This window comes from Salvelinus alpinus, chromosome 4 (assembly GCF_045679555.1).
Source record: "Salvelinus alpinus chromosome 4, SLU_Salpinus.1, whole genome shotgun sequence".
NCBI classification, from domain to species: Eukaryota; Metazoa; Chordata; class Actinopteri; order Salmoniformes; family Salmonidae; genus Salvelinus; species Salvelinus alpinus.
In genome coordinates this window covers 73,619,255-73,691,343 of record NC_092089.1, presented here as the reverse complement: position 1 = coordinate 73,691,343, position 72,089 = coordinate 73,619,255, and positions in this window count along the sequence as shown.

Genomic DNA, 72,089 nt, shown 5'->3' with positions numbered 1-72,089 from the left:
CTTTATTTTGTTTAGTCATTTTTCTTTAATAGTGATTTCTGAGCATAAACTGATAGCTCTAGTTAGCAAACAATGTCTTAGCATCCACTAGCCATCCACTAGCCATCCACTAGCCATCACCTAGCCATCACCTAGCCATCCACTAGCCATCCACTAGCCATCCACTAGCCATCCCCGAGCCATCACCTAGCCATCCCCGAGCCATCCCCTAGCCATCCCCTAGCCATCTCCGAGCCATCACCTAGCCATCCACTAGCCATCCACTAGCCATCCACTAGCCATGTAGCTTTGCATGTTAACTTTTACCTCTGCCGTTTTGTTTCCTTGGTAGATCCAGAATTAATTGTATTATCACTGGTCAGGCACTGAGGGTTATTGCCTTGCTATCCAACAGGTGTGAATGCAGTCAAAAGACAGAACCTGTTTAACTAAATTATAGTCCCACTAAGGGCAAAACTGATGGGATGGCGTATCGCTGCAGAATGCTGTGGTAGCCATGCTGGTTAAGTGTGCCTTGAATTCTAAATAAATCACAGACAGTGTCACCAGCAAAGCACCATCACACCATCACACCTCACCACACATGCAAAGATCATCCGTTCACCTACTCTGCGTCTCATAAAGACACGGATTCGTTCCTACTCTGCGTCTCATAAAGACACGGTGGTTGGAACCAAAAATCTCAAATTTGACAGATTTCCACCGGTCTAATGTCTATTGCTTGTGTTTCTTGACCCAAGCAAGTCTCTTCTTCTTATTGGTGTCCTTTAGTAGTGGTTTCTTTGGAAGCAATTCGACCATGAAGGCCTGATTCACACAGTCTCCTCTGAACAGTTGATGTTGAGATGTATCTGTTACTTGAACTCTGTGAAGCATTTATTTGGGCTGCAATTTCTGAGGCTGGTAACTCTAATGAACTTATCCTCTGAAGCAGAGGTAACTCTGGGTCTTCCTTTCCTGTGGCGGTCCTCATGAGAACCAGTTTCATCATAGCGCTTGATGTTTTTTGCGACTGCACTTGAAGAAACTTTCAAAGTTCTTGAAATTTTCCGAATTGACTGAGCTTTATTTTTTAAAGTAATGATGGACTGTTGTTTCTCTTTGCTTATTTGAGCTGTTCTAACCATAATATGGACTTGGTCTTTTACCAAATAGGGCTATCCTCTATATACCACCGCTACCCTCTCACAACACAACTGATTGACTTAAAAGGAATGAAAAATGAAAGAAATTCAACAAATTAACTTTTAACAAGGCACATCTGTTAATTGAAATATGTTCCAGGTGACTACCTCATGAAGCTGGTTGAGAGAATGCCAAGAGTGTGCAAAGCTGTCATCAAGGCAAAGGGTGACTACTTAGAAGAATCTCAAATCTAAAATATATTTTGATTTGTTTAAAACTTTTTTGGTTACTACATGATTCCATATGTGTTATTTTATAGTTTTGTAGTACAATGTACAATGCAGAAAATAGTAAAAAGAAAAAAACACTCTTGACTGAGTAGGTGTGTCCTAACGTTTGACTTGAACTGTATAGATTGTATCATATTAGGGATGGTTAAACGTTTTCAGTGTAAACTTCAACTATTAAAACCCAGATATAAAGTATTTAGCAAAAATAATAGAGCCATACATTTTTAAATAAGATCATCTTTGAGAACTAACAATCACACAAATAAAAGCTACAATTACAAAAATGTCATGGCATGTGTCCCCCATTGATTTTGTTATAATGTTTGAGTCACACAGATAGCATAATAACATGGCATAAGCCATGTCAAATTGTCTAGAAATGCAGGGAATTAACTTTAAAATTGAAAAAAAAATCTCAGCCGGCACCATGAGTGTTTGTCTTTTCCCAGGTTACAGGTAGACACAGTGACATGACTATAATACGAACGGTGACAGTGTTTCCCCTAGAGGGCCCTCCTCTTGGCCAAAGAGTCTAAATGTTGCTGTTTTAAAGCTAATTTCCTGCAATTGTACATTTTGCTATGAGGCGGAGAGAAAATGTTACAGTTTTACAACTAGTTTCCTGCAATTCTACACATTTTGTCTCAGTCTTAATTTCCGTTATTTTCATATTTTCAGTAAGCCACACACATTAGTGATAAACAATGATGAGTTAGTTGGTAGTGTAGGCCTAGTTGTCAAAACACAGTTTATTTGTTGAGGAGACTACCAAACTGTTTTAAAGTTTGAAACATTGGCATTGATTTTTTGATTTCTTTAGCATCACAGGAACTCAAAGATATTTAGTCAGATGACTGGCCTCAGTTTGCTCTTGATAAAGTCATCAGCGGTTGATGGGAACCACATGCCTGCACTCTGTTTCAATGAACTGCAAAGTTTAATGGAAGACATGGAGAATGACATGGGCCCTATCAAGGTGAACGTTATTGTGCTGTATGCTGAGGAGCTGAGAATGCACCTCCCTCTCTAAGTATTCTGTCTTTTCTAGGCTATTAAAACATTTGGCTCACGCTAGCTGTTGAAAGAGGCCTGAAATTGATAAGTTTAAGAACGGCAGGATTTTCCTGGAGAATGTTTGAAGTATACAAGTATCACTCAGCAACATTAAGCAGTTGTTAGTGAGGTATTTGTCTCAGTAGTTCTTCTCATGCTTGAACTTGGTGGTCAAGAAAAATATTGAATATGCATGCAAGAGCTTGCGTTGTGTATTTTACAATAAGAATAATTATTGAAGTCTCTCGAATACCACTCCTATTTACATGTCACAAAGGGTTTTATGCAAACATTTGATTAATTTGTTGCGATGGGAACGTTGTCACTGAGCCTTCACATTGATGTGGTTGTTCAAAATGTTTGACTGAACAAACTTAGCAAGCGCATGACCTCTCTCTGTGCCATGTCCCCTGTCCCATCATGGAATCCTCCCTTATAAAACAAAGTGATGAATACTAAAACATGGAATCCTAAAGCCATTACCAGGCTCATTTTTATAAGATCCAGAGAAGGAAGAAAAACAAAATGATTGAGCAGGGAACATCCCTTGCTCCCGAGTCATTTCGCATTTGATTGATCTACAGCCAAACGTGAAGTCTTTGATTGTGAAACAACTGGCATTCATTAATGTGTTTTGCGGCAACTCAGACTAGGACCTGGCAGTTATTGTGAAAGTGAATGAATCAAGGGAATGGTTAGTTGGAGACCCTTGAGTCTGGAGCGTGAGATCTCTCTTTCACCACCTGCTCTGGTTCCTTGTCAGGACACCTTGTTGGGAGTGCTGTCCATTGGATATGGACTGCTCTGGTGGGGGTTCACAAAACGCAGAGCATTAGATTCAAGAGCCAGAGGACTTCTTTGAACTTCTTCCGGTCAGTCTCTTGTCGATTTAGGCTCTAGGTGAGGTTGAAGCAAAGACAAATTGGCAGGCAACAAGTGCTTGACTTGAGACCGAAAGAAGTTTGCTGTACACAATGACCAAGTGCTTTGCTAATCTATTATTTAATATTTAAATTATTATTATTTCATTATTATTAATCAGTTCTAGATTGTATTATGACAATATATTTTTCACTTGTGTCAACGCTCTGAAAATATGTAAGAGAACTGGAATTTAAAGCCAGACACGTGTCAGTCCGCTGTTTTGTGATTTGTTGTGTGCCTGGCAGTTTTTAGGATATGGAATAATCTTGCATTAATATATTCCTATTGCGTGCATGACCCCTGATGTCTTAAAGATTTTCTTTAATCTTTCAAAATGATTCTATTTCTTTTGATGCAAGCTTGATGCAAAGTTACCTCTGATGAGAGACTAGTAATCAGACACAAGGCAATTTCTGTCTACTCCCCCATAAAAGGACATGTAAATTAATCCACACTTAAAACTCCTTCAATTTTGTACGTCAAACCTGTCAGAACCTCAGTGCCGTACCACATCAATGTGATTGCTTCTCAAATCTTTTGACCCAATGAGGTGGTTGCCAGGATACAGCCCAGCCTTGCCAGAATCCCAGTAAATATTGGACTTAAGTGTTCTGCAAATCCCCTATCAACATCTCAGCGTCTGCTGACAGCTGAGTGAAATGCACATTTCCTGGCAGAAAAAAATTAAGAATAAATTACAAATAGCTGTGGTTGTGTGCCTTCTTACCAGAGCATCTGTTTGGGATCTGTTTTTATTTTTCCTTCATTAGATTTGCTTTCCCCTCTGAGATATGGCTCATTTCTGTGAACTCCACAGGATATGCTAATTTTCATTCCGCATGCCAAAGCTGATTATCACCTTTATCAAGCTTTCATCAATTATTTAGGCCTTTCTCATGCGTGCTAGATCAAACATTGCCGTGGGTTTGCAGTAATTTGTTGAGACGTGAGTTTGCAATTATTTCAGTCGGTATAGCTTTTAAAGGTAATACAAGAATGAAAGAAGTATTTAGGACAACAGCGAAGTAACTGTGATTTGGGATATTACATAACAGCAAATATTGAAGTAATAGAAAACTTTCAAAGAGAAAGAGTGGAAAGTCATAAATTACAATCATATGTGACGGGTCTTCCTCCCCCAATGTTATGAAGAGGACATTAAAAAGAGCACCACAAAAAAATTATCAGAGTATCTTGATGTCGCAGTTAAAATTCTCTGTAAGTCTTACGCTTCTTAATACATCTGTCATAGCTTGTCAAGCCTTGTATGACGAGTCGGATCTTTCAGGCAGTAACGTGTAATAATGTCCTGTAATTTCTCCTATCCGCCTGTAATCTTGGCTAATGAAATTGTCATCCGACACCAAGTTTGAGGAACCCTTGGGGGAGAGACAGTCTATAATTGCCTGGATAGAGCTATTGTCCCAAAAGGCCTATCCATCAGTTAATCTTGTTATTGCTCAGAGGATGAGAATTGCATTTAGCTGGATTGTCATTTTCTTCCGATAAAATATTTTTGTAAGCAAGTATCACACAAGGTACAGTACTTGTGGTACATCATTCTGTTCATACAGTATTGTTTAGATGCTAAATTAATGTAGAATCCTTAAATGGTCCTCCTGAATAAATCTGTCATAAATCAACTCTGTAACAGGAATACGGTGTAGTCACAAGTGTTATTACCAAGAGTACCCTGGCCAGGTGCTGTGGGATTAACCTGTGCTCTATGATGGACTGGATTGTCTTAATCCTCTTTCAAAATCATGTTAAAGTTGACTATTGGAAAATATGAAATGGGCATTGTCATATAGAACCATACAACGTCACAGAAAATGCGTGATTGTCTTTGTGATTGTGCTATGTAGTAAACATTGTTGGATCAATTCCAAAGCTAAACAGAGAGTGCAGAATCACAGATACTGTAGGTTGCTCATATATATTTCCGATTTAGAGGTCAAAAAGGTACGTTAGTCTGCTACTCTAACGATAAAAAAGGAGAAAAGTGCTCTTAATAATCGCGTATGGTCCCAATCTAGCCATGTCCTTCTCTGGATCCCCAGAATGTATGTTCCACGGGAGAACGCTGCTCAACAGACGCTTCTCATATGTCTTTACCCCCCTTTCTTGTAGCTGCTGAGGAATTCTGAACTGATTTGGGGGATATCGTAAAGCAAATGATAAATTTGTACCCCTGTCAAGTGAGGTTGTGAGTTGAAGGTATCCTCCTGGAATCATGCAAGAATGCCATATATTCCAATTGATTTAAACTGCCTCAACTGGAGGCAGAATACATTACATCATTAAGGTGGAACAGAAAATAACTTAGCCTTTGTTTCAGCTATGGTTCTGACATCTAACAGCCCGTTTGAAGTATACGCAGACAGACATTGACCGTGTGTCTCGCATATGCAGCCTACAGTAGGACTTTAGTTCCTCTCAAAACAAGTTTATGTTCATTCCTTCCTTTGCTATATCTTCCATGAGCATCTCTCTAATGATCTTTTGTTTCTTTAGATCGTGTACTGTAACTGCCACTACACATCTGTCAAAGACTGCATGAACTATGAGAATGTTTTCTCTTAAAATATATGATATTTTCTGGACCTTGGTATCTTTCCACTGTGCATGTACAGTAGACAGAAACATTATTCTACACTGTTGAAGAAATATTTCATAATCATATACTCTTTTCATGAATTCTCCCACTGACAATGACAGTCCTGAGTGACATCCATTACAAATGGGACAAACGGGAGTTCATTTGTGATCTCCGGCATATGCGCTCGCTGTGTGAATAGATCAATTAACGATTTGCATTCCTTTCAAAGTGTAAGTGGTATACCACCCTGGATCCTATTGTACTCTGAGAGACTAGCAGAGTTTTAGCTGTGCCTGTGGATTATACGGTGTGAAAAAGGTTCAAGGGGCCTGGGGAACTGCCGCCGCTGCATCTCTGCCATGGCGGTGGCTGGTAATCCCCAGGCCAGAGGCCATAAAACTCTGGTTTCTACTGTACTTGCCAGCTGACCGTCTTACTATATTTGAAACATAAATAGCATGAAATTCCCAGGGCCATACCAAAGCCCCAGTCCCTTCATTATGACATCAGAGCCCTCTGAAGTCAACAGGCATGAAGGCCCACTGGTTCTCTGCATGGGTTCACAGCCTTGAAGGGGATCGCTTATAATTAGGGGAGTGGAGATGTGGGAGAAGGGGGGAGAGAGAAAGGATTATATCTATCGCCACACAGACAGACTCCCCTCTAGAAGTCTGCCCACCATTTCCCTGGCAACTTCTCCAACTGTTATGACACTCGACAATAAAGACGGTGGCGTGGTCGTAAATGAAGCATGAAAGCGGGTACCAAATGTTTATGGCCAATGAGGAAAACAAATAAACACATGAAATGAATGCATTTATGAGGATGCTGATGGAGATGCAAACAATTTCATCTTTAATGTATTGTAGATGGAGTTCTCATATTGCCCACTGCTGGGTGTCTTCCTGGGTGTCGCAATGCAAAAAATTGCCCTGAAACCTGGCACCGTGTTGTACCTGGGGATTCACCAGGTGAAGGGGTTGCCATTAGCCTGTTGTGGACTAGACTGTGTGTGAAGTTTAGTCTGAGTACCTTTTTGATGCCAGTATGGATACCAATGGGCTCTTTCCCACGTAGACATTCTGGTCCCTATTTCCAAACCAAACCCATCCTGGTAGGTACAGTACATAGACAGAGGCTTGCTTGAATCCCAGTCTCCAGATATATCAAACCCACTCCACAGTATTTTGGGATGTGTTGACAGAAGCCGGCTCTTCCAGCAAGGCACTCATTTGAGTCAAAACCAATGAGATGGCTCATTTGAAATGCACAAACCCACTATTCTGAGCAATTGGCTGCAGACATATTAATCATTTTGCCCAATTACTAACTCTATGGACCGCACACATTTTTTTCTTCAAGGAAACAATTTCAATCATTTAGGTTACACACACAAAACATTTTTTCTATATAGTGCCAAATAAGGGGTCTTTGGCTTGTAACCATAGCGGATCCCTTTTTGTTGAGGTTCTTTAAATAATTATGCTCATAAGGTTCTAAATGGAACCTGTATAAACTATAAAGTTCTATAAAGAACCATTAATACAAGGTTCTATATAGCACCAAAAAAGGGTTCGTCTATGGTTACAATCCTTTTTGCAGTGGTGGGCCGTCAGGGCCTGCAAGGCCTTCTCTGCTGGCCTAAACATCATCAGAATATATATATTTTTTAAATATATTTTCCCACAAATATGTATTAAATTATTCCCCAGAGTAAGAGTTATACTCTTCATTTCATAGATTTCCTCTTGGTTGCACTGCTTCTAGCCCCAGGTTGAGATTTGGAGGGCTGGTCTTTATGTTAGATCTTTTATCCAATCATATTCAGCCATCATGTGTTGCCAGGGGTCTAAAATCTGCCCTCAGGCCTTCAGAATCAACAGTGCGGGCGCTTGTAGCTTAAAGTGAATGGAAATTAAAATTGTGTCAACCAATCAGCTTTAGAGTTGGCTATTATACGCCTGCTGGCTGGCTCCAGTGTTACACAGGAGCCAGCTAGCAGGCGTAGTGCGTCCACGTCTTTTGATTGGATTACCAATATTGAGAGGCAGGTCCTATGGGCAGGTCTATGCAGATCTAGGAAACTGAATTTGATAAACGAATTAATTCGCGTTCTACTAAGCTGTTTTTTCAACCCACAATGGCGGAAGGAGGAGAAGATATCGATTTGGTCGAGGATATAATTATAACGCCATTCTCAAGACGAACTTTTCAAGAAAAGTTAGACATTGTAAGGAGAGGTCGCCCGACGCCACAAAGCCTGTCACAGGCGGGAAAGGGGTTCGTTCGCTCGCCACTTTCAAAGTTTCAACTACGAGCGCTGTCAATTGCTCACAGGCTCCGAGAAGCACTGCAAACTGTACTGCTGGGAATGCCTATTATTTGCAAGTGATCGATTTGGTGTTTGGAGCCACACTGGCTTTGCAAACTTGAGTTGTCTGTTAAACACTGTTTACCCAAAAATGTCAATTTGTCAATTTCAAGGTGACGCAACGCCTGGTTATACTGCGGTTATACTGCGTTTCTGTCTAAATGTATAGTGTCTAGAGCCATGGCATAATGATGGTAATAAGAGGTGGATTAATTCGGGTGGGACTGTGTAGTACCTCACTGAAGGCCTAGGCCCCAGGCCCACGGCACGCCACTGCCTTTTTGGGACTTATAGAACCTTTTTTCAAGGTTCTTTATAGAACCTTTTTGAAGAGTGGTTCCTCAACAGAACGAAGAACCTTCATCAACCTCAGGTCTTTGTAGATCCTTTAGAAGAACCATAAAGTTTTTTAAATTCTGGTTAGTCATAATATATTGTTAAAATTCCTTAAATTCCATTGTTGTGTTAATTGACAAGTTGAATCAGGTGTGCTAGCTCTGGAATTGCTGGGGGTCCCTGAGAAGAGATTTGAGAACCACTGATTTAGGCAACAGTTGTCAAGGCCATATGTGAGTCTTTCACATGTCACCATTGCTGGCCATAGTCATTTTTAACATATAATAGCATAACACAACATATTAGATCAACTGGAATGACACACTCACTCACAGTTACACAAAAAGAGCTGTGAGCAAACCACGCCCCAAAAAGATTCTAATGAGCCATTTTCCCTTTTCTGAACTGCAAAGAACCATTAAAGGGCTTAAAGTATTCTTTGAGTCTTTATGGTTCCACATAGAACCATCACCCTTACCAAAGAAGCCTTGAAGAACCCTCATTTCTAAGTGTGTGGAAAACTCAACAGCTATCTTTAATTAAGCTTCAAACAGATTACCTGTTGATTAAAATAATATGTGTTATAATGTTTTCATGACTGACTGGCATGGCTTCACCATTGTTTTATTTTGAAGTACTAAGTAGTGCTGTTCTGAGCATTTTTTATTGTCTTTTATTCATACGATAGGGTGGCTAGTGAGTAGTGAGGCTAACATTAGAAATTATGAATTGTAATTATATTGTAGTGAAATAAATGCCAACAGGTGTGCTTAGTAGAAACTGGTTTCGGTAACACTTCCTATGAGAGTGATACAATGTCATAGCATCCATTATAATGCTTTATGATACACATTGTATATTAACACATAACAAGGGCTGTTTACATTTGAATTGAAACTACTGCAGTTCTGAACATATTTCCATGAACATGTACTGTCGTTAAGTATTTCATTAAAATAAATATGTGCAAAATAAAATAACCTAGATTGAAAAGGATGCCAGAGCATATACCAGAGCAATTGACACAAAACACTAATTTTCATTGGAAGTTGTGTCTTGTTAAATACACTCATTTATTATATCGTCGGACGGGGCCACAGTGTCTCCCGACTCCTCCTGTCTCAGCCTCCGGTATTTATGCTGCAATAATTTGTGTCGGGGGCTAGGGTCAGTCTGTTATATCTGGAGTATTTCTCCTGTCTTATCCCGTGTTCTGTGTGAATTTAAGTATGCTCTCTCTAATTCTCTCTCTCTTTTTCTCTCTCTTTCTCCTTCGGAGGACCTGAGCCCTAGGACCATGCCTCAGGACTACCTGGCCTGATGACTCCTTGCTGTCCCCAGTCCACCTGATTGTGCTGCTGCTCCAGTTTCAACTGTTCTGCTTGTGGCTATCGAACCCTGACCTGTTCACCGGACGTGCTACCTTGTCCCAGACCTGCTGTTTTCAACTCTCAAGAGACAGCAGGTGCGGTAGAGATACTCTGAATGATCGGCTATGAAAAGCCAACTGACATTTACTCCTGAGGTGCTGACTTGTTGCACCCTCCGACAACCACTGTGATTATTATTATCTGACCCTGCTGGTCATCTATGAACATTTCAACATCTTGGCTATATTCTGTTATAATCTCCACCCGGCACAGCAAGAAGAGGACTTGCCACCCCTCATAGCCTGGTTCCTCTCTAGGTTTCTTACTAGGTCCTGGCCTTTTTAGGGAGTTTTTCCTAGCCACCGTGCTTCTACACCTGCATTGCTTGCTGTTTAGGGTTTTAGGCTGGGTTTCTGTACAGCACTTTGTGACATCAGCTGATGTAAGAAGGGCTTTATAAATACATTTGATTGATTGACTAGTGCACGGTATCAAATAACTGTGTTTCTTCAGTTGGCCAGATTAAGTGGATACACATGTTAATACTCTGTTGTTTCCTTGATTGTTTAAAAGGAAATACTGATACATTTAAAACCCAGGATCGAGTCTACAGTGGAATGTGCTTAAAGGGCTGTCCTTGACAGCAGAAACATATGTGTGTATTTGATCTTACCCAATGTTGACACCACTGGGTGTACCTCCCCCCTCCCTCTTATACATTCTTATATAATCAGGCTGCCAAACTTAAGAAAGACAACAATTGTTGATGATAACAATGGCCGAGCACGCTTTCCCAACAGCGGAATAGAGCCAGATTCTGACGGTTTCTGCAGCCTCCTTGCAACACACATCCCACATCAAGAAGCAATATGAAATTCATAATGATGGATGACTAGGGCCTTTGAAGCTGCCGGATGGGAATAGTCATCCAACGCAGGGATACGATCCCAAATCTCTGTGTAATGCCTCCAGCTGCCTTGTCAGTCACTTGAACAGTCTGCTTTTTAATCACACAAACAATAATGAATCAGTTCATCCCCAACGGACAAATTGATTTGGATTCTCATCTGACGAGCCACTCTCCTGACAGTCTCTGGCTGATTATACTGGGCAAAATAGCCTTAAGCAGAAACATTTGATACAATAACCAAAGAAGAATTAGTTCCAAATAAAAAAAAACGTCAGTTTATACAACTCGTGCAAACTTAACTTATAGTTCATCTAAATTGCAAAATTGGCTTGCTTAGATCAGCGTCGTTTGCTTTGGGTTTGTTTGCTTAGCTACATGATTAGAGTTTGGAGAGATGCCCGCCTTTCTTTTCAACCGGTAGCTCCATCCTCTAGCACGAGCAGCATAACTACACTGGAGCAGCATGTCTACATTGGAGCAGCATATCAACACTGGAGCAGCATATAAACACTGGAGCAGTATATCAACACTGGAGCAGTATATCTACACTGGAGCAGCATATCAACACTGGAGCAGCATATCAACACTGGAGCAGTATATCAACACTGGAGCAGTATATCAACGCTGGAGCAGTATATCTACACTGGAGCAGCATATCAACACTGGAGCAGCATATCAACACTGGAGCAGTATATCAACACTGGAGCAGTATATCAACACTGGAGCAGTATATCTACACTGGAGCCGTATATCTACACTGGAGCAGTATATCTACACTGGAGCAGTATATCTACTCTGGAGCAGCATATCAACACTGGAGCAGCATATCAACACTGGAGCAGTATATCAACACTGGAGCAGTATAACTACACTGGAGCAGTATAACTACACTGGAGCAGTATATCTACACTGGAGCAGTATATCTACACTGGAGCAGCGTATCTACACTGGAGGAGCATATCAACACTGGAGCAGTCTATCAAAAGTGGAGCAGAATATCTACACTGGAGCAGAATATCAACACTGGAGCAGCATATCAACACTGGAGCAGTATAACTACACTGGAGCAGCATATCAACACTGGAGCAGTGTATCTACACTGGAGCAGCATATCAACACTGGAGCAGTCTATCAACAGTGGAGCAGAATATCTACACTGGAGCAGCATATCAACACTGGAGCAGCATATCAAAACTGGAGCAGTATAACTACACTGGAGCAGTATAACTACACTGGAGCAGCATATCAACACTGGAGCAGTATATCTACACTGTAGCAGCATATCAACATTGGAGCACTATATCTACACTGGAGCAGCATATCAACACTGCAGCTGTGCAACAAAAAGTGTAGCAGTATATCTACACTGCAGCAGCATATCAACACTGGAGCAGTATATCTACACTGGAGCAGTATATCTACACTGGAGCAGTATATCTACACTGGAGCAGCATATCAACACTGGAGCAGTATATCAACATGGGAGCAGTATATCTACACTGGAGCAGCATATCAACACTGGAGCAGTCTATCAACAGTGGAGCAGAATATCTACACTGGAGCAGCATATCAACACTGGAGCAGCATATCAACACTGGAGCAGTAGATCAACGCTGGAGCAGCATATCAACACTGGAGCAGAATATCTACACTGGAGCAGCATATCAACACTGGAGCAGCATATCAACACTGGAGCAGCATATCAACACTGGAGCAGTAGTTCAACGCTGGAGCAGTAGATCAACGCTGGAGCAGCATATCAACACTGGAGCAGTATATCTACACTGGAGCAGCATATCAACACTGGAGCAGCATATCAACACTGGAGCAGTATATCTACACTGGAGCAGTATACCTACACTGGAGCCGCATGTCTACACTGGAGCAGCATGTCTACACTGCAACCATTGTGTTTCAGTCAGCTGCAGTTGAAATGCACCTATTGCAATCAATGAGCCATTCTACACTGGCCGCTGTGTACAAGTACAACAATTTAGGCATACCGTATAAGTGGAACTCCATCTATTTGATAGTACACAGCAAATGCAACCTAGCAGTGAAATGTATAGATTTCAAAATAATAAATTATCTTCATAGTTTAATTTCAGGCCACCCAAACATTTCTGTTTACTTAAGATACTTTTCTATTTGGACTTGCTGTTCTCTCTCATACAGTATAATCCAAGGCCAACACTGAGTGAAACAAGAGAATACAGGAAGGAAAATATATCACCTGTCCAAACTGTAATTCAGCCAGTCAGGGGAGCAAGTGAGCACAAAGCTCATTTGGGAGACATTTCCCTGTCACTAAGATATGGACTCTTTATCAAATTGTGACTGACAAACACATCTCACATTCAGGCTTTTGTGCTCTCCAGACTCCCTGGAGGAAACGTCTTGATGTCCTCTCTGCCTGTCTGAATGATGATATCTAAATCTCAGCACAGCTGCCCTGCCAGAGACAATAAGAGAGCCACAGAGAGGATCAAGACTGGTAGAGACAACTTCTGCTACACTTGGGACATTCACATGACTCAATCAGAGACCAGCGTGAGATATGTGCATAGTTCTGAGCCCCCTGAATTTTTTTCGTCAGAGGTTGAGCCCCCCTACTTAAGCTTGGACAGCACAGGATCCACATACCACTGGGTAATGTAGTTTATTGGTTGGAGGGTGGCACCATTCCAAGACTAAATGTTATTTGAGATGAAAAAATACAATACTACTTATGACCTTGGAAATGGGAGAATGTTGTAAACTATACAGAGTAAGATTATTCTTAGTGCCATCAATCCTCCCAACAATAGGTGTGACATTGTAGTGGAGTTGTAAAGATAAAGATTTTTGTTCGGGCACCAGGCAGTTATTTACACTGTCAATATGAAAAGAGTAGGAGAGAGAGTACTGCTACTACACACACACACACACACACACACACACACACACACACACACACACACACACACACACACACACACACACACACACACACACACACACACACACACACACACACACACACACACACACACACACACACACACACACACACACACACACACATCAGCAGAAGAGACTACCTATCTCAGGGGATGACCAATTTTGATAGGGGCGGGGGCCACAAAGAATCTGAACTCATCGTGAGGGGCTGCAGTTGCTCGCGGGTCTGCATACCCACATCTATACACCCGAGCAGTTCTCCACCCCTGGCCTAGAGTGTAGCCTGTTTACCAGATAGCCAGTGAAGACCAGCTAACTGGTAAAGTGGAAACCACTGACACGAGAGAAAAAGAGAAAGAAAGAGAGAGGGGGTGGGGTTGGGGGGGTAACTGTTATAGGCCTACTCCAGGCTCATAGTTGCACTCGTTCATCTGACTACACTTTGTTTTTGTTTTTTTACAAAGCTTCGCAACAATGTTGCTAGTAATCCAGGAGATGAAAGGACAGAACGACCACAACAGGTTCCAAACACGTCAGGAGGAGAGCGATGACACAGGCGAGCTAACTTAGAACTTAGAACTAAGCTAAGCATGCTGAAAATGACCAAGGCTTCTGCAATGAGTTGCACACACATTGAAAACTGCCACACTGACCAAGAGCTTTCACACACACACATACACAAACACACACACACGGTTCAAGATGGCCACCATTCTTCCTGTACCCAAGGAAGCAAAGGTAACTGAACTAAATGACTATCGCCCCGTAGCACTCACTTCTGTCATCATGAAGTGCTTTGAGAGGCTAGTTAAGGATCATATCACCTCTACCTTACCTGACACCCTAGACCCACTTAAATTTGCTAACCGCCCCAATAGATCCACAGACGATGCAATCGCCATCGCACTGCACACTGCCCTATCCCATCTGGACAAGAGGAATAGCTACATCAGAATGCTGTTCATTGGCTATAGCTTAGCCATCAACACCATAGTACCCTCCAAGTTCATCGTTAAGCTCGGGGCCCTGGGTCTAAACCCTGCCCTGTGCAACTGGGTCCTGGACTTCCTGACGGTCCACCCCCGGGTGGTGAAGGTAGGAAACAACATCTCCACGTTGCTGATCCTCAACACAGGGGCCCCACAAGGGTGCATGCTCAGCCCCCCCACCCCCCGTTCCCTGTTCAGCCATGACTGCGTGGCCACGCATGCCTACAACTCAATCATCAGTTTGCAGATGACACAGCAGTAGTAGGCCAGATTACCAACAATGACGAGACCTTGAGTAGTGGTGGCAGGAAAATAACCTCTTCCTCAACGTCAACAAAATTGATCGTGGACTACAGGAAACAGTAGAGGGAGCACAACCCTATCCACATCGATGGGACCGCAGTGGAGAAGGTGGACAACTTCAAGTTCCTCGGCGTACACATCACTGACAATCTGAATTGGTCCACCCACACAGACAGTGTGGTGAAGAAGACACAACAGCGCCTATTCAACCTCAGGAGGCTGAAAAAATTCAGCTTGGCCACTAAGACCCTCAGAAACTTTTAAAGATGCACAATTGAAAGCATCTTGTAGGGCTCTATCACCGCCTGGTACGGCAAAAACACTGTCCCCAACCGCAGGGCTCTCCAGAGGGTGGTACGGCCCAACAAATCACAGGGGGCACACTGCCTGCCCACAAGGACACCTACAGCAGGGCCTCCCGGGTGGTGCAGTGGTCTAAGGCACCGCATCGCAGTGCTAGCTGTGCGTGCTAGCTGTGCCACCAGAGATTCTGGGTTCGAGTCCAGGCTCTGTCGCAGCCGGCCGCGACCGGGAGGACTATGGGGCGGCGCACAATTGGCCCAGCATCGTTTTGGCTGGCAGGGATACCCTTGTCTCATCGCGCACTAGCGACTCCTGTGGCGGGCCGGGCGCAGTACACGCTGACTAGGTCGCCAGGTGTACGCTGTTTCCTCCGACACATTGGTGCGGCTGGCTTCCGGGTTGGATGTGCATTGTGTCAAGAAGCAGTGCAGCTTGGTTGGATTGTGTTTCGGAGGACGCATGGCTCTCGACCTTCGCCTCTCCCGAGTCCATACGGGAGTTGCAGCGATGAGACAAGACAGTAACTACTACCAATTGGATACCACAAAATTGGGGAGAAAAAAGGGGTTTACATTTTTTTTAAAATAATTTTTAAAAAGGACACCTACAGCACCCGATGTCACAGGGAGGCAAAAAAGATCATCAAGGACATCAACCACCCAAGTCACGGCCTGTTCACCCCGCTTTCATCCAGAAGGCGAGGTCAGTACAGGTGCATCAAAGCTGGGGCCGAGAGACTGAAAAACAGCTTCTATCTCAAGGCCAGTTAAATAGACTGTTAAATAGCCATCAATAGCCGGCTACTCAACCCTGCACCTTAGAGGCTGCCGCCCTATATACATAGACATGGAATCACTGGCCACTTTAATAACGGAACACTAGTCACTTTAATACATAATGCTTTACTCATCTCATATGTGTATGCTGTATTCTATTCTACTGTATTCAGTCAATGCCACTCCGACATTGATCGTCCTAATATTTATATACTTCTTAATTCCATTCTTTTACTTTTAGATTTGTGTATTGTTGTGAATTGCTAGATACTACTGCACTGTTGGAGCTAGGAACACAAGCATTTCGCAACACCCGCAATAACATCTGATAAATATGTGTATGTGACTAATACATTTGATTTGATTTGATTTGACATAGCTATTTTGACTTTCTTCTTCCTGACAGCTGGAGCGCTCTTAAAGGGGCAGCGCACGGTGAAGGCTCCGTGCAGGATTTCGCCACACTCCTCCCCCCATGAAAAAACAAAGCCTGTAGAAACAGAGTGATGCCGGCTTTGGCAGGTTAGGTTCATACTACGCAAAACCAGGGTAGTCCTCGTCATCAGTCTTCCAAGAAGAGTTCCTGCAGGCGTTGCTTTTGCCGGCAATCCAGCTCCTTTGCCGTGGGATAGCAGGGCTTTAGATCAATAGCATGCACCGTCCTCCCCAGTGTCCTCCAGAGAGACCAATTAGTTCACTAGGCCGTGGTCAGTTTGGCAACTACACCCCAGTAGGTACAGATCTCTTGGTAAATTCCTGAGATCGGACCTCGGTCAGAGAGACTCAGTTTATGATCCAGAATTCAGAATCCATTGTGTGTAGTAGTCTACTACCACCAATAATACATTCTGGGTCCCCCAGCTTGAGGGCAAATACTCCATGAGGTAAATTCTCAGCATTTCATTGGGATGGTTCACGATGGTCTGCTGCAGTTTTCTGGCAGGTCTGCTAATGTCTGGTTTGTATTTCTGGCCACCACCTCCTTTAATCTTTGGTAGGTTTTGAAGACTCCAAGATGGCCACTCATGGTCACGATAAGCTTGGATCATCTGATCAGTCAATATACTGTAGAAGCGATGTAGACACTGTAATGGGTGCTATGTGTTCCCTCTCCTCTTGGAGTTTTCCGATACACTTTATCCTGAACTACGCTGAACTTCTCACTGAAACAGCTCTTGGAGTCTTCCTCAGGCAGACTCTTGTGGATCTCCATGAAGGTGTCAACACTCTGCTGTGCTCTCCACACACTTTCATCATCCAGAGGGAAAGAGTCATCCTGACCCTTGGCGGTGGTGTAAGTGCTGCACCATGGAGGATAGACAGTTGCGGCCTCTGTAATCCGAGAGAGGGCATCTGGTACAACATTCAGTTTTTCTTTGCGGAACTCAATGATGAAGTCAAACCTCCGGAGTCTGATAAACCAGCGAACGAGACGGCTGTTGGTCTTGCCTGACGCTAAAACCTACTACAGTGTAGCATGGTCTGTGACAATGGTGAAGACTTTCAGCTCCAAGTAATAGCTCCATTTCTCCAGAGCCTAGACCACAGAGCCTAGGCACTCTCATTCAGTCAGAGATTTTAGTATGTCATTGATGTTTGGTAGAGGGAAGGCATCACTTTCTGGAGTCCAAAAATAACTGATATCCACCATCATTCTTTGGAAACAGGGCAATCGGTGAAGCCCACCTGGGAGAAGAAGGTTCCACAAAGCCATTAGCCAACATGCTCGGGAGCTATTCAAAGATATTGTGTTTGAAGACTGTAGTTTGGCTGGGTGTAAGAGTACAGACCTCACCGTTCATCTCCAACAACTTTTCATCTGGCAGACATGCAGGTTCTACTGCTTGTTTGATATAGCAATCACTATAAGGTCTGCTTTTGCTCTAGAAAACGGGCACGGCTGTAATCAGTGAGATAACCAGATTCTCTGTCTTCACTGGTGGAACATGTTTTTGTCTCCATCTTTGTATTACTTGTGTCTTCCTCATTGTCTTGTATTGTCCTTCCCAAGTCTCTGGATAGGGTTGTAGGCTCCAGCCTAAAATCAGTGCATTGTCAGGTTGAAATGGATTAGGATGGATGAGGCAGGGAGGTGTCAGAGCACAGCCAGTAGGATGGTTCGTACATCAAAACAGTCAGTCCACTGAAGAACATGAAGTCCAGGCCAAGGACCACGGCAAACGCAAGGTCTGGAGGTGGAAGAATAGCCAGAGGAAGGGCTTTATCTCCATATCTCCATATCAGTCCAACCCAAGGAATTGCTCGGGTCTCCATTGGCCAAGTGCAATAGTCCTGTCTCCTAGGTCCGACGTTTCTCATGTGGTAAGGCCATCTTTCTCCACAGAGGCTCCTGCATCCGGGTGTAAGTTGCTCCAGTGTCCATTATGGCCTTTCCTTTCCAGTTCTGAACAGTCAGGGGAACCAACAGTTGTTGAGGAATAGGAATAAGACAGCTGGGCGAGGTGGTATTACCTGAAGGTTTCATGGATGGCATTGCATTCAGGCCAACCCAACTGAATGCAAGGCACCACGCTTGTCTTGACTGTCTGTCATCTGCCCTTTATTAACTTTTTCTGCCTCCTCGCACAGGCCATAGAGAGGGCAGGAACCTGGAAGATGCTGGGCCTTACATCTCCAACACATCACCAGGCTTTTGTCTTGGTTCTTGGGTATGAACTGTTGAGACGGTCAGGGCTCCAGAAGAGTTGTTGGGATACCGGGTTGAGGGAACAGGATTTTGAGATTGAGAAGGACTAGAAGACCACCTCCAAATTGTGTCCCGAGTAGCAGCAGCAGATGTGTTCATGGGTGCTTTTCTCCATAGGTCCCTCTGGAACAGCTGTTTGGGCGCCAGTTCTGTAGCGGTGTTGTTAGAGAGGGGTAAAGAAGATTTTTGCTCAGGCGCCAGGCAGGTATTTACACTGTCAATATGAAAAGAGTAGGAGAGACGAGTACTGCTACTAGACACGCACGCGCACACACACACACACACACACACACACACACACACACACACACACACACACACACACACACACACACACACACACACACACACACACACACACACACACACACACACACACCAGCAGAAGAGACTGCCTAGAGTGTAGCCTGTTTACCAGATAGCCAGTGGAGAGAATGGAGAAGACACACCATATAACCACCAGTCACAGCACATGACTAACCCAACCAGTAATACCTCATACAATAATAGTGACAGAGCAACTCAGAAGTGATGTCATAGAGGCACCAGTCAATATAGAACCCAGTTATCAACATAGATGAGTTACAATAATCTGTATTAATTCACAGAGTGAAGAGTGAGTTGGTACATGAATGTATGAATGTGTGTGTGTGTGTGTGAGTGCAAATAATGCAAGTAATCCCACAAAATATTTTTATACATTCAGTTAAAATAATAAAAAATAACAATACTCTCAAACACAAATGTCAATCACAGTGAATTTACAGTTCCCAACCCAGCGCAATGAGAGAAGTTGCTTCAGTGGAAAGCACTGATGAGAGGGTCTTAGCTGATATAGGCTGACTCCCATTTTGGTTTGTTTCACAAAGCTTCACATCAATGTTGCTAGTAATCCATTAGATGAAAGGGTTGAATGGCCACAACTGGTTCTAAACATCCCTGGAGTAGAGCAATAACACAGGCGAGCTAACTTCAAACTTTTGTAAACTAAGCATGCCGAAAACCACCACGGCATCTGCAATGAGTTGCACACACATTGAAAACTGCCACGCCGACCGAGATCTCTCACACACAGGTAAGAGAGCTGTATTTTACTTCCTTCTTCCTGACAGCTGGTGCGCTCTTAAAGTGACAGCACACGGTGTAGGCTCCGTGCAGGATTTTGCCACAACTTTATAGATTATTGCATGAAACGGTGGGAGTCCTCAGCTACTAAAGCGTGCTGTTGCTCCTCTGAGATTTTGTTTCAGACTCTATTTTAGAATAGAAGAGGAGTAGAATTCTTGTTGCCTTCTCAGGAGGGAATTCTGTACAGGCATCTATATGGTACGCACACACAAAAACAGTACAAACATAAATGCACGGTTAGAGCAAGGTTTCCAAAACTCGATCCTGAGGCCCACCCTGGGTCCACGTTTTGGTTTTTTCCCTAGCACTACACAGCTGATTCAAATAACCAACTCATCATCAAGCTTTGATTATTTGAATCAGCTGTGTAGTGCTAGTGCAAAAACCAAAATGTGCACCCCCGGGGGTACCTAGGACCGAGTTTGGGAAACAGTGGCCTAAGGCCTAAATTAATATATAATAACTTCATTGGGGACTCTTGTTACGAACCATTTTTCAGTACAATTATACTTGGAAAACCTAATAAACATTAGACGCAGTTAGGGAAAACCTGGGTTAGATGGATATAGAACATGAAGCCATTTTTCTCTTGTTATTGCACACATTTCCACAGATATTTCTACAACATCCTGTATACATCTGTCCTCTCTTATGCTCTGAACAGATTCATTATTCACACCGCCATCATCATTATCATCTTCCCAAAAACAGGTGGTGAATTCACTATTAAGTTTATGCCTAACCCCCAATGCCTTATCTGTGAGCTTTGAGACTCTTAACACATGGATGGTTCCCAGAATGCAGTGCAAGGTGTTAAAGAGTTCACAAGGTGAAGAGTGCCAAACACCACTGGGAGGCTAATTATTGTGGGTGTGGAGAGGCAGAATGGACTGTTGTTTATACAGGGAGACACTCATTTGGTCAGTCCCACAAGTGGCCTCCTACCTACAGACAGGAAGTGTTTTGTCGTTTTTTCTTTGTACCCTCTGGCCCACTTGCCTGTTTTACGCACACATACAGACATACTTGTGTGTACACACACACAAATTACAAGCAGGCTTCTCTTCCTAGAGACCTGTGGCTCGTTTTCCAGTTGCGATATAACTTAAGTATTATGGTGATCATACCGTAGTGCTTAGGCACGTAGAGAAAACGCTATTGAGGAGGCTTATTATGTTTACGCAAAAATGCACCAAATCCCAGAAGGGCCACGCTGTCATCAAGAAATACAAAAGAATGACAAACAGTAGCCTAGTCGCAAAATAAAACTCAATTGATTGAACATGAAAATTATTTCAACATGATTGAAATAGCCTATATATGCCACAGGTGGCCGGTGGCACCTTCATTGGGGAGAATGGGCTCATAGTAATGGCTGGAACGGAATAAATGGAATGATATAGAACAGATCAAACGCATGGTTATTTTGAGGTTATATCATCCCCTCAGCAACCTCCTGTGATATTGGCCGACATAGCCTATGTATCTTTTAATGCAGTCATCTCGGTTTTCATTTGAAGCATAATTTTATCCTTCACTTGTTTGTAACAATTGCAAATACTTTGGCAACTGTATTTATAGTCAAACTCTGTTCTGAAGTTATCGGCAGCCACAGTCAGACAGATAGAATCAAGATGTTTAGGCTATGGTTAGCGGAGAACTTCTGTAAATAAAGTGATGCGGAAGGGCAAAAAACATCTAACGATGCACTTTGGCTGCTCTACCAGCGATCTGGATCCCTCCTAGATGTGCAAAGGTTTTTAAGAGCCATGTTACTGACGAAGGCTCTGGGAAACAGTTTAGCTACAAAAGATACATCGTAAGATGGTTCTAACGGTGATCTTAACCGCTATGAAGCCTCTGGAAAACGAGGCCCTGATGGTTTTAGTCTAAATCTGTGTCATGCTGGTCACTTCCTATTTTTTCTTGGCATCTTATTAGCACAACTGCTATTCCGAAGGAGCGTTTTTAGTCAGTATACAGTATTGGCCAGAAGCCATGAATTTTGTCAAGTCTATATATAACCTATCAAATTCTGTTTACTGCTTAATAAAGTAAACCTGAGCCCATGCCTTTGCCTCTGCTATGCCAGATGAGCATAGCAAGCAACCTGACTGTTTCCTTTGAAATGTAATGGTAGCTGTGGCTTCTGTAACATTCTGGAGCAGTGTGCTCCCTTTCAGTCGTCATAATGGCATAGTTAGCAGTTTCACCTTGTACTTTATCAGGTCTTACATCGGTGTGTTGCTACAATGACTGCTATTGCTCTGCAATTCAGGGCAGTCATGCATTTTAGCACCTCAACTTATTGTACATTGACACACAGGTGTAGAATAAATCTTCACTTAGAAGGTAGACATTTAATTGACATGCTGTATTCAAAATGTTCCTCTCAGAGACATTTCCCATCACACAACACCCACATACATGAACCTTCTCTGTTCATGTTTTAATAGGACATTTGAGATACTATTTGAGTCCAGAGCTTAGACTGTGTTGAAGCTCCAGGAGTGGGTGGGGAGGGGGGGTCCCAGCCTGCCCTAGTGGGCATTGGCAGCTAGGTGATCGAAACACGTCAGTACCCCTCCTCAGAAAATTATTCCACTCCCCACTTTGAAGAAATGTACACTTTCAACATGGTGGAGCCATCCCAAACATTCCTGAGACCCATGCCAGACAATGCTCAAAGTCTAGCGTTTGCTTTGTTAAAAATCTCAGCTTGTTAATGCCACTGTGGAAACCTGCTACGGCCATTTGCTCTCGCTGTATAAATAGACACAGGCATTACCGGTCCAATGGAAGTAAGGTTACGGCGCGGTGCCAACCTCTGGATAGTGCCAAGTGGCAGAAGATCAAGCCACAACCAACCCACACTGTTGAGCAAAATTATCCCTTACACTTTTACCCTCATGAAATATAAGTAGCTTGAATGTTACCTTTGTCATGGTGTTGTGTCTGTCCTTCAGGGATGTAATGGTAAAACAGGCTGGTAACTGCTGAACGGTGGTGGATATGACGTGACGTGAGTATCGTAAACACTAATGCTCCCAACACTAACACATAATTGGTGCTATTCACAGAGATGGGGGTAGCAGTGTGTAGTTGTGTTTACCCTCCACTACACCTCCGATCTTAAATTGAATGATGCTGGACATGTGATGTGTATCGAATTGTGTCAAATACTGTACATTACAAACATTATTATCTTGCCAGTGTTAGTTTCAGCAATGTGGACATTTGAAAGCATTTAGTTTCAGAATAATGTTAATTCAAATCAGGGGAAAAAAGTACAGATATTGGATCATCATTTGACCAGTTTCTTGCAGGAGGTTTTGATTATTTTCAGAAAAAGTGATAATTTCTGACAAGAAATTAGTTTTGAGTGAGTTTTTGTGAGTACTTGTTTGAATTAGCTCAAAGGGCCATTGTATTTAATAGCTCACACATCGACATGCTTCATGGGAACAAATCATTCTATATATTAAAAAATATATCTAAATTATTTAACCTTTATTTAACTAGGCAAGTCAGTTAAGAACAAATTCTTATTTACAGCGACGGTCTACACCGGCCAAACCCGGACGACGCTGAGCCAACTGTGCGCCGCCCTATGGGACTCCCAATCACGTCCGGTTGTGATACAGCCTGGATAGATTGACTGGCCAAGTCTATTTGTAAAGACAAGTGTGACATACTCAAATTCTTTCAGCTGCACAGGTGCTTTACATAAAGGTTCTGCTTGTGTTGTAACCTATGCTGATAGCATAGAGAAATGTTTATCAAATGTGTATCAGGAGCCTGGAAATCTACATGCACATAAAATGCCTTGACCAAATAATTTCATTTGTTTAACATCTATTTTGCAAGTATACATAATATGCAGCAATCTATTCTACCACTGGACCAGATTGTACCATTCAACAATTTCGCTTCAATTGTTTGCTTGTCATGGCTAGCTTGCAAAAGTTTACAGTGCCTTCGGAAAGTATTCACACCTCTTGACTTTTTCCACATTTTGTTGTGTTACAGCCTGAATTTAACCCCCTAGAGTCGATGTCCCCGCATAATAAAACAATCCCGGTAAAAATCTGTCAGTTTATATTACAGATATCTGTTTTTTGTATTGGAAGCGTCTCAATCCACCACCAATGTCGCACTTCCACATCTGTGGTGAAAAGTGAGAGAGCTAGAGAGGTGTTTGTAAGACCATGAGACATCCCGAAAATTGGTCTTCTCACAAAATCGTCTGTATTGTCCGAACGGTTTGGCCTACAAACTACTATGATGAGACTCTCACGAACACAATGGTGTTCTTCATTTTGCTCTACGAACCCCACATGGATCTTGGGACTCGTCGGAAGTCAGTAGAGCCGATCTGCCAACTTTGTTCTGTAGCGTCTGAACAGTTTTGGCTATGACACCTCAGTGGAAAGGTGAGACTCACACGAACACGTACTTGTCGGTTGTTTTGCTCTAGGACACCCAGAGGCCTCACAAATACTCGTCTGAAGGTCCTCGGTACCAGTTGAAAAAATGAATGGAAGTATATATGGAGACTTTTTAGTGCCAAAAATAAAGGGTTAGATACCTGTAAATAATATATATATAAATGTTCCTGATTTCTCTTATATCTCTCAGATATAGGACAGACACTTCAGAAGAAACTTCCTTTAGATTTTTTTGGGGGGGGACTTTCGGTTGTTCCATGTAATGAATCTGTTATTCAATGTGTTTGTAAGGCCCAAAAAAAAATAATAATAATAATTTGATATATACACTACCATTCAAAAGTTTGGGCTCACTTAGAAATGTCCTTGCTTTTGAAAGAAAATCATATTTTTTGTCCATTAAAATAACATCAAATTGATCAGAAATACAGTCTAGACATTGTTAATGTTGTAAATGACTATTGTAGCTGGAAACATTTTGAGCCAAGGAAATGTCTAAGTGACCCCAAACTTTTGAACGGTAGTATATATATTATATATATCGTTTTTATACTTCAAATCAAATTGCAAATGGATCCTTGGTATGACCTTTTAAAAACATTTCCAGATAATTCCAGCTTCTGGATGGATCCTCTTTCCCAAGACAACTCTGGCACTCACTCTCTCTATGGACTCCATGTACCAGAATTGCTATATGTGTCAGAGGCCTATCAACCTTTCATCCTGTGGCTTTAGAAAGCATGTCTATTATCCTTTACAATATACGTTCCAATATTCACTTGAGCTTACAAGCAGCTCAGTGCTTCTGATCTCCTATAAGGGTAGTGTGGTCTAGACTTACATTCAGAAGTGAGAAATACCCTTAATGCAGTCCTAATGGTGTTGGCTATAGTGTACTTTACACACTCATTAGTGTAAATAATCAACCCTTATATTCTTGGATCTCAGGTTTGTTTGATTGAACTTCAAATTCTGATGTAATTGTGATGAAGGCAATAATAACACTTCATTGGTATGTTCTGTCATAATACCCACAAAAGGTTGTCATAAACATGACTTGAAACATGACATTTAAAGTCAATGCAATTTATCAAAGCATCATGAGTCTGCTCTATAAATCTGTTCGGAAGCATGGTATTTTTGAATGATGACGGAACACTCCCATACAGTGTTACCAAACGGAGTTACAACTTATTTTGAGAGCTATATTCAATGGAATCAGAAACTCCATGTTGTCAGTCAGTCAATAAACCAGGAGCAACAGGTTCTTCATACAATAATAATATCTGTCACCAGGGGTCAGACCTCAGCGTGTTGTCAATCATTGCCAACCCATGGTACTCACTTCAGGATCACTGATGAGAAAAGAGACTGTCCCTACTTGAAGTTACTAGAGCTTGACTAAAGAGGTGTGACTTGACTTGAGTCTTTCCCATAGGGGTAGACCTGCAAGGCTAGTGTAGGGAAGGACACTTCATTTATAACTGCTTGGTGACAGGAACCTAATCAATCAGAGGTGGCAATTTCCACACTCCACTAGCCCAAAGAGTAACACGCCTAATCCAGAAAGCTAACAATTTACAGCCTTGATCTAGGCCCACAACCTAATCAAGGAAGGAAACCAAAAGAGAGGGAATTCCAAACAAATTGACCACTGTCAAAACATGCCATCATGGTTTTACGAGGTGCGAATGGCGATGAGGCAAAATAAGGCCACACTCCTGTGGCTTGCCTCGCTCATTACAGCAGATTCTCCTCTTCTCTTAGGAGGGAAACTTTGCTTTCACTATGAAACCCCCTATATATCACATCTCTGTACATGTACGACATTCCCTGAAAATGCAAATTTCTGTGAATAATGATTGAGGATAACCAGGACTATGAACAACAGATGTTTCAAGATATGAAGTCTATTCTGCAGCATGCTGTATAGGATTTTATGTTTATTAGTTTTCAATTAAAAACATGTTTATTTCTGATCCTAGCAAACGCTAAGTATGGTTTGATTCTGACAGGCTTAATCATATGTGCTTCTGTAACAGATAACATATGGCCCTAGGTGTTTTGCTTTAAGACGCTTGTTATTCTTGTTAATGACCGGACAAAACCAACAAAAACTGTTAACTTAAAACCAAAGTCTGAGAGACCATTTAGACCACAAATTCCTTGTTTGGTTGCCTATAATTACAATAACCTTTTAATTATTTTATCCTTCCAATTTTATCCATTACATGTTGGGTATATTGCTTTACACAAACATGCGATACGATAAATTGAAATACATAAAAAATATGTATTGGACAATATAATAATGGACAATCTAGACAACAGTACTAATTGAATCATCCACAGATAAAATGTTCAAAAACAATGAGCTGATAAGCCAAAAGTTCTGTTTCTGGTAGCTACACATTTGTGTGTCATTTTCCTTTGAGGGTGTCAAACTGTCAGTAAGCAGCCTCACAGGTCCGGGCTTTACTGCATTGGACGCACAACATAAACAAATCTATGTGCCCGTAAAACAAAACGGTTACATATATCAGAAGAACATCGAGGGAGGCTATACATTCTTCTTACCTCAAGGTGTCAACAAATAAACAAATGCAATGTCCCATTCCCACTGAAGCCGTTGCTTACAGCTGTTTCTGCCCACTGTAAGTAAGATACACCCACAAGCCGGCGTGCCGTTGTAAGCCGGTGAAAATGTGCTGCGAGGGATCATTTCTGAGCTGTCAGAGGAGCTGTCAGAGTAAGACAATATCCTAGTCATTACCACCTTTAGATCTGCAAAAGGGATTTTAATTTGACCAGTATTGTTGTAGCAAAATAATCCTGTATGAACATGATTTGAACGTTTAGTCCATAACGCTGCTTGATCGGTGGTTAGACTATTAGCTGGACAAAAGTAGGCTACATGACCCGTGCAATACTGTGCGATATAACCATGTGTTAGTGCGGGTCTTCAGTTAATTTATGTAAATTACAAAGCTCATCTGCATTTCCTGCAGCGCCGGAAAATTCTCAGCACCAAAATTTGGATCAAATTAAGATCCTACGTCTGTAGCGTGCATGCAAACTAGGGTGTTGGATTTTCATTTTAATTGTGATTATTTGTACTGTGCGTATCTGTACTATAGCTATGTTGTAGCATTATTGGTTAAAGCTGTGTTATATTTAGGAGGCCTGGTTTTATTTTCCCTTACAGTGATTGACTATCAGGGAAACCAAAAATATGTAATAAACTGATATGATATAAAATAACATAAATAATCAGTAACAGCTTAGCATGCCATTTGAGATTAACTTGCTTGATACAGTTGTCAGATGTCCTTAATTAAGGGTGTCAAATAGGCACAGGTTACAAGATGGTTCAGAGAAGTAACAGATAGCCACAGCACACCCTCATACAATAAGGCAACAAGCCTGGGTTGGATTTCACATTCATGGCAGAACGTACTCCAAACCTATTTTTACTGTCCTGATCTCAGGCGGTCCTGGACAAGGTCCAGAACGACTACAGTAATATCCTGTGCTAATGCTGCCCATTGCTGTTCCCTCTACTGAAAACAGACTAGAGACTAGGAGCATAGCACCACCGAGAGGGGAGGGACGACACCAATTTAGAATTCCCCAAATGTGTACTTGCGCTATGCACACAGATGCATGAATAAGTCCAACACTGCCCTATATTCTGTCCCTGGTGCTTGTTTGTTTCCAGGTATCCCAGACCCTCCTCGTTCAGCAGGGATCGGCATGCCTACTCCTTCTATAGTCCCACGCTCCCACTCTTCAGTTAAAATGGATCCCAGTTCAACTCTTGACCGAATCGGAAGGGGAAATCGCCAAGAGGGCATTGCGAATGAAAATTATGGAAAGGCGGCATATCAACGTGTCTCTGAAAGTATCTTGTGGATTTATGGCTGGGTCCTGGATCCTGGGTCCTCTATTTTTCTCTTCACCCATGGAGATTAGGGCGTTTTTCAGAATAGCTGTTGCAGGGGGTTGGGGGTAGTTAAAGGACACTCTCAGCTGCTAGATGAACTCATCAACACTGCATTGCCGGATGTCAACAGAAATGTTTCACACACAAGACCGACAAGGAATGAATACCATTTGGAGGTCACAAGTGGCAGCCCCTCAGTCCTTCAGTCTTTTTAAATGTTGGTGTCTTCCTTTCAAGAGCAAGGATGTGACCTCTAAACCTTTGAAAGGAGAAGAGATCCGTGTTGGACTCTAATTACCTCGTGTCTCTGTTTCAACTGCTCATTATGGTGTGGAGTTTTACATTTAATATGATAGATTTAAAACTGTTTAAATAATTGTCCTCCATAAAAGTTCAAATTAAATACTGTATCTATTTGGGATATTATGTATTTTTTATGAGTAAATGTATAAAATGTTAGTAAAAAAAAAATGTGGTTGCAACTTTACAAGCCCCACTTGACAGAATAGTGTCAAAAATTATGCAAACAAGATCAGAGAAAAGCCATACAACTATTTGACATTGGCCTCTAACACAACCAGAGCAGGATATTGGTTTTCCAAATTTTAGCTGTCCCTCTGCCCTTTGGTTTGAGACTGGGCAATCGCCAACTCACTCACCCTCCTCAAGTACCATGGATTGTGAGGCCCTTTCACTTGACTGGGAGTTAAGCTTTGATAGCTGCTAAGCAAAAGTCAATGTTTTCCCTCTTAAGCTCCATTATGAAGGGTGACATGGCTTTCTTGTTGCCCATGTTTGCTTTAGATTGGTGGAAGAGAAAGCATGTGGCTCACTAAGCTTCGACTAAGTGTGTGCGGTCCTCCTAAATACATTAGATAGCCCACACATCTACCAGCGGAGTAGTGCCATTCAAATCGCATTTGATACTCAGATGTCTCCCTTAAGGAGCTATCGTTCTTATCTCACCACAACTACAGAGCAGTGCTGCTACTCAGAGATTATGTCATGATTGCGTAGCGGACACATTGGTTCATCGGAACAACCTTTTTCAACCCACGAGTCAAGCCGATGGAATCAGGGCCCAAACACATGCCTGGGCATTTCTACCATTCCTGTCCACGAACGAGGATTGTGCAAGTGGTCTTAGTGTTAGGTTCCTGCTTTTTGGTGGTGGGGCGTGGGGAGTTAAGGGGCGAATGGTAACGTTGGCCCTGTCAGCCCCCTAGCTCTCCGGGTCCCAGGGGCTGGCGCCAGGCAAGCCCCCAGCAGCCGGGGTAAAAAATAGACTGCTGCAGTTGTTGCACAGGGGAGAGTGACAGGGAGAGCATGTCACACTGGGGGATCGGTTTGCAACGGCTGTCATCAGAGAGCAGTCATTACTTCTGGGCTAATTATCTCGGTCTGCGTGTAAACAAACAACCTGCCAAAGTTAGGACCACATTGTGTTGCCCCCTTCAGATCCGAGCATTAATTCGGAGACCTTAAGAAATTGCAAGGTTTGCAAACTTTGAATTGGGTTTGTCAGCTGCAGAGGGAAGCAGATACTTTAATAGATATGTGATTAGTTCCTAATGTCAGGCTACTGTAAAACATATATTTTTTAAAGTAGATATAAAAACATCCGCAGTGATGTTTTTCAATCAGTTTAGGTATGGGTTAAGACGTACAGTAAATGTAACACAATTCATCAAAACATATACACATTTTCATTCGGAAGAATAATCTCCAGTAGTCATCTAGAGGTGACATTAGATTCATTTAGGTGACATTTAATCCAAGTACATACATACATTAACTACATGACTACATTCTGACTACACGTGTCATCTATATTACATTACATTATATACTTGTACATTACTGCTGATGGAAAATCTGCATATAAGGACATCTTTAATTAATTATGACTTGTGAACAATTTGAGATAAGAGGCAACTGGACAAGAGGCAAACATATAAGACAAATTGCTGTTTATTTTCAGACTTTGTTCCCTGCCATGCATCATGATTTCATTTCAGCAAATGCCGAAGGGGGAGTTCATAAAGAATCTGCCATGCACCGTCTCACTGAAAACTCTATCCCACCCCCCTACCCATCGCTCGCATTCCCTAGCCTTCATGGCACGTTTACTCTTTCGGCTCATCTTTCTATCACGCGCTTACCATACCATACCTGTGTACCATGACCGCAGCCACAAACCACTGAGCGTGACGGTGGTGCAGTTGTCTTCGTCTCCTCAGAGTTGAATTGTGTCCGACTGTAAGAGCTGATTTCCATGTGTTGCTCTGGTGCTGACGTACAGTAGGTTGACATTTTGCCACAGGTCTAAGGTGTTATTGAATAAAGCAAGGCGTAATAGAGATACAGAGCGACAGTAACCCTTGCATGGCTAGTGTCAATTATAACCGTCTGGGGTAGATGGGCTGTCAGCTCTAACTGTACATTATTAATTGCCTTGTTGCTCAGCTCTCTCCATTGTATTTGTTTAGAATGACCAAGTCTTTCTGCTGAAATATTTATGTATGCCTCACAAACAAAATTACCTTATCCCTAAGACGTCGCTAAAGAGCTCATTTGCAGGCCAGGCCTCATCGCAAGGGTATAAATCAACGCCAAACGTATGGTAGTGCACTGTCAAACAGGTGACTGACATTTCTATTGGAATACGAGTGCGCTGCTGAATATAGATTTAGCCGTACCATTAGCCCTGGCATTTTGATGATGGCCAGAAACACGCTAGATCATTTTTGAGAACAAGTATGCTCATCCCCACCAATCCTTGTTTGGGGTTTACACCATCCCCCATTAGCTAATTGAGTTAGCTGTAGTGTTTTGGTTTGGTACTGAGAAGTGTCGGAGATCAGAGTGTGTTTATCTTGTGTTATGTGGGAGTGAGAGGCTTAGTTTATGATATAATTATACCTTGCAGGATAGTGACCCCGGCCCGACCTCGTTTTGTAATACTAAGCCGTCTGGCTGGGGTCTTGCTGCCACCAAACAAACTTTGCCATTCCACCCAGCTTTTTGTGATGCTGTTCCTATCCAGCCTGACCTTAATCTAACACAATTAATTGGACCATAAAATTGTGACCTTGGGACTGTAAGGTTTTATCTGCACAAAGCATAGTTCTGAGATATTGAGCATCAAAGTTTTCTCATCTCAGATCTCAGAACTGTTTTGTAGTGAATTCTTCTTTTGTTACCCATTAAGGTCCTCACCCTAAAGGTATCTAAAGTGTATAAACATTTGTAAATCCATTTTGTAGGGGGGTGCAATCTCAAATAGAACCTTATTGCTCTGAAGGTTCTATCTGACACTTCTGAATTAGACATGTTCAGTTTTGAAGAAGACTGTAGCTATTTGAATATGCAAATTAGAGAATAACACTATTTTACCAAGATAGAATCAGAACACATCATCATATACATGAAGAAATGCATTAGGATCAACATCAGTTACTTTAACAGTGTTGTTTTGTTGCTTGCGTGCCATTATTGCTAGCTAAAATAGCCTAGACCGTACTTAGAGGGAGATGGCAAATCTTTGTTCTGATTGGTCCATCTGTATTTGTTCAGGCTTGTGATTGGATTGCAGATAGAACCTTACAGCGCCAAGTTCAAATGGGTTTATGCTGATATAACTATAATAAAACAAATGTTCACTTAAAATGTAACTTCACAGACATATGAAGAACATTCTAAAGATCTATTATATGTGACAAACTAATTTCTGACAAAAAATGTCTCAAAGAACCTTATTGTCCCAAGGTCTCGAAATCTGGGTGCACCAAGAATAGGGAATGAGTATTTTCATAAGTGCAGCGATGTTAAATTATGTTGGGCTTTTGCCATATGTCACCAGTGATGTAAGGTCATTGAATATTGATGAGTGTCTTGTGGTTGCAATCAAGCACCGAGATAGACTTTCAGCAGTTTGGCCTGGCCCGGTCATAGACAAAGTCAAGGGAGACTGGATTCCTGTATTAGGTTATAGAGACTATTATCAAGAAAATGATTATGTGACAGACAGATGAAATGTTGACTTTGTATCAGGGCTGGGGTCAATTCAAATTGAAGGCAGTCAATTCAGGAAGTGATTTAAATGTAAAAGTTTTTATTTATTTAATTTTGACAAATAACTTCTACTCCTCAGTTTATTGAGAAGTTATTGAAAATAGATTCAATTTAACACCAATCCTGCTTTGTATTATATGAAAGTTTACATACAAGTTTTGTAATTACCATAAACCTACAAGAAAACCATTAGTATTATATCACAAATCATACTTGTACGTTTAATACCTTCAGGCCAAATTAGTTTTTTCCATTACTATCAGGATTTTATACTGTATATGCAGTGCCACAGTTTTTGAAGTCTTCGTTTGTAAAAAAGTATATGTATTTATTTTAGTAATTGAACCTAGAAATAGGACAAACACATGTTTTTTAACTGTACATAAACATACATAGGTATTATATTGTTATAATAGAAGGTATTATGTGACACTTATTGGAAAGTTTGATCAAACATTAATAGTTTTCAAAATACAGTAGTCAACAGTTGCCTGTGCAGTATTAAAAAATATAAAAATGTAACAGACTATGTGAAAAATGTTCTAAAGCATGAACAAATGTCTCGCCAGAAGTTGAACAGTATGTGGAAAGAGCCTGCATTTGTCGTGTGTCTGAACAGTGAGTTGATAGACACTATCCACTCTCACAGAAGAGCCCCTCTGCCCTCTCTGGAGACATTTGCGACTGGTGTCAAAGCCCAATAAATCATATAGTATCAAAGAGGCCATGTAACGGTTTCTACATTTCAACATATGTGGAATCAGAACGTGTCTGTCATCAGTGTGCACCACTCTCATGGATAACATTTTTTACAACTCTTTCCCACTGTAATGTGGAACATATGTGCCATTGATTTGGGGAAGCTTTACCTGATGCCCCGGGATACTCACAAACGAGGTGAGGCAGACGTTGTCATACGCCTTAATAGTGAAGGATTATCCCTGTAAACTAAAGTCAACAATGGGGCTAACTACCACCAGTCAGGGTTCCAGCAAGACTGAAGCGATAAGAGGATTGGGAATTGCAGACATAACAACAAGTAGGATCTATTTAGTGATACAGTCATTACTAATGAATTAACTGTAATTAGGGGTGGTGGTAATAGTCGTTGCTTGTTTATTCAGTCTTTATTAGTTGCCTACCACACCAGTCTCATATTTTGCAACTGAATATTATAAATGAGTGTTTTACTACAATTAATTTAGAGTTTTTTCACAAATCTAATCAATTTAAAAATGTCAACATGTAAACAAAACATAAACATTTAGCAGTTTTAAGTACTATGTAACAATGTGTGGCAAATTGTCATTGCCTGCGAATACTACATTTAACTAGTATATAACAGCATAGGTTATAGGGACACTTACTGTAAAGTGTCACTCTGTAAAGAACACTCACTGTAAAATTCCGCTAACATAATTGCTTCTAATGTCATGTTTTAAAGGTACTGTACAGTGCATCTATGTTACTAAGTCAAGTAAGTTACAGTATGTAGCCTTATTTAACCACTAACCTTCTTTAGTAAGATGACTGTCCCTTTAAACTATTGTGGACTCAAAACCAGTCGTGATTTGGATCATTTGAAACAAACGAGATAACATTTTTAACCATGTCCGCCAGTGCGAAGCCTATCCATCTTGGTGTTTAATACGGCCCTCCCTGTCATCTGCGGTTTTAAGTTCCCAAAGCCTCAGATGCTGGTTCTGTCCTGCCTATACATCTCTCTATGAAAGCAAACAGTTTGAGCCCCTGCTGCTTTGTATTTGAGGTTGGCCCTAAATCTAGATTTAGATCTGCTTCTTAAATGACCATCATAACTTTCCAAATCAGTTGTAGCTTTCTACTGTTCTAGAGCCACCCGGGGGTCACCTCTATTTGTTTCGCCTAAGGTCTCGCGTCCTCCAAGTGTAAATTCAACGAGAAATAATAGCAAAGAATTTGTTCCTTTCTCTCCTATACCCTTTTAGTTTCTAAATTCAGAATAGTTTCCATGCTGTTCAAAGCACAATTTATGTCAGGTTCTAAATATAAACTGTGGAGGACTGACGGTACAGTGACACCCCGTTATATTTAACGGTCAAAGTCACTGACGCACAGGGGGACATTTTATGAAGCTACCCTGTAGTCTTTATGAATTTTAACAATGAGTATGGCCAAAGTTTTAACAATGAGTATTCATATGGCCAAAGTCCATTTGTCATCGCTGATTACTATTGAACTTCTAAAGGAGATTGCAATATTATATGTGACCACTTTCTGAAATTTGATATAGAAATGTTGTTGTGAAGTTGTATGAGATGTAATTTGTGTTAAGTAGAGTGCTGGTCTGTTGTTTTCAGAGATGTGAAATAAGGTATTTGAGTGTGAGGGCCAAATGACTACTAGCTGACCCTAGCAGAATAAATAACATGCCATGTTTGGCCTTGCAGAGCTGTGAGTGATACTCTGATGGCAGCCATTATCTGCTGGAACAGAGAGATCATCTCCACTATTACAGGAAAGTGTCCAACTGAATGTATTCAACTGAAATGTGTCTTCCACATTTAACCCAACCCCTCTGAATCAGAGAGGTGTGGGGGGCTGCCTTAATCAACATCCACAACACCCAGGGAACAGTGTTAACTGCCTTGCTCAGGGGCAGAATGACAGATTTGTACCTTGTCAGCTCAGGGATTCGATCAGGCAACCTTCCGGTTACTGGCCGAACGCTCTAACCATTAGGCTACCTGCCGCTAATACACACCACATTCTCCAACCACACAGGCTAATTAGAAAGCTCAGCTATTCTGGGATCCTTAGTCTCCAAAGCCTCAAACAAAAGCTGTCTTAACATTCCTGCCTCAGAATATTGTGTTCCAGCTAGGAATCAGGTAATAAAACGTTGTGGCTGCCACAGAGCTCCATGTCTTATTGGCTAATGATGTCTATGACTCAATTACTCATTTTTGAAAATCACACACTCCTAATCATGTTCTCAGTTAGTTTAACTCAAATATGACTCCTACTATAGTAAGTCATATCAGAAATACATAATGTAGGTATTTAACATTCCATATTGTGTGGACAAAATAAATTATCCCAAAATATTATGTCGACCTATTTAAACTTTCTCTTTTTACCTAAATATAAATATTTCGCACATCATATTAAGCCAGGGCACCTAAAACATGTATTTATAATTTTAAGAGAATTATAAACAAACAATAAAACAACCTGAACAAATCAACACAAATCAAATGTTATAGCGATAGATATTTTTTGGGACCCTGGTGAACGGTCAGATGTCAAGGGTCTGATATCTCGAGGTGGAAAAATGTGTATTTTGAAATCTACAGTATGTCATCCTTCAGCTGTCGTTCTGGATAGAATTACCTTGATGCAGCGTTTCCAAAGACCAGATTGGATTTTGTTTCACTGTAATGTTCTGCCATATTTTTTCCACAAATGTGTGCGAAAGGTTATTCACAATTTATTTCCCTGGTCTTTCTAGTAAATGTTCTTATTAAGAGCAGTTAGATTCACGTGTAAGAAGGGTGTTGTTGTTAGCAGTAGTAGTTGTAGATCATCGAGGTTGGCCTCGACGACATATTCAAATTCACATATGGACATGAGTATTGGACTTATTATGGTTTACAGCCAAGTGTTACTGTTTTTATTTCCTCACTATGGTAACTGAAAATATCAGTGGTAAGGGCAGATAGTGTGAACTCTACATTAAAGGTCAGAGCCACAGGTTCTTAATCCTAAGGAGTCAAGAGCTTGATATTGAGCCACGGAGAGAAATGTGTTGTGTGTTGTTTGGGGGGAAGCCTTGGGCAACACTTTACATTAAGTTGCCCTTATTACTATGCAACTACACAGCAACAACTGTGGTACTTACATAGATGTTACTATGTCATTACATGGTAATACGATTGTTGCGCTATCAGTTGTTACACAATTGGAACAAGGAATGTGTAATTACACATCCACTTTCTGAAAGTTATTCTGAATGCGTAATTACTGATGTCACTTGTTACATGTAACTACAAGGTGCCACTACCATTGAATCCACAAGTAATACAAGGGTTGATAAATAGGTTAGGTCCTGGTAACAACAGATCTTTAGAATGTCTTGGCTTGAACAGAATGTCTTGGCTTGAACAGAATGTTTTGGCTTGAACAGAATGTTTTGGCTTGAACAGAATGTCTTGGCTTGAACAGAATGTCTTGGCTTGAACAGAATGTCTTGGCTCAGCAGGGAATTAAGAGTGAATTGTTTGTTGCAGAAAGTTACATTTAACAGACTAAAGTCTACTTTCGTTAAATTTTATTTTGTGTATCGGGTGTATTTACCGACAGCCTGTATAGGTCCAGAAAATATATAAATACATATTTTTAAATACTACACATGACACTTGTCTGCAGTGTCGTAGTGTTGTAGCTACATTTGCAGTTGCTACTGACATCTCTATTCACTAGTACTTTGCACATTTTACAATTGTTTATAATCTACTCTGCTTTGCTTAGATTAGCTTCTGTGGAAGTCCCTTTTACTGGAGCTTTACTGGACTTTCAAACTTTTAGCTAGTGATGCTAGCTGTGGTTAGCCTTCCTTGTGTTTAACAAAATAGCTAATGGCAATTACCAAATGGCTACCAATGGCCAACCATTGAATCTCCACTGTGAAGTGTTCACTGAACTAAAGGACGAGGAGGAAGACCGAACGCACTTGAGGCAGAGATTTGTCTGTAAAAAGTGCCTCCTGTGTGACCGGATGATGGATGACATCAGGCGGCTACATAGCGACGTTCGGTGGCTAACCGAGGAGCTTAAGCCAAAGGAGAGCCTCGTCACCAAGTTCGCCAACATTTCTACCACCAGGCTAAGAACATCTCGGCGCTAAATCTCTCTATTGCCCATAGGAGTGGTGAGCTGAGAAATACCAACCTGTTCCACTCCTCGGAGTAGGTGGCTTGCTCGACTCCGCTACACAGGGACTGGGCCAGTGTTGTTAAGCGAAAGGGCCAGCAGCCGATACCAGGTGAGCAGTCGATACCCTCAAACAATCAGGTGATAACAACAGTCCCACCCCATGCACAACCATTCAAATCACCTCCAGCTGGCAGCCAGACAGTCCCCAACAGAGGTCCACCACACCACCGGACACCCGCAGCATCGACCCACTCTCCGAGGCAATGGCCCGTCTCCAACAGGGACTCCCCAAACCACTGGGCTATGGAGGTACCGGTGCACCTAGCCAATGAAGGCCCTCATCGCCTGTGACAGCCCACTTCTTAGAGCCCCTCACAACAACAGCGCCACGTGCACCCCCCTCATCTGTCGTTGTTGGTGCTCCATGGTAAGACATGTTTATATTGAGAATACCAGAACCCTGTGCTTTCCTGGAGCGAAAATCCATGACATCTTAGTGGTGCTTCCCACAATCCAGAAGCAGCTACCTGAGGCTGACTCTCTGGTAAAAAAAAAATTAAAAAAAAATATTTTTCTCTTTTCAGTATTATGTCTATCTCTGATGAGTTACCCAGGAAATGGATGAAAATAGCCCATATTAATATATGTAGCCTTAGAAATAAGGTTAATGAAATCCATAACTTCCTAACATCAGATAACATTCATGTATTAGACATTCATTTGATGATACATCAGTAGCAATACAATATACAATATATAACATCTATAAAAGAGACAGAAATGCTTATGGGGGAGGTGTTGCTGTATATATTCAGAGTCATATCCCTGTAATGCTTAGAGAAGATCTTATGTCAAGTGCTATGTCAAGTGTTGTGAAGTGTTGTGGTTGCAGGTTTACTTGGCACATCTAAAGACTTTTATTTTGGGGTGTTGCTTTTGGCCACCAAGTGCTAACAGTCAGTATCTAAATAATAAGTGTGAAATGCTTGAAAGTGTATGTGACACAAACAGAGAGGTCTACTTTCTTGGGGACTTGAATATTGTCTGGATTTTATCAAGCTGTTTGCTCAAGAGCAAGCTTCTTACTGTAACCAGTGCCTGTAATCTGGTTCAGGTTATTAATCAACCTACCAGGGTGTTTACAAATACTAAAGGAACAAGATCATCCACATGTATCGATGACATTTTTACTAATATTGTAGAACATTTATTCTAAAGCTGTGTCCGTACCCATTGGATGTGATCACAATATAGTGGCCATATCCAGGAAAGCCAAAGTTCCAACAGCTGGGCCTAAAATAGTGTATAAGAGACCATACAAAATATTTTGCTGTGACTCTTATGTGGATGATGTTAAAAATATTTGTTGGTCTGATGTGATTAATGTGGAGCATCCAGACACTGCACTTGATGAATTTATGAAATTGCTTCTTCCAATTATTGATAAACATGCACCTGTTAAGAAACTGACTGTTAGAACTGTTAAGGCTCCATGGATTGATGATGAATTTAAAAACTGTATAGTTGAAAGAGATGGGGAAAAGGAGTGGCAAAAAAAAAACTTCCGCCGTAGTCGGTCCCTCTCCTTGTTCGGGCGGTGTTCGGCGGCCGACGTCACCGACCTTCTAGCCATCACTGATCCATTTTTCATTTTCCATTGGTTTTGTCTTGTCTTCCTTCACACCCGGTTCCAATCCCATCAATTACATGTTGTGTATTTAACCCTCTGTTTCCCCTCATGTCCTTGTCGGAGATTGTTTGATTTTATGTAATGTGCAAGTCATGTGTCGGTGTGCGACGGGTTTTGTACCCACTTTTCTTATTTCTTGTATATTTTGGTTTTTGGAGTTTTATGAGCACTTATTAAACGACTCCGTTTATATCAAGTTCGTTCTCCTGCGCCTGACTTCCCTGCCACCACTCCACTACAGTCTGGCTGCACATCTGACTGGCTTACTTACTGCAAGTTGAGAAATAATGTGACTTAACTCAACAAAAAGAAGAAGAAACTTTATTATGAAGCCAAAAGCAATGATATAAAGAATAATGGCACAAAAACTTTGGAGTGCTTTAAATTCAATTACATTCAACTCCATCTTTCATTGAATCAGATGGCTTATTCGTCACAAAACCAGTTGATGTTGCCAATTATTTGAAAGATTATTTCATTGGCGATGTGGGCAAACTTAGGCAGGAAATTCCGACAACAAACAGTGAGCAATTGTATTAATGCATAAAAAAACAAATAATGAAAGAAAAGCATTGGAAGTTAGAATTTTGTAAAGTTAGTGTGGGAGAGGTGGTAAAATTATTGTTTTCGATCAATACGGGTTTTCTTTGGCATTGACAACTTGGAAAGCTACTGACAGCTACTGAGGATGGTAGCTGACTCTATATCCACTCCTATCTGTCATATTTTTTATCTGAGCCTAGAGGAAAGTCTTTGTCCTCAGGCCTGGAGGGAAGCCAAAGTCATTCCGCTACCCAAGAGTGGTAAAGCGGCCTTTACTGGTTCTAACAGCAGACCTATAAGCTTGCTGCCAGCTCTTAGCAAACTGTTGAAAATAATTGTGTTTGAACAAATTCAATGCTATGTCTCTGTAAACAAATGAACAACAGACTTTCAGCATGCTTATAGAGAAGGGCACTCAACATCAAATCAAATCAAGTTTATTTTATATAGCCCTTCGTACATCAGCTAATATCTCGAAGTGCTGTACAGAAACCCAGCCTAAAACCCCAAACAGCAAGCAATGCAGGTGTAGAAGCACGGTGGCTAGGAAAAACTCCCTAGAAAGGCCAAAACCTAGGAAGAAACCTAGAGAGGAACCAGGCTATGAGGGGTGGCCAGTCCTCTTCTGGCTGTGCCGGGTGGAGATTATAACAGAACTATGCCAAGATGTTCAAAATATTCATAAGTGACAAGCATGGTCAAATAATAATCATGAATAATTTTCAGTTGGCTTTTCATAGCCGATCATTAAGAGTTGAAAATAGCAGGTCTGGGACAGGTGGCGGTTCCATAACCGCAGGCAGAACAGTTGAAACTGGAATAGCAGCAAGGCCAGGTGGACTGGGGACAGCAAGGAGTCATCATGCCCGGTAGTTCTGACGTATGGTCCTAGGGCTCAGGTCCTCCGAGAGAGAGAAAGAAAGAGAGAATTAGAGAGAGCCAAGATTTTCAAAATGTTCATAAATGACAAGCATGGTCAAATAATAATCAGCAATAAATATCAGTTGGCTTTTCATAGCCGATCATTAAGAGTTGAAAACAGCAGGTCTGGGACAGGTAGGGGTTCCATAACCGCAGGCAGAACAGCTGAAACTGGAATAGCAGCAAGGCCAGGCGGACTGGGGACAGCAAGGAGTCATCATGCCCGGTTTGCCGTGACGTATGGTCCTAGGGCTCAGGTTCTCCGAGAGAGAGAAAGAGAGAACGAGAGAATTAGAGAGAGCATACTTAAATTCACACAGGACACTGGATAAGATAGGAGAAGTACTCCAGGTATAACCAACTGACCCTAGCCCCCCAACACATAAACTACTGCAGCATAAATACTGGAGGCTGAGACAGGAGGGGTCAGGAGACACTGTGGCCCCATCAGAAGAAACCCCCGGACAGGGCCAAACAGGAAGGATATAACCCCACCCACTTTGCCAAAGCACAGCCCCCACACCACTAGAGGGATATCTTCAACCACCAACTTACAATCCTGAGACAAGGCCGAGTATAGCCCACAAAGATCTCCACCACAGCACAAACCAAGGGGGGGCGCCAACCCAGACAGGAAGATCACGTCAGTAACTCAACCCACTCAAGTGACGCACCCCTCCCAGGGACGGCATGAAAGAGCACCAGTAAGCCAGTGACTCAGCCCCTGTAATAGGGTTAGAGGCAGAGAATCCCAGTGGAGAGAGGGGAACCGGCCAGGCAGAGACAGCAAGGGCGGTTCGTTGCTCCAGAGCCTTTCCGTTCACCTTCACACTCCTGGACCAGACTACACTCAATCATATGACCTACTGAAGAGATAAGTCTTCAGTAAAGACTTAAAGGTTGAGACCGAGTCTGCGTCTCTCACATGGGTAGGCAGACCGTTCCATAAAAATGGAGATCTATAGGAGAAAGCCCTGCCTCCCGCTGTTCGCTTAGAAATTCTAGGGACAATTAGGAGGCCTGCGTCTTGTGACCGTAGCGTACGTATAGGTATGTACGGCAGGACCAACTCGGAAAGATAGGTAGGAGCAAGCCCATGTAACGCTTTATAGGTTAACAGTAAAACCTTGAAATCAGCCCTTGCCTTAACAGGAAGCCAGTGTAGGGAAGCTAGCACTGGAGTAATATGATCAAATTTCTTGGTTCTAGTCAGAATTCTAGCAGCCGTATTTAGCACTAACTGAAGTTTATTTAGTGCTTTATCCGGGTAGCCGGAAAGTAGAGCATTGCAGTAGTCTAACCTAGAAGTAACAAATGCATGGATTAATTTTTCTGCATCATTTTTGGACAGAAAATGTCTGATTTTTGCAATGTTACGTAGATGGAAAAAAGCTGTCCTTGAAACAGTCTTGATATGTTCGTCAAAAGAGAGATCAGGGTCAAGAGTAACGCCGAGGTCCTTCACAGTTTTATTTGAGACGACTTTACAACCATCAAGATTAATTGTCAGATTTAACAGAAGATCTCTTTGTTTCTTGGGACCTAGAACAAGCATCTCTGTTTTGTCCGAGTTTAAAAGTAGAAAGTTTGCAGCCATCCACTTCCTTATGTCTGAAACACAGGCTTCTAGCGAGGGCAATTTTGGGGCTTCACCATGTTTCATTGAAATGTACAGCTGTGTGTCATCCGCATAGCAGTGAAAGTTAACATTATGTTTTCGAATAACATCCCCAAGAGGTAAAATATATAGTGAAAACAATAGTGGTCCTAAAACGGAACCTTGTGGAACACCGAAATGTACAGTTGATTTGTCAGAGGACAAACCATTCACAGAGACAAACTGATATCTTTCCGACAGGTAAGATCTAAACCAGGCCAGAACTTGTCCGTGTAGACCAATTTGGGTTTCCAGTCTCTCCAAAAGAATGTGGTGATCGATGGTGTCAAAGGCAGCACTAAGGTCTAGTAGCACGAGGACAGATGCAGAGCCTCGGTCTGACGCCATTAAAAGGTCATTTACCACCTTCACAAGTGCAGTCTCAGTGCTATGATGGGGTCTAAAACCAGACTGAAGCATTTCGTATACATTGTTTGTCTTCAGGAAGGCAGTGAGTTGCTGCGCAACAGCTTTTTCAAAATTTTTTGAGAGGAATGGAAGATTCGATATAGGCCGATAGTTTTTTATATTTTCCGGGTCAAGGTTTGGCTTTTTCAAGAGAGGCTGCATGTACTGCACTGACACAAATTACTGATTGGTTGAAAGAAATTGATAATAAGAAGATTGTGGGAGCGGTACTGTTAGATTTTAGTGCAGCCTTTGATATTACTGACCATAACCTGTTGTTGAAATAAAGAGCAAAATATTTGATAGAACTCAGAGGGTTTTCTTTAATGGAAGTTCCTGTAATGTCAAACATGTAAAGTGTGGTGTACCGCGGTGCAGCTCTCTTGGCCCTCTACTCTTTTCTATTTTTACCAATGACCTGCACTGGCATTAAACAAAGCATGTGTGTCCATATACGCATCAGCAACCACATCTAATGAAGTCCCTGAAACCCTTAAAAAATAGTTACAGTCTGTTTTGGAATTTGTGGCCAGTAATAACCTTGTCTTGAACATCTCTAAAACTAAGAGCATTGTATTTGGTACAAATCATTCCTTAAACTTCTTCGGGATCTGTGTCCCATCCATGAGGTTGTAAGTAACAAGACAATTTCAGGGTACCCACCAATCCTGAAGACCTCAGCTGAATCTGGTTATGAATGGTGTGGCTGTTGAACAAGTTGAGGAGACTGAATTACTTGGCACTACATTAGATTGTAAACTGTCATGGTCAAAACATATAGATCCAATGGTTGTAAAGATGGGGAGAGTTCAGGGAGATGCTCTGATTTTTTGACACCACACTCCAAAAAGCAAGTTCTGCAGGCTCTAGTTTTTCTAATCTTATTTATTGTCCAGTTGTGTGGTCCAGTGCTGCAAGAAAATACTTAGTTAAGCTTCAGCTGGCTCAGAACAGAGTGGCACGTTTTGCACTTAATTGTAATCAGAAGGCTGATATAAATACTATGCATGCCAGTCTCTCTTGGCTAAGAGTTGAGGAGAGACTGACTGCATCACTTCTTCTTTTTATAAGAAACATTAATGTGTTGAAAATCCCAAATTGTTTGCATAGTCAACTTACACGCAGCTCTGACACACACACTTATCCCACCAGACATGCCACCAGGGGTCTTTTCACAGTCCCCAAATCCAGAACAAATTCAAGAAAGCGTACAGTATTATGGAATGACATTAAGCAGGGTAGTTCTCTGGTAATACATGTGGGTTGGAATGACATTAAGCAGGGTAGCTCCGAATGCCTGAAACAAGACTTCATGGACCTGATAGAAGCCCCTCAATAGGCCGTGGGTCTAGCCGCGTCAGCAGACGACTCTAAATGTACAACTGGCTCAAAACGTACTGTGCCTCAGTGAACGTGGCATTCATTGACAATTTTGAGCGGTTTTGGAAGCGGGAGGATTGTTTCAATGAAATGGCCACGGAGCACAGCGGCTCTCTTCAGAACATAGCACAGTTGCTAACCCAGTGACTCTCTGACAGCCCAAGCCCCCAGGTAATAGAAATCCCACCCCCCTCAAACTGTAGACTCTAAAATGAGTCTTGGGCTTGGGCTAATGCACATATTTTTAATTTCTTATTTTTATTTAAAACTTCTTGAGAATACAGGGGGTGCTGTTTTCGCATTAGCATAATTTGCTCTACAGATTAAACTGCCTCTTATTCAATTATTGCTCTTACTATATGCATATAAATAATACCATTGGAAAGAAAACAATCTCTAGTTTCTAAAACCGTTTCAATTTTGTCTCTGAGTGATACCAGCAGCATACCACCCTGCATACCACTGCTGGCTTGCTTCTGAAGCTAAGCAGGGTTGGTCCTGGTCAGTCCCTGGATGGGAGACCAGGTGCTGCTGGAAGTGGTGTTGGAGGGCCAGTAGGAGGCACTCTTTCCTCTGGTCTAAACAAAGATCCCAATGCCCCAGGGCAGTGATTGGGGACACTGCTCTGTGTAGGGTGCCGTCTTTCGGATGGGACGTTAAAACGGGTGTCCTGACTCTCTGAGGTCATTAAAGATCCCATGGCACTTATCGTAAGAGTAGGGGTGTTAACCCCGGTGTCCTGGCTAAATTCCCAATCTGGCCCTCAACCATCACGGTCACCTAATTAATCCCCAGTTTACAATTGGCTCATTCATCCCCCTCCTCTCCCCTGTAACTATTCCCCAGGTCGTTGCTGCAAATGAGAACGTGTTCTCAGTCAACTTACCTGGTAAAATAACGGTAAAATAAAAATAAAAATACATAAGTTATTTGACAGCACTTTCCATGACCAAGAAGAAAAAAGCAAGATGTGTTATGCCAGCTTCAACGCTCTGCCTATATATGGTCGTGCCCCCTATGACCCGAAACACACCTCATTGGCCTTCCTCTGGGTGACAAGAGGACGTCAGAGGAGAAATTTCTTGTTTATCTGGGACTGACGTGAAATGAGAGCTAATTCTTTGGCGTGACCGACAACTTCCGGTTCACTAAATCGTGCTACTTTTAGCTGCGATTGTCTTCTGTTGTACGGCCATTATGGGTGAAAACTATCTCCGTCTCGAAGTTTGTTTGATACATGTGACCAGATCATCGTAATGTATGTTTTTTCAATATAGTTTAATCAGATTATTTGAATTTTTTCGGGAGTTTTGCGGTGTTCCGTTGTCTGATTTAATTATCGTTTGAGAAATCCGTGCCACTCGACCAGTACCTGTGCTAAATGGAGTGGGAAAGGAACCATTCTGAACGCAACCAACGACTCATCTTGACAAAGGACACTTTGATCAACATTCTGATGAAAGATCAGCCATAGTAAGACCCAATTTACGATGTTATATCATATCTGTTGTGCATGTGAACTGGCCGTGGGCGCCCAGCCGAATCTGCCTGGTATAGCTATGCTAATTTAGCGCTACATTTTGTTTTCGTTATAAAACATTTAATAAATCTGAAATATTGTTTGGATTCACCAGATGTTGGGCTTTCAATATCTGTACGCTGTGTATTTTTCTGAAATGTTTTAAGATGAGTAATTAGTTATATGACGTTGGTCTCTGTAATTGTTCTGGCTGGGTCAGCACTATTTCAGATTGCAGCTGCAATGTAGAACTGTGATTTATACCTGAAAAATGCAAATTTTTCAAAAAAAAACTATGCTATACCATCAATATGTTATCAGACTGTCATCTTATGAAGTTGTTTCTTGGTTAGTGGCTATATATATTTTTATTTAGTCGAATTAGTGATAGCTACTGACGCAGGAAAAAACTGTTGGGAGTAAAAAAAATCGTGTCCTTTGCTAACGTGGTTAGCTTATAGATTTACATATTGTGTCTTCCCTGTACAACATTTTAAAAATCTGAAATGGTGGCTTTATTCACAAGACCTGTATCTTTCATCTGGTGTCTTGGACTTGTGATTTAATGATATTTAGATGCTACAAGTTACTTGTGACGCTATGCTAGCTATGCTACTCAGTGGGGGGGTGGTGGGGGGTGCTCCCGGATCAGGGTTGGTGACTCGTTAAAGGTTAACTAGGCAAGTCAGTTAAGAACAAATTCGTATTTACAATGATGACCTACACTGGCCAACCCGGGCAACGCTGGGCCAATTGTGTGCCGCCCTATGGGACTCCCAATCACGGCCAGTTGTGATACATTCAAACCAGGGTGTCTGTAGTGATACCTCTAGCACTGAGAAGCAATGCCTTAGACCGCTCGCCATTCGGTACCCCAAATGTATGTATTAATGTATGAAGTATGATCTCCAAGATGGACATGTTGGACATTTGGGTTCGGGACACAAATCCCGCCATTTTAGTGTGCTCTGAAACATGGTTAAAAAAACTCTGTTGATGATAATTCCATTGCCCTTCATGATTATAATGTTCACAGATATGATAGGCCAAAGAAGGGTGGTGGTGTAGCTATTTCTGTGAAAAACAACTTTAAAGTGACCCAATCTCTCAATGTCTCGCTTCTGAAGCAATTTGAGATATTCGTTATGAATGTTATTTCCCAGAATGTTAATTTCTATGTTGCAGGGATCTATTGCCCTGCCTACGCCACATCGGGAGCAATCAGTACTGTCTCTGAGCTACAAGCCCCATTCATAGCCTCTGAAATAGTGATATTGGGGGATGTGAATCTCGACTGGCTTACTCCCTCGTCGGATTGTCTTAAATTAGCATGTTTTGATCTGAACTTAGTCCAACTGATTTCAGAGTCCACTTGTTTGAATGTTAAGAATCCTACTAAATCAACTCCGATTGATCTCATACTTACAAATAACCATAAATACTTAGCTAGTGGTGTCTTTGCTATGGACCTCAGTGATCACTGTCCCATTGTCTGTGTCAGAAACACAAAGTGGCCTAAAACTAAACCATGCTTTATCACTAAGAGAAACTTTAAACACTTCCATGAGTAGTGTTCTTACATCACCTTTACTATTAAGGCTTACTTAGTGATTCTGGAAGCAGAACTTGACCGTGAACAACACTCTAGTATGTTTATCTCTGTATCTGATAAACATGCCCCTATGAAGAGATTAAGAATTAAAGATAGAGGAGCCAACCCATGGTTCACGCCTAAGCTTGCTGAGTTATTTCAGTTAAAGAACAGATTTTGGTCTGAAGCCAGACAGAATGGTAATTCTACTGAATGGCTCACCTTCATATAACTTAGAAACAAATGTACTCCGTCCATTAGAAGGGCTAAGTCCAACTATTTCATTAATTCCATTTCTGACCCTCGTGACGAGGGTTTTGGAAGGATTGGAAGGGTTTCGCTAAGTTTTGGAAGGATATTAAATCCCGAAAAAGAAGCAGCCACACCTCTCTGCCTAATGAGGTTCTATTGAGCTCCAATACTACAGCAGACCAAACTGAAATAACTGACGTGTTTAACCAACATTTTATTGCAGCAGGCCATTTATTTGAAAGGGGGAAATAGTAGCAATAAGGACAACTCTGAAAAGACTGTTCATGACACAAGCTCGTCTCTGATACACCCCTATTTAATCACAGACTCGCCTGCTTCTGTAAATGGTGACCCACTGTTCTCGCTTCGGCAAGTCACTACTGGACGCTGTCTTAGTTATTGATGTTAAAAAATCCACTGGAGCAGACATGCTTGACCCGTGTCTTCTACCTCTGATTGTGGAGCCCTTGACACATATTATTTTAGCTATCATTCTCTTGAGTATTATTCCTAAGGTTTGGAAGGTGGCCCTGCTTCTCTCACTCCACAAAGGTGGTGATCCCTGCAATCATAATAATTATCACCCAATCTCAAAACTTTCCTTTTTAGATATAAATATTAGAACTCATATTACATTCTCAGCTGTGGTCCTTTTTAAATAGAAAATGTATTCTGAATGCTCACCAGTCAGGCTTTAGGCCAGGACAACGCACCATCTCGGCTGCTTCTCTAGTCATAAATTACATGGTTAAAGCACTAGACAGGAAACAGCACTGAGCTGCCCTTTATATTGATCTGTCGAAAGCATTCGATATGGTTGATCAGACACTCCTGCTACAGAGACTATCTGAAATTGGTCTTGACCAAGTGGTCTGCGGCTGGTAAAAACATGACCTGCACGACAGAAGTCAATGTATAGCTGCTTATGGAGTTCTGTCTCATTTTCTTAACATAACCAAAGTAGTCCCACAAGGCTCAATACTAGGCCCTTTACAGTTCACTATTTACATTAGTATTGTTGATTTGTCCCTGAATAATAATAACTGAAGCCTACTTCTCTATCCGTATGACACAGGAATTTATTCCCATGCCTCCTCCGTGCAGCAGTCCATTAAGGATCTTCAGCTTGGCTTTGATTAAATTCAAGAATCGATCATCAATCTTAAATTAGTTGTAACGGCAGCCTTCCCTCTCTTCACGAGAAGAGAGGGTGTAACAGGGATCGGACCAACACGCAGCGTAGCCAGTGCTCAACATGTTTAATAAAACATGAACACTTACAACGATACAAAATAACAAAATGTGGCAAACCGATACAGCCCTATCTGGTGCAGAGAAAACACAAAGACAGGAAACAACCACCCACAAACCCCAACACAAGCCACCTATATATGATTCCCAATCAGAGACAACACAAAACACCTGCCTCTGATTGAGAACCATATTAGGCCAAACATAGAAACAGACAAACTAGACACACAACATAGAATGCCCACCCAGCTCACGTCCTGACCAACACTAAAACAAGCAAAACACACAAGAACTATGGTCAGAACGTGACATTAGTGCTAAACATTGATAAAACCAAGTCCATGTTGTTCTCCAGGTCTTGAAAAATGTACCCTGCACCTTGAAGGGAGCCCAAATTGAGCAAGTCCCTCATTATAAGTATGTAGGTATTTGGATTGGTGATATGCTGTCTTTTAAAACACATATTGAAAAACTTACAAAGAAGCTGAGGATTAAGATCGGTTTCCTATATAAAAATAAGTCCTACCTTACTTTTGAAAACAGCAGGAAGATTGTTCAAGCATCGCTCCTCCCAGTACTTGACTATGGTGATATAATCTACATGCACGCAGCAGCCTCTGTTCTAAAACCTTTAGATTCAGTCACTCAGCTCTGTGTTTTATCACTGAAGACCATTTCTGTACACAACAGTCTCTGACTACCAGAAGGGCCCAACATTGGCTGCTATTTGTATATAAAGCAGTTCTCCAGAAACTCCCATACTACCTCACCTCACTTCTTAATTGGAAAACCAGACATCATCAGACTCGCTCTCAAGACTGGCTGGTTCTAGAGGTTCTGCGGGTCTCCACAGAGACCGGGAAGATTACTTTTAGTTATTGTGCCGCGAGCACATGGAATAACCTGCAAGGCCACTTTGAGGCTTGACTCTCTGGTCTCGAAGGTTCAGTTCGCGACTTTGATGAGGAATGTGGTGAAGGAGAACTGCACTTGGTTTGATTGATGCTTTGATTGATGTGTAATTGTATCAGTCACTTTGGAATTTTTCTTTGTTGTAATGTGTAATTGTAAATGTATAATGTTGTATTGAGACTGATCATGTTGATTTATTGTTCCCGTGGCACCCTTATACATTAGACCCTGGTCTCAATGGGTTTCCCCTGGTTAAATAAAGGTAAAAAATAAAACATTTAACAAGGCACACCTTGTCTTTAACTACCAGCCATTTTCAATTAATTTATTTCTATGTTGTGACCTGGCTCAAAGGCTATACCGAATCAAGTGTAATGTAAGAACAATGTGGTTACATAGGATATACTTGTAATTATAATATACCTATCCAGGAGCAAGCAACTTAATGTAAAGTGAAACCCAGCAGGGTATAACCTTTATAATTGCTATGTAGTTACAATGTAACATACTTTGCAGACAACAGGCTAACGAGGAGAAATAATGGGACAGGAGTGAGTACATTTACATGTTCAGTTAGACTTTTCTTTAATGACTTTGACAAAGATTCATATTCAAACCATTCAAATTCAATTCCCCATTTCAGACTCAAAGCAATAACTATTAGTAAAATGTTTTAACACACAGTGGAAAAGTGAAGTGCTACCAAGCCGTGTTCAAACATAGTATAATACAATGACATTCAACTGACTGTTTTCGTGTGTAATTTGTATCAAAAGAGACCAATACTTTCAGCAGTCCAACTTTGTACTGTGTCCCTATACCTATGCATGTACACGTTAGTTACACAGGCATATACAGTATAGTTACAGTGTAGGTGTGTATTGTTACATAAGCATATACAGTATAATTACAGTGTAGGTATGTATTGTTACACAGGCATATGCAGTACAATTACAGTGTAGGTGTGTATTGTTACATAGGCATATACAGTATAATTACAGTGTAGGTATGTATTGTTACATAAGCATATACAGTATAATTACAATGTAGGTACGTATTGTTACATAAGCATATACAGTATAATTACAGTGTAGGTGTGTATTGTTACACAGGCATATACAGTATAACTACAGTGTAGGTATGTATTGTTATACAGGCATATACAGTATAATTACAGTGTAGGTATGTATTGTTACATAAGCATATACAGTATAATTACAGTGTAGGTATGTATTGTTATACAGGCATATACAGTATAATTACAGTGTAGGTATGTATTGTTACACAGGCATATACAGTATAATTACAGTGTAGGTATGTATTGTTACACAGGCATATACAGTATAATTACAGTGTAGGTATGTATTGTTACATAAGCATATACAGTATAATTACAGTGTAGGTGTGTATTATTATACAGGCATATACAGTATAATTACAGTGTAGGTATGTATTGTTACACAGGCATATACAGTATAATTACAGTGTAGGTATGTATTGTTACTGGGTGACTTTAACCTCCCCACGTCTACCTTTGACTCATTCCTCTCTGCCTCCTTCTTTCCACTCCTCTCCTCTTTTGACCTCACCCTCTCACCTTCCCCCTCTACTCACAAGGCAGGCAATACGCTTGACCTCATCTTTACTAGATGCTGTTCTTCCACTAATCTCATTGCAACTCCCCTCCAAGTCTCCGACCACTACCTTGTATCCTTCTCCCTCTCGCTCTCATCCAACACTTCCCACACTGCCCCCACTCGGATAGTATCGCGCCGTCCCAACCTTCGCTCTCTCTCCCCCGCTACTCTTTCCTCTTCCATCCTATCATCTCTTCCCTCTGCTCAAACCTTCTCCAACCTATCTCCTGATTCTGCCTCCTCAACCCTCCTCTCCTCCCTTTCTGCATCCTTTGACTCTCTATGTCCCCTATCCTCCAGGCCGGCTCGGTCCTCCCCTCCTGCTCCGTGGCTCGACGACTCATTGCGAGCTCACAGAACCGGGCTCCGGGCAGCCGAGCGGAAATGGAGGAAAACTCGCCTCCCTGCGGACCTGGCATCCTTTCACTCCCTCCTCTCTACATTCTCCTCTTCTGTCTCTGCTGCTAAAGCCACTTTCTACCACTCTAAATTCCAAGCATCTGCCTCTAACCCTAGGAAGCTCTTTGCCACCTTCTCCTCCCTCCTGAATCCTCCTCCCCCTCCCCCCCTCCTCCCTCTCTGCGGATGACTTCGTCAACCATTTTGAAAAGAAGGTCGACGACATCCGATCCTCGTTTGCTAAGTCAAACGACACCGCTGGTTCTGCTCACACTGCCCTACCCTGTGCTTTGACCTCTTTCTCCCCTCTCTCTCCAGATGAAATCTCGCGTCTTGTGACGGCCGGCCGCCCAACAACCTGCCCGCTTGACCCTATCCCCTCCTCTCTTCTCCAGACCATTTCCGGAGACCTTCTCCCTTACCTCACCTCGCTCATCAACTCATCCTTGACCTCTGGCTACGTCTCTTCCGTCTTCAAGAGAGCGAGAGTTGCACCCCTTCTGAAAAAACCTACACTCGATCCCTCCGATGTCAACAACTACAGACCAGTATCCCTTCTTTCTTTTCTCTCCAAAACTCTTGAACGTGCCGTCCTTGGCCAGCTCTCCTGCTATCTCTCTCAGAATGACCTTCTTGATCCAAATCAGTCAGGTTTCAAGACTAGTCATTCAACTGAGACTGCTCTTCTCTGTGTCACGGAGGCGCTCCGCACTGCTAAAGCTAACTCTCTCTCCTCTGCTCTCATCCTTCTAGACCTATCGGCTGCCTTTGATACTGTGAACCATCAGATCCTCCTCTCCACCCTCTCCGAGCTGGGCATCTCCGGCGCGGCCCACGCTTGGATTGCGTCCTACCTGACAGGTCGCTCCTACCAGGTGGCGTGGCGAGAATCTGTCTCCGCACCACGTGCTCTCACCACTGGTGTCCCCCAGGGCTCTGTTCTAGGCCCTCTCCTATTCTCGCTATACACCAAGTCACTTGGCTCTGTCATATCCTCACATGGTCTCTCCTATCATTGCTATGCAGACGACACACAATTAATCTTCTCCTTTCCCCCTTCTGATAACCAGGTGGCGAATCGCATCTCTGCATGTCTGGCAGACATATCAGTGTGGATGACGGATCACCACCTCAAGCTGAACCTCGGCAAGACAGAGCTGCTCTTCCTCCCGGGGAAGGACTGCCCGTTCCATGATCTCGCCATCACGGTTGACAACTCCATTCTGTCCTCCTCCCAGAGTGCTAAGAACCTTGGCGTGATCCTGGACAACACCCTGTCGTTCTCAACTAACATCAAGGCGGTGACCCGTTCCTGTAGGTTCATGCTCTACAACATTCGCAGAGTACGACCCTGCCTCACACAGGAAGCGGCGCAGGTCCTAATCCAGGCACTTGTCATCTCCCGTCTGGATTACTGCAACTCGCTGTTGGCTGGGCTCCCTGCCTGTGCCATTAAACCCCTACAACTCATCCAGAACGCCGCAGCCCGTCTGGTGTTCAACCTTCCCAAGTTCTCTCACGTCACCCCGCTCCTCCGCTCTCTCCACTGGCTTCCAGTTGAAGCTCGCATCCGCTACAAGACCATGGTGCTTGCCTACGGAGCTGTGAGGGGAACGGCACCTCCGTACCTTCAGGCTCTGATCAGGCCCTACACCCAAACAAGGGCACTGCGTTCATCCACCGCTGGCCTGCTCGCCTCCCTACCTCTGAGGAAGTACAGTTCCCGCTCAGCCCAGTCAAAACTGTTCGCTGCTCTGGCACCCCAATGGTGGAACAAACTCCCTCACGACGCCAGGTCAGCGGAGTCAATCACCACCTTCCGGAGACACCTGAAACCCCACCTCTTTAAGGAATACCTAGGATAGGATAAAGTAATCCCTCTAACCCCACCCCCCCCTTAAAAGAGTTAGATGCACTATTGTAAAGTGGTTGTTCCACTGGATATCATAAGGTGAATGCACCAATTTGTAAGTCGCTCTGGATAAGAGCGTCTGCTAAATGACTTAAATGTAAATGTAAATGTTGCACAGGCATATACAGTATAATTACAGTGTAGGTGTGTATTGTTACATAGGCATATACAGTATAATTACAGTGTAGGTATGTATTGTTACACAGGCATATACAGTATAATTACAGTGTAGGTATGTATTGTTACACAGGCATATACAGTATAATTACAGTGTAGGTATGTATTGTTACACAGGCATATACAGTATAATTACAGTGTAGGTATGTATTGTTATACAGGCATATACAGTATAATTACAGTGTAGGTGTGTATTGTTATACAGGCATATACAGTATAATTACAGTGTAGGTGTGTATTGTTACATAGGCATATACAGTATAATTACAGTGTAGGTATGTATTGTTACACAGGCATATACAGTATAATTACAGTGTAGGTATGTATTGTTACATAAGCATATACAGTATAATTACAGTGTAGGTGTGTATTGTTATACAGGCATATACAGTATAATTACAGTGTAGGTATGTATTGTTACATAGGCATATACAGTATAATTACAGTGTAGGTATGTATTGTTACATAAGCATATACAGTATAATTACAGTGTAGGTGTGTATTGTTATACAGGCATATACAGTATAATTACAGTGTAGGTGTGTATTGTTATACAGGCATATACAGTATAATTACAGTGTAGGTATGTATTGTTACACAGGCATATACAGTATAATTACAGTGTAGGTATGTATTGTTACACAGGCATATACAGTATAATTACAGTGTAGGTATGTATTGTTACACAGGCATATACAGTATAATTACAGTGTAGGTGTGTATTGTTACACAGGCATATACAGTATAATTACAGTGTAGGTATGTATTGTTATACAGGCATATACAGTATAATTACAGTGTAGGTATGTATTGTTATGTAGTATACTTACAACTGTTTTATTTGTTTTAGAAATTGACAATTTCAAAATAACTGATTTCAATACTGTAAATACAAACATATTAGCGAGACTTATTGGGACCCATAAATTCTAATTAAAAAATATATATATATTTTTCACATATAATCTTCAGCCAAGAAAAGTATCCTTCATTTTTTAAATTCTTTGACTATGTTACATTGTGCCTCCTAGATTCAAACATAAAATGTTGTCAACCATTTTTAATATACAACTTATTTCTCAGCTTAAAGTGCGGCAGTGGTTTTTGGAAAACAGCTCAGATGCTAACGATGTACCTAAAGTTGTAATGATGAAGTTAAGGCTGTAAAGTCTCTGGGAACTGAGGCCCTGTTTGTTTAAAACTGCCAGATGGCCACGCAATGAGCATGCTCTGCTGAAAGACCTTTAAAGTTCTCCCCAGAAGTTCTTATTTGGGGGCCACTTTTTTCCTGTTTGCCTTTGAGGACTCTTTAAGTGTTAACGTGTTAAGCGCTAAGCCATTTTAAGTGTTAAGTGTTAAGAATGAAGCCATTTTAAGTGTTAAAACAGACTAAAAGATGTCTTGAAATAATAGAAACTAGAAACTAGACATCTCTCCTCTTGGCTGGAAACATGTCAAGATGATGACCTCAGTCAAGGTTACTTACCATATCATTACAGGGGGTGTTCATTGATTCCTGTCCTTCCTCACAGGGCATCCCCTTCATCCCCTTTTGTTCCATGTCTCCGTTAACAAAGTTAACCCTTTTATACTCTGACCTCGTCCCACTCCTGCTGACCTGTGGAGACAGCCATGCTTACCTGTGCAAAAAAGTGCCATGCTAGGTCATCGTTATCAAATAAAATACACCCGTCACCTCTGGGTTGTGTCGAACGGAGTGATTAGCTTCTGCTTTATCGCATGACACACATACAAGCCTGCACTGACAAAACAATCCACAGTCCTAAAGAAAGAACATTAACTCAATAAGAATTTGCTCAAACATGAAATATAGCTATGCTCCTACAAAAGCGGAGTCAAAAGAACTTACATTTGCCTGAATTACAATATAGACTAGCAAGCCAGTCGTCTTTTCTTGGGAAAGATATTCATCAGCATACAGTATGTTTGGTTTATAGAATAAAATTATGAATGTGAAACAATGCTTTGTTTTGATATAAAGAGATCAAATTGCTTATGATTGACAAGCAGTTCTCATTTTTTATGTGTTTATCATATTTGCTGTACTGTGCCAGGAATCGTTTGATGGCTTTATGTTACAGGTACTTTGAGTGTTTAACATATGCATTACAGTATACATGTTTATGACTAAGCTACATAAGTGACATAGTATTATGGTTAGTAGCATTCATATTTAGTGGAATCATTTTTACCAATATATCATTATTATTATTATTAACATTATTAACATTATCAGTAGTATTACATTAAGATTAATAACATGTGTTTTCTGTGCAGACCTGCCTTTATCTGAAGTAAATATCGCTGGAACATTGCAATGTCTTGATAAAGGGGATTGGAGTAACAAGAGAAAGGACAAATACAGACTGCGGTCTCAACTGCACAGAATTGCCAGATTGATTTACTTATCTGTCAGCTTGAGCATGATGACGAACTCTATACGTCAGGGAACTTATTGAGAGACGGCATGTCAAAGACTCAAGGGAGAAGACATACACACAAACACATGTACACACACACACGAGCGTACACACACACACACACACACAATAAAACACCCTTCAAAGTGAGCTGCCGTAGTGAAGGGTGAACAACACTCCCACTGTATTCCCCAAGGATATATGCTATAGGCTCTGGTATTGGCGCCCGACTTCATTTAAATGACTCTCTCCGTAATTGAAAAGGAAACGCGAGGGCGTGTTTGGCCAGTTAATCCATTTAAGATCATTATGTGCGTTGTCAATTGGCTTGACCCAGCTGCGGCGTTAGAAAAACAATGGAGGTGTCTCGAGTGTGTCGATCAAAATCCCTTCTGAGTCAGAGGTTAATGAATAATTATTTCTCACTTTGGTTAACACTGTGGGATACCGGTCCAAAGGCCACGGCCCTTCTCCCCAGTGTCCCCATGGCACAGACCATATAATAGGTACGTATCAGAGACTATATCATTAATAATGATATAATATGATATGAGAACGTTTATGATATATGGGTTCCACCCCCACCACAAAAACACAATAATACAGATACCATATTCTTCCTTAGAAAAGTATATCAAAAATAAAGAAAACAATTAATATTCTGTACCTTTTTCGGCATCAGCTACAAATAGTACAGGATTTCCATTTAACTCACTTGGATCTCTCAGATTCCCAACTGGCTGCCTAAGCACTTTATGGTCCTGTCACTTTCACCACTGTGGAGAGTGTTTTCAATAAGGTAACTTGGCGCTGGAGTATGCGAGTGTATGAGAACACAGAGGTGGATTATCACAGGAAGGGGCCACAGTGCTGGATCAGATTCGGGAAAGTCTCAGGACTGAAGAGGAGGGAGTAGCTCCGTTAAACAGTGCAGCTCTCTGTATGTACCACTGGGGACCTGCACTTAAAACTGAGTCAAGTGTGATTCATGTCGAGGATAGGCTTGTGGCTCACCTAGCCCCCACACACAGACAAACACACGCACACATAAATTCACTGTAGAAACCATGCACTTATGCATATTTACTTCGAATGGGTTTCAACCTCCCTATCCTTTTGAGCAACGATTTCTATCATTTTAACTAACTGTCAAAATACTCTAAACTAGCCTCCCGAGTGGTGTAGCGGTCTAAGGCACTGCATCGCAGTGCTTGAGGCGTCACTACAGCCCCGGGTTCGGTCCCAGGCTGTGTTACAGCCGGCCATGACTGGGAGGCCCATGAGGCGGCGCACAATTGGCCCAGCGTCGTCCGGGTTAGGAGAGGGTTTGGCCGGCCAGGATGTCCTTGTCCAGTCATGCTGTAGCAACTCCTTGTGGCGGGCCGGGCGCCTGCAACCTGACTTCAGTTGCCAGCTGGACGGTGTTTTCTCCAACACATTCGTGCGGCTGGCTTCCGGGGAAAGCGAGCAGTGTGTCAAGAAGCAGTGAGACTTGGCAGGGTCATGTTTCGGAGGACGCATGGCTCTCGACCTTCGCCTCTCCTGAGTCCGTAGGGGAGTTGCAGAGATGGGACAAGACTGTAACTACCAATTGGATATCACGAAAAAGGGGTACAAGTACAAAAAATCTATAAAAAATCTATAAACTGTAAACCGTGTACATTTAATTCTGTATGAGATGTAATGATATATCACAATAGTATGTCAGTAAGGCTTGAAGGTGTGAAGAATAACAGAGAAATACTGGAGTGTGTTAATCAGCAAGTGAAAAAACACAGGACCCATTCCCCATGTTTTCACGCTGAAACGCATCGATTCCCATGTTGCATTGTGGCATTTTTACTGGTAACATTAGACCTGCAATGACAGAAAATAATGTGACAGAAGAAAAATCGGCCTCTGGCGATTGTTTTTCAATGCTCCTGTTTGAAGTCGGAGGGTCTTCCTGTTCAAGTCCTGTATGAGCTGTTTGTTTATGTAGTCCTGGTCTCTAAATCACTTATCGCATCAAAGAGCCCCGTTCTGTCCCATACAACAATGGGGGGTCATGCCAGCATGAAAACATGACAAGGATACAGACAAAGAAAATGCCTTCCTCTCTTGAAGTGATGACAATTGGTGTACCCAGATTTATGTCATGTTGACATTACCAAGAAAAAAAAAGTCTGAGAGACTTAGACTAAGCTATTTATAGCAGTAGCTTACTGCTATTTCTGTTTTGCTTAATATTTTTCTTATTTTGAAGGTACTATATGCGGAATGGCCAGTACAATTCAACATCCATGTTCTGAGCTAATTTAATGGTGGCCCAGCTAATACAGTCTTCCACTCAGTTTGGTGTCAATGCGTGATGGGTGAGAGGAGCGAGAGCACTGACTTGATACATTTGAAGAAGGTGGGGGGAGGGGGATCCAGACAGATTAGGCCTTCGCAACGAGTCTGTGCCATCTGAACAACTTTGCAGGGAGTGACCGACTGTGGACTTCACTCAATAACTTCTCAGAGAAAAGGCAGATTTTTTTTGTCAGATAGCCTCCACACAACATTTGTATGCAAAACAACTCAGGACCCCAATCGATGGACCAGCTTCCCTTTGAAGGTTTGTGCCAAACTGACAAACCAGGGTATTTGGCGCAGTGTTTCGCTCTGGCATCAGTCTTCGTGCTAGATATTTCAAAAGACAACCTGTACTACCTTAACCTCTAACACTGCCTCTACGTTGGGTTTATCCATTTCCTTTGGTCCAATTTCTCTGTAAAGATGAGACAACAAACAGCCCAGAGGCGAAGCTTTCACAGCAATACACTCGATTTTCCTTGTGTTTTGAAGGAGAGAAAGTGACAGGCTAAATAGTTTCACAAGACTCCATAAACAGCCGTGCGTAGGAAGCCAACGCACGGCTGACGTCACAGAGTGATGCTCTCTACTCCCCTGAATATATACTTTATCACAACCACTATGTTCCTCAAGCCTGATAGGCTTAAATGTAAGGGAACCGGAAACTCGCAAGGTAGACTATTGCCATAATACTCCGACCCTAAAAGAGATTGCGTGGGAGAGGCCCAAGACCAACAATGTGTCTACATCCCAATACCCGCATCCTGTCTGGAAATGGCACCTTCCCCAATCTCTTCCTTTTTTCTGCAAAATGGCTTAATTTTGGGGCGGAAAAGGGTCTGTTACATGAGGGCCGACAAACAATTGTGGGCACTAAGTCCGTGCGAGCCTGTGTGAACGGTTAGGAGTTTATGGCTATGGACCACTATGACTGGTCCCCAAATACCTCTGCTAAATGAGTAGCAGTTCTTTTTGCTTTGTTCCTGAGTAGTAGCCCAGATGTACTCTAGAGGGAGTTTAAAAATCCCTTATATTCAAGATAAAAGCTGTTAGGGTTACACCCTGTTGTCAAAATGGTATGTATCCCCATCGACTTGCTCATTTGCTAACCGCACCTTGCGCTGGTTGGTGATCAAATTGAAAATTAGGAAATGTTACACCTTCTAGTGTATGATGACTTAATTGTCATTTTAGTTACAACTCCTCCCCTCCATGCATTTACATCAGAAAGGCATGAGAAATAATTCTCTCCATATTAATAGCAACATTCACACTGTTATGGCACATGCATTATTTTACCGCGATGACATTAGCCTGATTGCCTGCATTTGAAGCGAATTTGCTGGGGCAGCAGACCAAAACGGACCCCTCCCTCTGGCACCTAATGAAAAAGGCATAAGCAGGCGCTGAGAAGGTCAGGCGCTGGGCTGACAGTTGCCCCGCATGTCTCTCCCTCTCCCCTGACAGCTTTTGTGTCAGGGGTTATCGGGCCATTGGCTCCATAGTGAAGGTGCGAGGAGGGGGCAGCTAGAACAGGATGGGGCTCTTTGGATCTCTCTGGCTGGCTACAGCACGTTTCTCTCTGGCTGGCTACAGCCCATCTCTCTCTGGCTGGCCACAGCACATCTCTCTATGGCTGGCGACAGCGCGTCTCTCTCTGGATGGCCACAGCATGTCTCTCTCTGGCTGGCCACAGCACATCTCTCTCTGTCTGACGACAGCATGTCTCTCTATGGCTGGCGTCAGCACGTCTCTTTCTGGCTGGCTGCACCCCGTCTCTCTCTGGCTGGCGACAGCACGTCTCTCTCTGGCTGGCTACAGCATGTCTCTCTATGGCTGGCGACAGCGCGTCTCTCTCTGGATGGCCACAGCATGTCTCTCTCTGGCTGGCCACAGCACATCTCTCTCTGGTTGACGACAGCATGTCTCTCTATGGCTGGCGTCAGCACGTCTCTTTCTGGCTGGCTACACCACGTCTCTCTCTGGCTGGCGACAGCATGTCTCTCTCTGGCTGGCTACAGCATGTCTCTCTATGGCTGGCGACAGCACGTCTCTCTCTGGATGGCCACAGCCCATCTCTCTATGGCTGGCCATAGCACATCTCTCTCTGGCTGGCTACAGCACGCCTCTCTCTGTCTAGCGACAGCACGTTTCTATCTGGCTGGCAACAGCAAGTCTCTCTCTGGCTGGCAACAGCACGTTTCTCTCTGTCTGGCAACAGCACGTCTCTCTCTGTCTGGCGACAGCACGCTTCTCTCTGGCTGGCTACAACACGTCTTTCTCTGGCTGGCGACAGCACGTCTCTCTCTGGCTGGCGACAGCACGTCTTTCACTGGCTGATGACAACACATCTCTCTCTGGCTGGCGACAGCACGTCTCTCTCTGGCTGGCGACAGCACATCTAATTTTTGCTGGAGGCTACCTCCCTCCATCCCTCCCTCCTCCTCCTCTTCCTGCACCCTCGCTACCCTGCCATCCTTGTCACATCTAGTGTGTCGGCCGTCACCTTGCTTTCCCCCGTGTCCCAAGGCTCCTGCCAGGTGTTCTGGCTCCCCCATAATGAAACACAAGGGGCAGTGGGACGAGGTGCGAGGACACAAATTGAATCGGGCCTCTCCTTTTGTGCTGCATTAAGAACTCAATTAAACGCCAGCCAGCATCTGCTGCTGCACTGGCAGGCATGCACACCTGATTCACTGACTCGCACCTCTGTGTGTGTGTGTGTGTGTGTGTGTGTGTGTGTGTGTGTGTGTGTGTGTGTGTGTGTGTGTGTGTGTGTGTGTGTGTGTGTGTGTGTGTGTGTGTGTGTGTGTGTGTGTGTGTGCGTGTGCGTGTGTGTGTGTGTGTGTGTGTGTGCTCACGCAATGGATGAGGTGTCTTTGACAGTATAATCACTCATACCATTCTTCAAGGTGACAACTGTCCTTCGGTTTACTCTCCTTCGATTTTGTGATAAAGGAATGTAGAATCCTATAGGTGGGATGGAGTTTAGCACTGTTGCACATTGTCTTTCTCAGAAAGCTATTGTTTGTATTGATAAGTAAGACTTTTTGAGAGGAGTTTAGGACTATGGGTAACACGGACATAGGAAGGGCATAAGAGATAGCGAGAGAGAGAAGGGGAGAGAGAGGGAGGAAGGAGCGACCGTTCCTCCCAGACTGGGACTTCATCCATCATTGGAATCAGCGTGTGCTGTAATTACTGTGTCAAATAAATGGGACGATGCCTTGGAGGAAATTGTGTGAATGTTTGTGTATGCACACCCGTTTGAGCAAGTGGGTGGGTGCAGGGCGATGTCCTGTGGACACCTTATCTTCATAATCATCTCCACTCCCAGATCGCTCCTACCTCTGCTGTCATCAGTCATACATAGCTGTGCTGTCAACTGGTGCTGCCATGCGTTGCCAACATCAGGGTATCAGGAGAGGAGAAGTCTTAACTCTTTCAATGGCACAGCCCTTTGAGGAGACTGGATCCTACCATTCTAAGGACATAATGTAGCAATACAGCAAATAATAGGATGATGGGAGTAATGCTAACAAACCTATCAGGATAGCCCAGATTGACAGTAGTTTCAATCTGGGAGCCGGAAGTGTGCTACTTTTATAGAGCTGGAAGTGTGTTAATGCATGTGGACTTGCTAAGGCACAGGTCAATCCCCTTACCTGACAGAAAGTGTTTTCTTAGTCAGTCTTACACAAATAAAAGGCTCCCATTATTGCACTTAATTCAGATATTAGCTGCCCGCTGGTCATACAAGAACTCTGACCAGATAATGGCAGGAGCTCCATACTCAAAACATGCATGTGGGGAGGTAGGGATATTCCTCCAGAGCTCCGGCCCTGTCCTCTCGCTTGAGAAGTTATCTGAAAAATGAGGAGTGTGTCCTGCAGCCATATGGAGGAGAGCAGTGGAGCACATAAAGACGTGGAAATAGTGTTAGCCGCTTGACTGCCCGACGTTGGCAATCAAAGCACTGGTGAACCAGTAAAAGATCTAAGTGATGGCGAGGATTCCGGGCTGGTCACTCACCTCGACATTGTGATAGGTCACGATGGGGAAAGAATTTAATCTGTTGGCGAGCAGCGGTTTCCAGTGCCTGAGATTAGAAAAACATTGTTTGAGAACACAGTAGACAATAAAATGATCACACATTACGGTGCTTTAAAATGCTTTCTATATTATATACATTTACATACTTACAAATTACTGTGTACTGTCTGTTATAGCAGGTTTGTACTCTTATGAAGGTGCTTTAATTAGAGTGTTGTGGCAATACACCCTTTGAGATTTCAGCACAGCTTTCCCCTTTATTTAAATGGCAACACAGCTACTCTCGTGGGCTATTAGCGAAATGTAACATTTGGTGCCATGTGTTTGTAGGATGTTTGGGAATAGCGATCATCCGGCCTTGTTGTAACTTACATTTTGGCAGTTAATTACCATTGTGACATCGAAATTAGGGGACAAACCCGCAGAGAGACATGCCCCTTGGAGAGAAAACAATAGCATTGAGCTGGGAAATCATTACACAGTAGAACCTGGAGATCTCCAGTGTACAGGGATGATTGCCTTTAGTAAATATGAACATGAACAGTTCATTTGTAGTAGTAACAAAGTCAGACCATTTATGGGAGCATTGCTGTTACTTACTATCTTAATTTGACCAGTTTCTCACAGCAGGAAAATTATGATGTGGATTATAATTAATGGACCTTTTTGTAGGGGTTGATCATTTTTTTGTTAGAATAAATCAAGTCTGACATTTGAAAGTTAAGATGGCAAACTATAGAAGCCTTTTTAAACCTCGACAACACTACATTTTGCATTTGTCTACGATAACAGAGTGATAAAATTAAGATAGCACTTCTTTATGCATGCTGTTGTTTTTCATAGGCCAAAGAAATGTGGGAAATGAGGATATGCAGGATCAACTTGATGGCAGTGCTGCAGCCAATATGATCAAATAATAATGTCAGAAAACTATCACACTTGCAGGGCCATGTTGAACCCATAGGAATGGGTTATGAACACAATCAGACTTTTTTTCAGAGCAGGTGACATGAGGAGAGAGCGTCTTTGTGCGTGTGTGCGTGTGTTTGTGTGTGTGTGTGTGCGTGTGCGTGTACGTGCGTGCGTGCGTGTTTGTGTGTGTGTGTGTGTGTGTGTGTGTGTGAATTTTTTTTTAAAGTGGGAACATTTCGCCGGTCCCTAAAAGGAAGAATGCTTAGGGGTTAGGTTTAGGGTTAAGGTTACGATTACGATTAGGGTTAGAATTACTGTTAGAGGTTAGGTTTAGGGTTAAGGTTACGATTAGGGCTAGAATTACTGTTAGAGTTTAGGGGTTAGAAGTTAGGGTTAGGTATAGTTTTAGGGGTTGAGGTTGAGGTTATGGTTAAGGTTAGGGAAAGTAGGATTTTGAACGGGAATACATTTTTGGGTCCGCGCTTGGATAGTAAAACCAACATGTGTGTGTGTTTACTCATTTGTGTGTGTGTGTGTTGTGTACTTGCTGCCGCAAAACAAAACAAGCCCTGGTCCAGAAAGCCTTGGGGCTATTTATAGGAGGTGGCAGGCTGACTGGCAGACTTCTCTTAATCAGCATGCTACGAGAGGTAATTTAAAGACGCTTTGCCGCTGACAAGAATTAAATTGTGTTTTGATTTTCTCATTAGCCTAATCTCAAGTGGGCCTCGTTATTGTGTAATTTTCCCGCGTTGACATGACATCTCGTTTTGGGAGCTGACAGCCGTATGCCACCGTTTTGGGGGCGGGGGGGGGGGACAGGGGGACGGGTGGAGGGGGAGGTGATGGCTGCCTCCAAGGTGCTGGTTGGCGGATTTCTTTGTTCCCCCTTGGCTGATGCGATGACAGTGGACACAAGATGACTCGGGGGGGTTGGAGCGCAAGTAAAGTATCGTAAATGCGTTAAAGGAGTGAATCACCATTTTGTCCTTTCGTTTTGACCAGAAGTGGCTTTGCTGCAGAGTATATACAGAAATCTAGAGATTTGTGTGTGTGAGCTGGTGGCAACTCACCATAGATACATTACATTGATACATACACTGTAGATACATACCTATTGAGTACACATGCTAATGCACATATTGCTTGTTACCTTATGAAACCTGGGTATATCAACAACTTATAAAAAACAGGCTAAGATTTTATACTGATAGTGACACAATGGCCTTATATCAAATTATTTAGTTAGTTTTTTTGTATCCTTCTTATGGGTAATCCTAATACCATTACATTCTGAGAGGGATTCTCATTTGTTTTAACACAATTGTTGCATGTAGCAAAGTGCGCCAAAAAAAATTACAGTAATTTCTCACGTCTCCTAAATCCTTTAGGAACAGGTGAGAAGAAAATAGTTCCCAGGAGAATTGTGTCTGTGAACTTTACTGGGTTACAGCTGAAGTTACAACTATAAATCAAATGCTAAAAGACACTTTCCAGGTTGACCTTATAGCTCAGTTGTCATGGAAATGGCGTATTTTTTAAATAATAAGATCAAATATAAAAGGTACTCGTCAATGTATGGGCACTATCTGATAAATGTATTGATGGTGAAACTTTTTTTTAAACCTTTTCTTTGCAGTATTTTACATAGACTTGTCTGGTTTCTAGCAGGGAATAAATCATCAGTCTTGTACCCGGTTTATTGTTGCCAGTCTTTAGCAAGCCAAATGTGAAAGCTTTGACCTGCCCATTGCCCTCCACACCTGTTGAGTTGAATCTCGCTGCGTAGTCAAGGTATTAGAAGAGCTGGGACCATAGAAATAGAATGACTAGAACGGGCTTACAACCTCTAACCCTGGCAATTTGACTGGTAAACTCATGGGTACAGTCGCAATGGCCTTCTGGTATTGTGTTGCAATCATTTCCATGTTAATGTAGAATGTTCATTCAAATGATGTCAACTGATGTGGCTCATGCAATGGAATGTATTTTTTGTAATGTCAGTTGAGTTGAATCAACAATTCACAGCATATATTGATGGGTACACTTCCTGCTTTTATTTCCTGCTTTCACTTTCTGCTTTGCTTGATGGGTACACTCACAATGGCCACCAGTCCACCCATTATGCCATCATTGACTTGTATGTGGACGGCCATTCTATTCATTATATTTCTATGGCTGGGACACAATGAAGGCGAGCAAATCCTGTGAGCGGAAAAGTGATCCTCCCATTGCTGTCCCCTGTAAAAAACAACACTATTTTATACTTGGTTATTTCCCGCTTGATATTTTGTTGGATACATTTTTTACGGACATTTAAGCGCAGGAATTTAAAATATCCACATTTTTTATAAATCAATGACCAGTAATGGTTATTTGAGGAAATGTACTTTACATACATTCTATTTTATCTTGAAACTCGTTTAACCATATACATTTTGGGGTGCTGTGTATTTCCTACCCTAATATCTGTAGTGCATAATATCTTTAGTCCTAATGTCTGTAGTGCATAACAGTAAACAAATAGCAGCACTTATTAAGGTAAATGCATCTGTCTACAAATGACCCCAAGGTTGGTAAATGTGACTAAAACATTTGCAATCAGTCCCTAACTCTTTCATGTACCAAGGTCAAAAGTCGGAAGCAACCAACCTGCGGTTTGGAGCTGTGAAAGGTCAAAACGAACAATCGCCCATCAAGGTACAATACAACTATGTAAACAATGGGGGGTGACTTCATTGTACGGACACTACATTTGATTTCATCACTGTAACCTTGGTTCCCAGACAGAAAACCAAAAAGAAGTGTGGTCCTTAAACACACTTCTCACAGAAAGGGAATCAGGTTTACATAACGATATCAGCCCTTACTACTTCAATGACCATGCCCTATTTGGGTAGAGGAGGGGGTGGAGGTAGAGGAGGAGGAGGCAACTTTAACCCTAGTAATCCCCCACAGTTCCTGCCGAGGCTCCTGTCAGGAACCCTGGTGATGCGTTCAGAAGGTGTCCAGTGTCTCCAGAGGCATGCCCATAGGAGGCACAGGGGCACGTGCCCCCTCAGATAATCTTATAACAAATAGTTGTTGTTTCTTTGTAATACTACTAAATACAGTGCCTTAAGAAAGTATTCAGACCCCTTGACATTTTCCAAATTTTGTTGTGTGATTAAATTGTGTCATTTTTTTGTCAACAATCTACACAAAATACTCTGTAATGTCAAAGTGGAAAAAATTCTAACATTTGTAAAACAAATATGAATAATAAAACACTAATATATCTTCATTACATTACTATTCAACCCGAAGAATCAGTATACGCTATACTGTATATACAAAAGTATGTGGACACCCCTTCAAATTAGTGGATTAGGCTGTTTATTTAATTGCTGACAGGTGTATAAAATCGAGCACACAGCCATGCAATCTCCATAGACTAAATTGGCAGTAGAACGGCCTTACTGAATAGCTCAGTGACTTTCAACGTGGCACCGTCATAGGATAAAACCTTTCCAACAAGTCAGTTCATTAAATATCGCCCTGCTAGAGCTGCCCCGGTCAACTGTAAGTGCTGTTATTGTGAAGTGGAAATTGCTAGGAGCAACCATGTCTTAGCCGCAAAGTTGTAGGCCACACAAGCTCACAGAACAGGACCGCCGAGTGCTGACGTGTGTAGTGCATAAAAGTAATCTTCTCCTCAGTTGCAACACGCACTACTGAGTTCCAAACGGCTTCTGGAAACAACCCCAGCACAATAACTGTTCGTCGGGAGCTTAATGAAATGTGTTTGCATGTTGGCATGCATGCTTGAGCAGCCGCACACAAGCTTAAGATCACCATGTGCAATGCCAAGCATCGGCTGGAGTGGTTTGAAGCTCGCCGCCATTGGACTCTGGAGCAGTGGAAACGCATTCTCTGGAGTGATAAATCACGCTTCACCATCTGACAGACTGATCTGGGTTTGGTGGATGCCAGGAGACCGCTACCTGCCCCAATGCATAGTGCCAACTATAAAGTTTGGTGGAGAAGGAATAATGGTCTGGGGCTGCTTTTCATGGTTCGGGCTAGGCCCCTTAGTTCTAGTGAAGGGAAATCTTAATACTACAGCATTCAATCACATTCTGGATGATTCTGTACATCCAACTTTGTGGCAACAGTTTAAGGAAGGCCCTTTCCTGTTTCAGCATGACAATGCCGTAGTACACAAAAAAAGTGAGGTTCAAACAGGAATGATTTGTTGAGATTGGTGTGGAAGAACTTCACTGGCCTGCACAGAGCCCTGACTTCAACCCCATAGAACACTTTTGTTTGGGATGAATTGGAACACCGACTGTGAGTCAGGCCGAATCACTCAACATCAGTGCCGGACCTCACTAACGCTCTTGTGGCTGAATGCAAGCAAGTCCCCACATCAATGTTCCAACATCTAGTGGAGAGCCTTCCCAGAAGAGTGGAGGCTGTTATAGCAGTAAAGGGGGGACCTATTCCATATTAATGTCCATGATTTTGGAAGGAGATGTTCGATGAGCAGGTGTCCACTTTTTGTAATGGAGTGTATGTTAGAATCACCTTTGACAGCTACTACAGCTGTGAGTCTTTCTGGTTAAGTCTATAAGAGCTTTACACACCTGGATTGTGCAAAATATGTCCATTGTTCTTATCACAATTCTTCAAGTTCTGTAAAATTGGTTGTTGATCATTGCTAGACAACCATTTTCAGGTCTTGCCATAGATTTTCAAGTAGATTTAAGTCAAAACAGTAACTCGGCCACTCAGGAACATTCCCCGTCTTCTTGGTAAAAAACTACAGTGTAGATTTAGACTTGTGTTTTAGGTTGTTGTCCTGCTGAAAGGGAAATTATTCTCGCAGTGTATGGTGGAAAGCAGACTGAATCAGGTTTTCCTCTACAGTTTTTCCTGTGCTTATAATAGCTCCATTCCATTTATATTTGATCCTGAAAAACGCCCCAGTCCTTATCGATGACAAGCATACACATAACATGATGCAGCCACCACTATGCTTGGAAATATGGAGTGTGGTACTCAGTAATGTGTTGGATTGGATTTGTCCCAAACATAACACTTTGTATTCAGGACAAAAAAAGTATTGCTTTGCCACATTTTGTGCAGTATTGCCTGGAATATTTTTATTCTGTACAGACTTTCTTCTTTTCACTCTGTCAATTAGGTTAGTGTTGTGGAGTAACAGCAATGTTGTTCATCCATCCTAAGTTTTCTCCTATCACAGCCATTCAACTCTCTAACTGTTTTAACCTCACCATGGTGAAAACTGAGGATGGTAAAAATCCATGAGCAGTTTTCTTCCTCTCCGGCAACTTAGTTAGGAATTAAGCCTGTATCTTTGTAGTGACTTGGTGTATCCATCCAAAGTGTATTTAATAACTTCACCGTGCTCAAAGGGATATCCAATGTCTGTTAATCATGTTAAACACTATTATTGCACACAGTACATGTAACTTATTACGTGAATTGTTAAGGCCCTTTTTTAATCCTGAACGTATTTAGGCTTGCCTTAACAAAGGGGTTGAATACTTATTGACTTAAGACATTTCAGCTTTTCATTGTTTATTAATTGGTAAAAATGTTGAAAGACATAATTCCACTTTGACATTATGTGGTGTGTACAGGCCAGTGACAAAAAAATCTACATTTAATCCATTTTAAATTCAGGCTGTAACACAACAAAATGTGGGAAAAGTCAAGGGGTGTGAATATTTTTTGAATGCACTGTACCTAGCAATTGTATGAAATTGGCTCTAGCAAGCCCAGATTGGTTCCCAATATCCCAAACCAAGAAGCCATTTCAGGCTAATTAAGTTAGAGTAACTAGCTCGTCTAACTATCTTAGCTGGCATGCTTGAGTGTCAAAGTTGGTAGACTTTAGAAATTACTTTTACTCACATTTTGCAGAGATACAAAGAAACATATTTAGTTTCATAAAAAAATAACCACCAGTCAAGAAGATACAGACAGCTCAAGAGGTATACTTAGATATGCAGAAAAATAGACATATTAATTTACATAGAATGAAGCATAATGATTATGGCTTCAGATTTGGGGGAAAAGCTGTTTCATGTGTTTGAAAAATACAAAATTCTCATCAAACCATTACAGTTTTGAAAGTGTTGTTTTAATGGGTCAAGCTTCAAGACTGTCAGTGGCTTTGAAGGTTAAGGACAAAATAATTTGCGCTAGGAGTGTCTGAGTGGTTGATTATTGATGTATTCTCTCCTCAACATGAACAAAAGCAGTTCAGCTGTACTGTGAATTGTCTGCATGTTTGGTGTCCAGTGCATCTACAGCTGCTATTCCCTCAATACTGTTTACAGACTCCCAGTGTCTCTGTCTACCGGCACAAATTTACATCAAAATGAGTCTGTCCCCCACACCAGAGTGATCCAACATCTGTGTTGATCAGAATTAATTGAAATCTGTAATGTTGTGCAGCAGTGCTAATTCACAGAGTTACCAACAGAATATATAGCAGCTATTTAGGGATGTCTTCATTCCGCTGATGATTAGGAAAATGTAAACAAATGCATATGCAATAGTATTGAGCTTTTCTTTTGTGTATGCTTGTGGTATTGTCAGCGATCAGCACTTGACTAATTGAGCGGTCTATAGTTCTGTGATACTGTTGCGTTGTTGTTCACCATTGCTCTGATACCATACCGCTCATTATATATATTAGTACTACATTGGCTGTTGAAAATCTTCTCAGACTACAGATTAACCCTAATATGGACTATACTGTTCTGATACTGGATAGGAGACTCCTGTGTTAGCAGTACTGTAGATGTCCTGTTATTTCAGTTAACCAATTTAAATGGTAAGCAAATGACAAAAGCTATGTCCATACCTGCACCCCCATAGTGTGGTGGTCACTGAGATGGAGACAACCATTTATTCTGGCTTAATCGGGGTTCAAAACACCAGCAGGATTTGACTCTTAAGCAACCAGTGATCTGTAAAGGCACTCCGCTGGGGTACCCTAGTGAGTCTCTTTTACGCTGTGATCTATTGCCCTGCTTTAACTCCGATGATCTATCACACGGAACTGGCAGTAACGGATGAGAATGATCCTCTGGAAAAACTCTCTCATTTGTCTCTGTCGCAGTCAGTGAACTAGAGGAGAGGCTAATACAGGGAGACGGCCCAGGGAGGGGTATAATGATGTCTCTGTGCTCCTCTCCTTGCTCGCTGCGTACGGAAGGCATATTAGACCATAATAAAGCCAGGCCTCGCTTCCCTTCTTTCTTTTTTTCCCTCATCTCTCTCTCTCTCTCCTTTCCACTCCCCGTGGCTCTCCTCTTTTACTCCCACTGTCTCTTTCAGCAGGTCCCCTTTGGCTTACTCGCTTTGCCTGTGGCCATTTTTTCCTCAAGACATTATATTTCATATAAGGCTATGAGACTTTGTAAAGGGGTTGAATGAGAGTGTGATATCAATCTACTTTACTGTCTATTTTAGAATATGATGATAACACGTTTCTTCGTATGAAGTGTTATATAGTCTTATAAACATCTTCATAATATCTGTAGGTACAGTCACAGGACATTATGAAACTGTATTATAAAGCGATAAGGTACTAGAGGACCGCTAGTTGTGATTTATTTTCGATATATCACAACCTCTTGTGCCTTATTGCATCACTATAATCTTAGTTTCAGAATGATCTATTAGAAGGTTTATAAGGCCATATAATACTTCGTAAGAAGGTGTTTCAAGAAAAGTGGTACCAAGATGCAATAATAATGTTTAGTAATGTTTCCCGGTATACTTTCAGGTGGATGGCAATGCCAGAGATCTGTTACCAAGTTTAGAGCCATGCCAGTGGATGGCAGGACATCTTTTGGGGTGGGACTTCCACAGACGTTGGAAATAGAGAGGGAGAGTGAGAGAGGGGAATGAGAGTGTCCATCATAACATTGATGGTAAATATAGCACAGCTCCAGCCACAGACTAGACTAGACCAATCACAGAGGACCACGATCAGTGTCACCACTTCTCTGTCCAGTATCAGGTGCATGGGAACCTGACAATCAATCCATGCCAGCCCAGTTCTTAATAATATTCTGTGTGTAGTAGCTTACACAGGCTTGTCAGGGGGAAACAGAAATGCCATGACTTTTGCCAGCCAGACTCGCTCGCTGTACGACCATCCGGTTTGAATTGCATTGCTCTCTGGATTCCAGTTTGGAGAGGGTGATAAAAGCCGAGGCCCAGCAGCTATTGGACTGACATTGGGCAAAGAGCCGAGCTGGGCTGTTGCCTTCCCTCTGTGTGGGGGAAGAACTGTAGGCCAGACCGTGGACCTGAAGACCAGGCTGAGGAGGCAGGACAGACATGCAGTGCAAGATCCCAAAGCCCAGAGCCAAGGGACTTACGCAGAGAGAATACACCCCCTGATGCCAAGCACGTGTACACACACATAATACACCCTCAGACACATGTTCACATAGAGAGAAAGGAAAATGCACACTACACACACTGTCGCTGAAGAACACCGGTGCTCCTAACGCATAAACAATCAGTGGGGTTATAAGGATTCGCATGCTTCTCTTTCATCAGTTCAA